Below are 72,089 nucleotides of genomic sequence, written 5' to 3' on the forward strand. Positions count from 1 at the left end.
ACAAGTTTTGACTTTAAATCAAAACATCTCCAAGAATTTAAAAAAATCAAATCTTACTTCTAACATATTCATAATATCATCCTAACATCAACCATGCTTTAAATCATCAAACTAAAGTCACCAAAATCACAAAATAACATTTGGAGCTTTTGGTTTTACACTTAGTCCAAAAACAGAAACTTTTTCCTCAACTAGTTTTGATAAATCTCTTGATCTACGACTTATAAATATATAATCTTCAAACCAAACCATCACATGGTTTAAAAAGATGTCCTAAAACATATATAAGCTTCTAATTCAAGATCACATGGTTAGAAATTAACCAAAACATAAATTTAGCCAAGAATATCCACACTTTGGCTTATCTGAATATCTCTTTGCATAAAATTTCATATCTTTGAAACTAACATCAAATATCTTCAAAATAATAATATAACATGTATATAAGATGCTTAGGATCCTCCAATAAAATTATTAAAGTCATTAGAATATGTTTAGACTACCAAAGAGTTAAATTTTCTCAAAACAGAAACTATTTTTCTTCTTCCAGTTTTTAAGTTTCTAAATCTAAGAAAATATTTCATCAAAACCTTTAATCATGCAAAAATTCTCAACCAATAGTCACATATACATGTTAACAATACTCCATAAAAATTTCGGACCAATATCTATCCATTAGCTTGGTCAAAAACTCCAAACTATAACATATTCTTCAATTTATCTCCCAGAATGACCTTTTTATAGTTTATATAATATTTGACTGACCAAATGATCTTCAAATGGGACAAATATGATATCCATGTAAACTAGATTCAAAAAGGAACAACTTATATGAAGGAGACTTTATGATAAAACACTTACAAAAGCTTCAAAATGGGCGTGCAAAAGAACTCTTAAAAGCTGTCCGAGAGAAAGAATTTGATATTCTTTTAAAGGAACGTGTAAATGAAGATAAGTTTGTAAGTGATGACTGAAGCTACTTATGGACGAGATAAGAAAGATGATAAGGCTGGAGTTGAGAGTTGAGTATAGTTTTCTCCTACCCAAAATATCTATAAAAGATTATCTCATAATATTCTATCCAATAATATCTACAAAAATCAACTTAAGATATTTTTATCTAATAATATCTATAAAAATCAATTCAAAATATTTTTACCCAATAATATTCACGAAAATTACCTCAAGATATTTCTTTTTATTTTTATTTTTATCCAATAATATCTGCAAAATCAGCTTAGGCTATTTTCCAAAAATGGAGAGTATACTTGGAAGAGTAAGGTGGCTAAAATCTTTCCATGTGTCCTATTAAAACTTTATAACTATCTCCAATAATCGAAACCTACTTCTGATACCATAGTGAGTAATAACATCAACTATACAATTAATAGATTAGTGAAAACTTATCGGGTCTTAACGAGATTCCTAAAGCCAATAGAAATTTCACCGTTAAATTTCTAGCGGGCTGTTACAGGGAGGAATAGGCTTGAGCAATATATGGTTGACTTTAGAAATGTCTTAGCCGAGTGTGAGCTAAGAGATTTGGGTTTTAGAGGACTTATATTCACTTGTTGCAATAAAAGAGGGGGCCCTTCAAGTATTAGTGAGAGGTTAGATTGATTTATGGCAAATTCCACGTGGTGTAATTTATACCAAAAAGCCAATGTTACTCATGGAACAACAGCTTATTCTGACCATTTACCTATCAAGTGGGAATCTGATGGTAATAATGTGTTTGAAAGAAGAAAAAAGGTTTTCAAATTTGAAGCCATGTGGGTTGGAGAAGAAGGGTGTGCAAATATTGTTGAAGACTCGTAGAAGTTTAAAAATTCTCATTGTAGTATGTGTTGACTTTAGAAATATATGGTTGACTTTAGAAATGTCTTAGCCGAGTGTGAGCTAAGAGATTTGGGTTTTAGAGGACTTATATTCACTTGTTGCAATAAAAGAGGGGGCCCTTCAAGTATTAGTGGGAGGTTAGATTGATTTATGGCAAATTCCACGTGGTGTAATTTATACCAAAAAGCCACTGTTACTCATGGAACAACAGCTTATTCTGACCATTTACCTATCAAGTGGGAATCTGATGGTAATAATATGTTTGAAAGAAGAAAAAAGGTTTTCAAATTTGAAGCCATGTGGGTTGGAGAAGAAGGTTGTGCAAAGATTGTTGAAGACTCATAGAAGTTTAGAAATTCTCATTGTAGTATGTGTGAAGCAGTAGATATGATAACAGGATGCAGCCAAAAGCTGGACACTTGGAATAAAGTGAAGTTTGGAAAGGTGCATTTTCAATTACAGAAGCCTAAATAGAAATTTTAGGTGGTGCAGGATAGTGATCCGAAAGGAATTGATAGGGATGCAGCCATCTTAGCAAGATAGGATTTTCAATTATAGCTGGAGAGAGATGAGATAATGTGGAGACAAAGATCAATAACCTTGTGGTTAGAGTAGGGGGGCCAAAATACTAAATTCGTTCATGCAAAAGCCTCACAAAGAAGAAAAAAGAACAACATTAAGAAGTTGTAAAATAAGTGTGGAGAATGGAAAAAGGGGGAGAATCAAGATAGGCTTATTATTAACTATTTCAATTCTCTATTCACTGCTTCTAAGTAGAGGGAATCTATTGACATAATGGAGAATTTGGGAAGGGAAGTGACCAATAGCATGAATGAGGAGCTAGTCAAAGTCTACACAGAGGAGGAGGTTTATAAGGCTCTCATGCAAACATAGCCCACAAAAGCTCTTGGTCCAGATTGTATGTCACTAGTTTTTTCCAATGATACTGGCATATCATAGGAAAGTCAGTCTTTGCTGCAGTCTTTAAGGCACTTAACTTAGTTATTGTTGCAACAGTATGAAAGTGCCTTAGGATAATAGATCAACAAAAAGAAAACATCAATGATGTTTAGCAGGAATGCATCAGCAAGGAAACAACAAGAAATTATGTCCTTATGGGGGTTTGGTTAGGTACAACAGTATGAGAAGTACCTTGGTTTGCCTCTTGTGATTGGAAAGTCTAAGTGACAAGCTTTCTCTGAGATTAAGCACAAGGTATGGTTGGAGTTACAAAGCTGGAAGGAACACATGTTCTCTCAAGGTGGAAGAGAGGTGTTGATCAAAGCAGTGACACTATCTATCACAACTTATGCTATGAGTTGTTTCAAGCTACCTGCTAGTCTATGTGCAAAGCTTGAAAACATGATGGCCATATTTTGGTGGGGTCAAAGAAAGGAAGAGAAGAAGATTCACTGGGCCAGTTGGGCAAAAATGTGTGAATCAAAATATAGAGTAGGACTAGGTTTTAAAGATCTAAGAGTTTTTAATATGGCTTTGTTAGCTAAGCAATGATGGAGAATCTTGCAAGATGGAAGTCTGCTACACAAAATCTATAAGGCTAAGTATTTTTCAAAAGTTACGCCCTTTAGGAACTAACCCTTCTAATACTTGGAGAGAAATTTATGAAGCCAAAAATCTACTTCTCAAATAAGGAAGGTGGAGCATAGGGAATGGCAAGTCTATCCAAATTTGGAAAGACTCTTGGGTACCAAGTCATCCAACCTTGGAAAGTGAGTCTGCCTATGTAGAGATTGCATCAGCTAAAACCCATGTGGAGGAACTGATTGATTACAATACAAGGTGGTGGGATGTAAGGAAAATTAGAGCTCTATCAATCCAAATATAGTAGCTGAGATCTTAAAGATTATTCCAAGCCTAAGTGATGTTGAAGATAAATGGATTTGGGACTAAGAAAATAGTGTCAAAAGTATCTATTGATTCTTTAGAGCTAGCAAATGTGAGAGCATAGGGGCAACCTCGAATGCTAGGAGCCAAAACTCATTATGTTTGCTCTATGGAAGTTGAAGATCTCCAACAAAGTTAAAGTATTTGCCTAGAGAGCATGCAGGGATGGACTTTCAACATTTGAAAACGTAAGAAGAAGACAGATTGATATGGATGGTATATGTATTTTTTGCAAGGACAAAATGGAGGATTTACCATATGCTCTTTTGCACTATCCAAGTATTCATGATCATTGGATTAGATATGTTCCTTTTATACAAAATGTGGATTTGAAGGGCACCAAGTTGGACCTAATCTTAAAGATTTGTTACAAGTTCCAGATGGGCCAATTATAAGATCAAGAGCAAAAAATATCAAGGAAACAATGTAAGGATTAGTGCAATCCACTTAGGATGAAACTAGAAAAAGCCCAACATTCAAGATGGGTTTGAGAGAAGGAGATCTAGTTTTGATCCACTTGATACAAGCTATGGAAGATATGACTTAGAGCTATTGTTTGGGCCTATTGTTATTGAAGGCTTTCAATTTGTTTAATTCATTCAAAGAATTTATTTTATTAGTTTAGAATAATTGAGTTTATTATGAAAGGGACTTAAGAGGGCAGCCTATTCACGGGTGTTTTGGGAAAGTTATTTAGGAATTAGGGTTTTACGATATTCACCAAGAGGGGCACCTGCCATAAGGGTTTTCCTTGGGGTGAAATTCAACTAGGGCTATTTTTGGAAGAAGGGACTTTTATTTGGCTTTGGGTTTTGTGAGGGTTTGATTTAAATGCTTTTTGTATCCTCATTTTAAAAAGTTCATGAAATTTGATTAATTATATTTATTGTTAGTTGATTTTATCTCCTCTTATTCTTAAATGAACTTTTGAACTTATCAAAGGTAAATAACAACTTTTGTGGCGTTCTTCTTTTGTAATTTGGGTTCCTAAGACAGGTTCTTCAACAGGTCTAAACTTTCATATAATCTAAGTTTTGAAATGAGTTTTGAGCTAACTAGTTTTGTACTGATTGCATGGGGCTTTTGGTTCAAAAGAAATAAAATGTTGCATGAGAAAGTATGCATGGAACCACATCAGGTGATTGATTTTGCTTTACCAATGAAAAAGGTTCCTAATACCATGAGACAAGTCTCAGTTTCTCAGCAGAAGAGAAGTAATATTTGGCAACCCCCACTAGCAAACTTTCTAAAATTGAATGTAGATGGTGTAATGTTCTATGATCAACCCAAGGCAAGAGGGGGTATCATACTCTGAGGCACAAAAGGGGATGTTGTGATGGCAGGTAGTAAGTTGGAAAAGGAGATTCTAGATCCTGCTACTATTGAAATTTTAGCCATGTTTTGAGGCTTGCAATTATGTGCAAATATGGGACTAGAGAAGCTTATCATTGAAAATGACTACTTGATGATGGTTTCTAAGCTTCAGGAAGTCAGTGTTTCATATGTCCCACAAAGATTTTCATGCAGGAAACAAAAAGACCTATGTTGCTATTCAAAGAGTGCAAAGTTCAACATGTTAATCGACTAGGGAATGAGGCAATTCATAGACTTGTTAGACATGCCAAGAATGTTGAACATATAGAGATATGGTGGGATAGTATTCCTATTCATGTATCACAAGCCATATAATTAGACAAGAATTCTCTGTAATGTTTCTATTTTTATGAATATGAGTTTTTCATATATATATATATATATAAAGTCCATCTTTGGGGCCATGTAAAGGGAGTAATTAACTATTTCTAATTTACGCGTTATGAATTTAGAGACTAGCACTTCAATCGTCCACCCCTTTTTTTAAATTTGTTCAAGGTGCCTTATGGGATTAAATAAAGGGTTAAAAAAGTGTTTGTAGTTTGCTTCAAAGTCAAATTGGTTCTTCTAGTTTTGAATTGAACTTTTTATTGAGTAATTTTTAAAAAGATTGAATTAGTTTTTTTTTTTCATAGTTATGTTAGTAAACCATTAAAATGCCACATCAGTACATATGAAAGTCTTGACACGCTATCTATATGGTATATAAAAAAAATGCAAGCAAGTTGGGTAAGACTCTTGTGACTATGCTGTCGAGAGAATGTTCATATATATTGTTTATGAAATTTACCAAGACAAATATCAAAACACCTTGTCCTAGAGTTATGGCACATGTAGCCATTAGACTAGAAGATTTACAGGGATGCTATAAACAAAAGAATATACATTGGCCATAAATATGGAAAAAGATGATTGAAAAAATATACATTGGCTATAAATATGGAAAAAGATGATTGACAAAATATCACAGATTCCTCAAATCATGGAGATGCAATCAATCCTTGCTGTCAATAGTTTTGGAACTTATTTCCTTAATATGCCCCTGCAAGCTCATCAAGGAAGGATGCACGTTGAGCTTGGTCCGTAGAAGAATAAAACTGGCAAATACTAAAGCTTTAGTGAGACCATCAGCTATCTGATCCTTGTTGGAAATGAAGCCAACCTCCAATGACTTTTGTTGAACTTTTTCACGAACAAAGTGATAGTTGATTTGCACATGTTTTGTACGTGCATGAAAAACAAGATTTGCTATGAGATATGTCGCTCTTATGTTGTCACACCAAAGAACTGGTCGCTATGAGATAAAACTTCCAAGCTCACGCAGTAAAGATTGGAGCCATAGGGAATCGGTTGTGGCATGAGCAACTGCTTGATACTCAGCAGTGCTTGAGTGAGCCACAGTTGGTTGCTTCTTAGAGCTCCATAAGACTAAGGTCTCGTTTGCTTTTGCGACTGAAAACCAAAACTTTGAAAACTTCTCAAAGTTTTCATACGGTCAGAGGTTTTACAAAAACAAAGACACATTTTGATCTATCAGTTTGCATATCAAAAGATTTCAAGTTTCTTCTCAAGTTTTCATCTCCCTGAATTAAACAGTATATTGACATGAATAAACATTGCAAAAAAAAGTAAAAGTTGTACCAAACGTGAAGCAAAATATTTGATTAAAAGAAAAAATATTTACACATTAGGTAAATAAATAAATAAATGAAGCAACAAAAAAAAATGCACCATTGGTAAATAAATAAACAAAGGAAACAACCAAAAAAAAAAAAGACCAAATGGTTAAAAAAAAAATGATATAGCAAAAAATCAAAAAAAAAATTGCGCCATTGGTAAATAAATAAACAAAAGAAGCAGCCAAAAAAAAAAAAAAGAAAAAATTGACCAAATGGTTTAAAAATAAAGGAAGTAGAAAAAAAAAATTACACCATTGGTAAATAAATAAACAAAGGAAGAAGCCAAAAAAAAAAAAAATTGACCAAATGGAAAAAAAAAAAAAAAAAGGAAGCAGCAAAAAAAAAAATTGCACAATTGGTAAATAAATAAATAAATAACATATTATAAAAAGTACTACAAGTACTTGCCGGTCCGATCATATTACTAACTATAACAAAGTCAAACTAATATCATCTCATCTTTATAAACAAACACATATTTCATCTAATCTCATCTCATCTCAACATATCTCAAAAGATTTGATCTTATCTTATCTTATTTCTGAAAATAAATGAGGCCTAAGTTTTCACCAAAAAAATATGGAGAACCCAGAGGATGATTTTCGGTCAACGAGACATCTTGCCCAATCGGCATCGGAGTAGATAGAGAACTATGTCAGCAAGCTAGGCCGAATGTGTGATGACTCGCTTTTGCGTGTATTTTCACTGAAGGGTTGTTTTTATTTTAATTAATATATTAGTTTATTTATTTTAATTTATTGCGTTTTAAAATTGGTTTTTAATTTATTGGATGTTGTGTTTTATTTATTTATTTGTTTTACGGTTTTTTTTAATCTCTTTCTCGGCGGTTTTGTTTTATTGTCCGGAGTGAGGTTTGGACCTCATTTCTTCCTACATCTATTTTTCTTCCTTTTTTCCTTTTTCCTTTTTCTCTTTTCTTTTTTTTTTCTTCTTTCCTTTTCTTTTTTTTTTCTTTCTTTTCTTTTTCTTCTTCCTTCCTCTTCCCCGTGCGTCCGTCAACCCTCTCTCTCTCCTCTCCCACGCCGTAAACAGCTCAACCCCTCGACCCGCCACCGTGCGGCACACCGCCCCCACCGGTCGAAGCCCCTCCCTCCGGCGCACCTCCCTACCGATCCTCAGCCCCATCTGGCCAGCCGTTTGGCCGGAAAACGCCCTTGAAGCCCCCACGGTTTTTGCCCCGATTCGCTGCCGTCGCTCCACCTCCGGCCACCACTTCATCACCGGTCCCTTGCCGTCCTAACCCACCCATTTCCGGCCCCTAATAGCCACCGGAACAGCTCCCACGAGCTAGCTTTCCTTTTTGGAAAATCCGGCCTCCCTCCGCCGTTTTCGCCGCCACCCACGGCCAACCACCACTTCCAATAGCTTCATAATCATCTCTAGACCATTCCCTATCAATCCCAAGCCCTGGTTTGTCCCCGTTCAAAAGTGGGTATTTTACAACCCACGGCCACAGTGAATTTTCATTGTTACTTTGCTTTCCTTCCGCCGTTTGCAACGCCGTAAGCTTTCTAAAAATACCATATAGCGCTGTAAGTATTTTCCAAACCCTATTTTCAGATTTAAATATATATTGCTCATTCAATAATTTTATCTGCTGGTTGGTTGATTTCGGACTGAGTCCGAGGAGTTCGGGGGTCGGATGGATGGAGGACGGAGTTGCTTGTTTTATTGATTTATGTTGGTTGGTTATTTTTGTGAATTGATTTAGCATTTATATGGTGCATGCACGTGTATTTTTGTTTAATTGAGAAAAACCTGTTTATTGGCGTAAGTGGACTTATGAGTGCGTGTGTATCACGACCCCAAGCCGGGATGGGGTATTATCTCGGTAGAGCTCCTCTGGTCACTCGGGAGTGGAATAAACTGATTGATGTCCCCTGGATTGTCGCTAGGCGACGATGGGAGCGGGGGCTAGGGGATGCTTGGCTACGAACACGCCGAGTGCGGAACCGGGCATCGCTCTACGCACTAACTCCGTGGCCCTTCGCTGGTGAGGGCTAGAGGATGCTTGGCTACGAATGCGCGGGGTGCGGAACTGGGCATCGCTCGTTAGGTGTCACATGCGTGGTGGTACTCTGCGGTGTGGCATTGGAGCCAGGGTGTGCGGATGACCCCTAGGGGAGGTCACGGTGCATACGGATAAATTGGATAATGGTTTGAGATGGATATGGGCCAAATGTGACTTTTGGCGTGATATTTGGAAAGGATGTGCTTTTGGGCCAAATGAGATTTTTGGCGTGTGTGAAAAAATATGTTTTATGGGTTTCGTGCTTTGGGCATACTTCATGCATATTGTTTGAGTTCTATATGCTTTTAGCTGGTGGTGTTTGGATTTTACTTACCTGCGGTACCATTTTTGGCTTCGTAGATTTTGGTGCAGGTTTCGAGGAGGAGGAGGAGGCTGAGCCCGAGGATGCGGCTCCGCCAGAGTTTTGATGTCGAAGTTATGCTTTATAATTTGGTTTAAAACTATATTCGTGTTTTGTAATATTTTATTTATGTATGTTTTAAATAGCTTGTTTTATATTAAGAAAAATTCTGGTACTTAGTTATATGACTTTCGTTATCCGCTGCGTGTTTCTTCGTGCACATATGTTGCTTTTGCACACACTTGGTACCCGTCGATAGGGTGGTGACCCGGGTTGTCACCATCCGGACGTCTCGATTTCCCCGTGTCCGTGCGTGGGGATTTGGGGGCGTCACAGAATGAGTAATCCAAAATTAATGGAAAACTTGAAGTACCGTAGGATCTGTTTCATTACTATCCAGTGTTCCTCAGTGGGTTTGTGCATGTACTGGCACACTTTATTCATTGCAAATGATATATAAGGGTGTGTCAAGGATAATTACTGCAAAGCTCCAACTATGCTTCGGTAGTTGGAGGGATCAGAGTATGGAGCACCCAAGAAGAGTGAGATTTTGTGATGAAAACATCAGTGAAGAGACTGGCTTGGCATCAAGCATTGTCGTTTGTCAAAGGAGAATGTATATATACCGACTTTGTGATAAGAGCAACCCTTCCTTAACGTTTGTGCTTCAATGCCCAGAAAATAGCTTAGGACTCCCATGTCTTTGACGGCAAACTTACTGTTAAGATCTGTAATAAGTTGAGAAAAAGCTTTCGAAGTAGAGCTAGTAATGATTATATCATCGACATATACCAGAACAAAGAGGGTAACTAATATCAAGCTAAGTGACTCTTCTAGTCATTTTCACAAACAAATGAAGGGCACTCTGGACAATACAACAATAACGTAGTGGCTGAAAGGTCCTTGCTCTCAATTGTACATCATCATCACAGAGTCTTCTAGAATACAACAGTACTAGAGGAAATCGTTAACCACTTTCTCTCAAGTTATTTGTAATAATTCATTATTTCTTTATCGTTTATTTTTAAGTATAAATAGCACTCAATACAAATCAATGAAATCAGGAAAGTTTTTACATTCTTCCATTCATTCTATTATCATGGTATCATGAGCCGCATACGTCCAACTTCATCCATGGCTTCCCCTGCATCTTTACCCACCCTTTCCTCCTTTTCTCATATCGTAACCACAAAATTAACCAATAATAACTTTCTTCTTTGGAAGGTGCAAATTTCCGCTTACCTTCGTAGTCAGGGTCTCTTTGGTCATGTTGATTGTTCTCTCTCCTCCCCTCCCAAATTTCTCATTGATTCTTCAACTTCTCAGCCCAAATCTAATCCTGACTTTATCACCTGGCAACACACCAATCAACTTGTTCTCAGTCTACTATTTTCTTCTCTCTCAAACTCTATTCTTGGTCATGTTCTTTCTTCGACTACTACGTATTCTCTTTGGTCCTCTGTTGCCTCTATGTTTGATTCTCAATCTCATGCTAAGGAGTTCCAAATCCGATTTCAACTCACCAATCTTTCCAAAGGTGATCAAACGATTTCGGACTACTTTGGGAAGGTACGTTCCCTTGTTGATTCCTGGCTTCGACTGGCAATACTCTTCCTGATAAGGAAATTGTCACTTATCTTTTAAATGGGTTAGGCCCACCTATGAGGCTTTTATCACTTCTGTCACTGCATAGACTGATCCTCTTTCCTCCCATAAATTATTTCAACTCTTACTTATTCATAAAAGTAGAGCTTCTCACCAAAATAAGAGTACTATCTCCTCTGAGCATTCTGTCAACTTCAGTGTCTGGGGACAACGAGATCAACGTGGTCGTGGTTGTGGCTGTCAAGGAAGAGGACATGGTCATTCCTGGAATAACTTTCGTGGTGGTTTTAAATATTACCTTTCCTTTGTTGAACAATTTGCCAGATATACATGGATATTTCCTATCAAATTAAAATCTAATGTTGCTCAAAGTTTCACTACTTTCTCCCTTATCTTGAACGATTGTTTAACACTAAACTTTTAACACTTCAAACTGATAGAGGTGGGGAATTCAAACCCTTCACCCAAATCTATCAAAAGTTTGGTATAACACATCGTCTCTCTTGCCCTTATACGCATCAACAAAATGGAATCATTGAATGTAAGCATCGTCACATAGTTGAAACCGGGCTAGCTCTTTTAGCTTATTCCTCACTTCCTTTCTCTTTTTGGGCCGACGCTTTTGAAATTGCAGTTTACTTAATTAATCTTCATCCCTCTCCTATCACAAAAAATAAATCTCCTTATTCTCTTGTTCACAAAAAAGAACCCAATTATAACTTTCTTAAAGTTTTTGGGTGCGAATGTTGGCCCAATCTTCGGCCTTATCTTTTCAATAAATTAAATTTTCGATCAGTCTCTTGCTTATTTTTGGGCTACAATTCATCTCACAAGGGATACAAATGTTTAGACCTAACCAAAAATCACCTCTACATTTCACATGATGTTATTTTTAATGAGGCATCTTTTCCATACAACAAAACTCGGCCCACTTCAACTCCATCACCTCACTCTGTCATCGTCCCTTTACCCATTCTACAGCCTTCTCTTCTTGGGCCAGGCCCAAGCCCAACCATTCCACTCAACACTTCTACCCCATCATCATCTTCTTCCTCCCACACTCCCTTTATCACAAATACTTCCTCTCCCAATTCCTCACCTGCTTATACTATTTCGTACGATTCAGTAGCATCTTCCCCTCCTTCTGGTTCAATTCCTCTACCAAATCCCACTATTCTAATTCCTCCTCGCTCGCCCATAATTACTCGGGCTCACACCAATTCTTCATGTCCTCGTGTCTTCACCGACGGAACCGTTCCCTATCCTTCTCGGTCTCATTTCACAACAGAACCAGACATGGAGTCTTGTTACTCCACCTCCCTTAGCCAACATTCTTGGTTGTCGATGGGTTTTCCGCACCAAAACCAAAGCTGATGGATCTTTTGAAAGACGAAAAGCCCGTCAGGTAGCTAAGGAGTACCATCAACTTCACGGTTTGGACTACATGGAGACCTTCAGTCCAGTGGTCAAACCTTCAACAATCCGTCTCATTCTCTCTATTACAGTAACTCATGCTTGGCCCCTTAGACAACTAGATATTCAAAATGCTTTCTTGCATGGGTCGTTAACCGAAAGTGTTTTTATGCAACAACCTCAAGGCTTTGTAGATCTTGCTTATCCTAATTACATATGCAAGCTTCACAAAGCTATCTACAGCCTTAAACGGGCCCCTCGAGCATGGTTTGCTCAACTAAGCACATGGCTTCTTGACTTCAGTTTTACAGCATCCAATGCAGACCCTTTCTGTTCACTTTAATACATGGCACAACACAAATCTATTTTCTCGTGTATGTAGATGACATTGTCATCATGGCTTCACACTCCTCTGCCATTGATGACTTAATCTCAGCTATGGAATGTAACTTTCCAATTAAGGATCTCGGTCCTCTCTCTTTTTTTCTGGGCATTGAAGTTGACTACACGACAACTGGTTTGATTCTCTCGTAGCGTAAATATATCAAACAATTCCTCACCAGAAGCAAGATGCTATTAGCCAAGCCCATCACCTCACCCATGGCTGCCAATCTCAAGCCCTCCAAATTTGATTTTCCTGATTTTGAAGATCCTACACTTTATCGAAGCATAGTTGGGGGACTCCAATGTTTGTCACTCACGAGACCTGATCTCTCATTCGCTGTTAATAAAGTGTGCCAATTTATGCACACTCCAAAAACTGCTCATTGGACCGCTGTAAAACGCATCCTGAGATATCTAAAAGCAACAATAAATCATGGTCTCATTTTCAAGCCTCAGAAAACATTCAATCTTCAAGCATATTCCAACGCCGACTGGGGAGGCTGTCCCGATGATCGTCGTTCAATAGATGGCTTCTGTATATACCTGGGTCAGCATCTAATTTCATGGAGCTCAAAGAAATAGAGCACGGTGGCTCGATCCTCTACAGAAGTGGAGTACAAGTCCCTTGCATCAGCTACAACAGAAGTCATCTGGTTACAAACTATACTTCGCGAATTGAGTGTTTTCTTCCTATTGCTCCAACACTATGGTGCGATAACATCGGGGCAACATACCTCTCTGTGAATCCTGTGTATCATTCCAAAACCAAACACATGGACATTGATTTTCATTTTGTGAGAGATCGAGTTGCTGCCCGCACTTTGCAAGTCAAGTTCTGCAGTTCTCAAGATCAATTAGCTGACCTTTTTACAAAACCAATTGTTGCCGATCGTTTTCTTCATTTCAAGACGAGTCTCAACATGGTAGAAACCCCCTTCAACTCGAGGGGGCGTATCAAGCTAAGTGACTCTTCTGGTCATTTTCACAAACAAATGAAGGGCACTCTGGACAATACAGCAATAATGTAATGGCTGAAAGGTCCTTCCTCTCAATTGTACATCATCATCACAAAGTCTTCTAGAATACAACAGTGGAGGAAATAGTTAAACACTTTCTCTTAAGTTATTTGTAATAATTCATTATTTATTTATTGGTTATTTTCGTGTATAAATAGCACTCAATACAAATAATTGAAATTAGGAAAGTTTTTACATTCTCTATTCATTCTGTTATCAACCAAAACTTGTCTGCAGATGAAGAGGGAGGTGTCGGAGCTAGGGTTGACAAAACTAAGTGAAAGAAAGTGCTCATGCAGACGATGATACCAGCTCGTGGGGATTGCTTGAGGCCGTAAAGAGCTTTGTGTAGCTGACATACATGAGTGGGAAAGTTTTGATGCACATATCGGACGGGTTGGTGCATGAATACCTTCTCCAATAGGTTCTCGTGAAGAAAAGCATTCTATATGTCGATTTGGTGTATTGGCCAGTGCTGGGAGACAGCAAAGCTCAGCACAAGTCAAATAGTTGTGGTCTTAACCATTGGACTGAAGGTGATCAAAGTCGATCCTTAGTTGTTGGTGGTAGCCATTGGCAAACTATTACGCCTTTCGGCATTAAGAGTGTCATTGGCCTTGCATTTGGACTTGAAAATCCACATGGAACTAACTATGTTCATGCTCAGTTGGACTAGCACTAAGGACTAGGTACCATTCTTCATAAGTTCTATGAACTCCTCATCCATTGTTGTGCGCCACTCACCATGCTTGCTTGCTTCAGTGTAGCAAGTGGGTGAGTTAGGAACAACACCTACAATAAGAAAAGATTGGGGTAGAGGTTAGCGAATGATGTTGTTAGTGAAATGCTTTGGTTTCATGATTTGGTTCTAAGACTGTCTGGTCATCTGGTGAGAATGAAGTATCTGAGGTGCTGTAGCAACAGCAAGTTCTATTGACAGCTGGTTGATGGATGTGTTTGAGGTGGTAGTAGGTGAGGGTGAAGAAGGACCTACAGTAAGAGATGACGAGTAGTCGTGGCTTGTGGAAGAAGAAGACGTATGAGAAGAGGAAGAAGAGTGAGGTGACGTCATTGTATTTATGTGGTGGGCAGTGATAAAAAAGTCGTTGGGTGGATTGGATGACACAAGAATGGATTGAGAGCTGTCGTTTATAATGAGAGGAAAGGGTAGTGCAACTGTTGGGCTAGGCATGGGTTGTGGCATAGTGGGTTGATGGTTTGGGTTAGCAAATGTAAATGAGTCTTCATCATTTAATACTGTCGAGATATGAAAATTTTTCCGCTTGAAATGTCGAGGCACTTGTGTCCACAATGCATGTTGCTAAAGCCAATGAAGACATAACGCTTTGATCAAAAATCAAGTTTGTGATGATTAAAAGGGTGAAGATATGGAAAGCATGCACAATCGAAAATTTTGAGAAGGGGAAAATCTAGTGCATTCTTATAGAGTTTTTCAGATAGTGAAATTCCAAGTAGAGTTGTGGGTAGCCGATTGATAGTCGCCATTAAAAAAGCATGATCCCAATAGGCGTGAGGAACACTACTATGAGATAAAAGTGAGAGGCCCGTTCCAACTATGTGACAATGTTTTCATTTGATCGATCCATTTTATTGTGATGTATGAGGGCAAGTAACTCAATGTTGAATGCCAATAGTGTCAAAGTACTAGTGGAGAGAGCGATACTCTCCTCCCCAATCTGTTTGGACAGCTTTTATTTTGCACTCAAACTAGCGTTCAATGAGTTTTTGGAAAGAACAAAAAAATTTTATCACATCAGATTTGTTGGGGATAGAAAAAAGCCAAGTAAATTTACTAAAATGATCAATGAATGAAACATAATATTTGTTGCCATTTGTTGACATAATAGGAGAAGAACCCCAAACATTGGAAAAAATTAATTCAAGAGGTGAATGAGTGATAGACTTTGAATCAAAAAAAGGAAGATGATGGCTTTTCCTTGTTGGCAAGTAGAGCATACACCAGCAATTTTATTTGATGAGATAGGTAAAGAAAACTTGGAATGAGATGCCGTACTGTTGGATATGATGGGTGTCCCATCCGATAGTGCCATACATTGAGAGGAGAGCGCTAAGAAAGAAAGGATTGATGAGATCTTGTAGGAGTCACAAATGAAGGGAATGAGTAAAGACCGTCTTTAGGTTTGCTGCGTAGCAGAACTTTCCCCATGGCTTCGTCCTTGACATTCAGGTCTTGGAGTAGAGAAGGAATTCTGATTTGGACCCCCTTGCCTGCGACCACCATGACCTCTGCCTCTAGAGTTTGAGTTGGTGTTGTAACAGTGCCGCAGCTGCGAAGATTGTTGGTGATGTGGAGATTTTCCACCAAGAGAGTGAAGATCATTTCGAGTAGCCACATTCACCAAACCAACTGTGGCTTCAAGAGCAGACTGTTGTTGCTCAATGCATAACTCAAAACTAAGAAGATGATTAAACATCTCCTCATATGTCATTTTGTCAATTTGAGTCGAAATGGATGTCACAATGGCATCGTAGGATGTATTAAGGCCCCCGAGAAGGTAGGTTGTGAATTCATGACTTTGAAGAGGCTATCCTGTGGTAGCCAAGGTGTCCGAGTAGGACTTCATTTTCTAGCAATAATCAGAAATTGGCATATTTCATTTCTTGGTGAAAGCCAAAAATTGTTGAGTTTGTATAGCTTGAGCTGATGAGAGGGATGAGAATATCCTCTCGAGGGCAACCCATACTTTTTTTGATGTGGAGAGCCCCACCATCTGCGCTAAGATGCCTTCGGATAGGGAGGACACCAAGGTACTGAGTACAACTTGGTCTTGATCATACCAGGAGATGAACTTTGGATTAGGAATTTCTATGGGAGCAAATGTAGAAGTGCCTGCTTTGGTGAGCTTTACCGTAATTAGGATATGGATGTTTAAGAGATTGACAGAGTTGGTAATGGGTGAGGTTATTGGAGCGGGGAAAAAAAATGATTGAGGTCACATTTTGGCTCTGAATACCATAAAACAAATGCTAGCAAGTTGAGTAAAACTCTCGTGACTATGCTATCGAGAGAATGTTCATATATATTGTTTATAGAGTTTACCAAGACAAATATCAAAATACAATAGACTAGCAGATTTAAAGGGATGCTATAAACAAAAGAATATACATTGGCTATAAATATGGAAAGAGATGATTGAAAAAATATCATAGATTCCTCAAATCATGGAGATGCAGTCAATCTTTGCTGTCAACAGTTTTGGAACTTATTTCCTTAATAGTATATATGCGTGCTTATGTATATAAAAAATTAAAACTAAAAGCTGGTATAAATGGTTAAGAAAATAATTTAAAAAGTTTTTTTTAAGGAATTAAAAAAACCTTGGCTAATCTATGTGTGGCCGAATGACCACTGCTCCTAGGTGTTGACAAAGAAGAGTTCAAGTGACTAGCCCGAATCTAGGCCTGAAAACCGACACTTTCGGTTCGGTAAAGGGACGAACCGACGCTGACCGACCAGCCTGTCTCACCTAATTTTGCCGACCGAGAACCGACCGTTCAAGGGGCTGGAACCGGCCGGAACCGATTCCGGTCGGTTCAGCGGTTTGGGCTAAATATGCAACATATTTTTACTCGAGGCAACATTTTCCCAAGAGGTCCGGAGGAGAACCGAGAGCCGAGAGGTCCGGAGAAGAGAATCGGGAGAGAGGGAGAGGACCGAGAGGTCAGACGTCCGGAGGAGAGAATCGGGGAAGACGGCCGGCCGCTGGGCTGGAGAACCGAGAGCCGAGAGGTCCGGAGGTCGGGAGAGAGGGAGAGGACCGAGAGGTCAGACGGTGTGCGGGCGTGGGACTTGGGAGACAGGGAGCTGGGAGAGGCCGAGAGGGACTGAAGTGAAGTCTGAAATTCTGAGGGAGCTGGGAGAGGCCGAGAGGGCAAGGCTCAGTTTTGCCCTAATACAAAACGGCACCGTTTGGCATTAGGCAAAACGGCGCCGTTTACTCTATGTATTCGAAACATATATATCAAGGGACGACGCCGTTTCACTCACTTAAGTGAAACGGCGTCGTTTTATTTATATAAAAAGCAAAAAAAATATATCAGGTTCGGTCGGCCGGTTCGTCGGTTTATGAAGAACCAAACCGTACGCCGAACCGACCGAAATCGGTTCATACATTTTTCTACCGACCGCTGACCGGTTCTTCGTCGGTTCTGGCCGGTTCCCGCGTCTTGAGGTCGGTTCCGGTCGGTTTAGGTCGGTTGCTCGGTTTTTTGTACACCCCTACCCGAATCTTCTCCATTGTGCTACATACCTTATAGTTGTAGTGTCTATTCTGTTTGTTAACGTCATGTTTCGTACACCTTGGAGTTGGGCCCTCAGCAACTCGGGTCATCAATTTTGGGCCTATGAACACAAAAAAAAAAAACACTGCAAGACAGTGGCCGGAAAGGCTCCAATGCTAAAGTTAGTATTGTCTTTGAGAAGTGTGTAGGAGAGTAGATAGAGTTCAGAGAATAACCCTTATACCTGTGACACATTTCTATACCTGGTTCCTAGGTCAGATGCCCATACTCTACGGTAGGGGGAGGACACAAAGATGTCATCCACATAGCCCCTTCTGCCATGCTCATTTAATGTAGTGTGACTCTTTGGAAGAGGTGAATTTAATGCAACATGACCTCTTACTTTTTCCTGCCCATGGATGCATGCTATCTGGTTCTTCCTTCTTCTCTTGCTAGAAGATTGAAGGTGTTCCTGTGTCCACTCAAGATTATCTAGGACTCAGTTCCTTTGATATTACGTGCTCTACCATCCTTTGCATTAGGGTGATCTTCCCGCGCTTCCAAGGTGGTAACCACATTCTGCTAAGGGATATGAATCTTTTAACTGGGATGATGGATCACTTGGTTGGCTTAGGCCTCTTCACAATATTTGGCTCAGGCTCTGCCCCTGGGTTCAGGGGAAAAAATCCTCCGACACCATCAATGTTGCTTCCTTCTCAACTAACTCATGGATAGAATATCATATATGTATAACAAAAAATAGTCTGAAGACATTCGGTGATTAACATTGTATCAATGGTAATTTTAATCTTCGAGGTTAATCTTGATTCATATATATAAGTCCAAACTTCAATAAATGTAGTCCATATATAGAAAAGAAATAAGAGAGTTAAAAGTATATCTAATCGTTATGGGTGATATGTACGTCCCTAGCTACGGCATGCAGAAGGATACTAAGCGTTAGTATAAAAAGGAATAAGTTTTTTCTTTTTAATTTATTATCAAAAGATTCTAAGCGAAGAATTAAAACAAATGATATAGATATCCATATTCCTATATATGTCAAAATCTTTGGTCCTGCTTCGAGAAAATTAAATAATATTTTCTTCACGCGTGAATCAGTTCAATATTTTACAACCTTGTAGGATTTTTTAACATCAATCATCTACAAATTTGGCATGACTTCTAATTTTACTATTCATCGTCTCCATATATCATATTTATTTTTATTTTTTCATTTAATTTAATTTATTCTTCTTAAATTAATTGAATTCTTCTAGTGATCATCATTCGTACACTACATATTTGATAAGAGAAAAAAAATTATAAAATTATATGTGGTGTGTGGATAATTAGTATAATTTTCATCCAACAAAGCTAATTGATTAATTACAAGATATATAAAACTCCAAAAATAAATACAGAATAAACACAAACAAGAGGACATTAATGAGCTAACCTAGCTATTATAACTTAAAATTACAATCTCGTATTGATCAGAATATACACTATCTTTTGAAAAAAAAAACATATAAAAACAAAGGGAACAAAACAAACAGCAATACTGCACTAATTGTGAGGTCAGATTATTATTGTACAACTCGTTTTCCCTTGTCTTGGAGCGTGGGATGAGAATTGGGTCTTGTTACTGATGTTGTCTCAAGATCTTTATGGCGGTTTTGCTTATTGCAGTGCCTTATTGTTTCCTTAAACTCAGCCTCATTGTGCTGGGACAGAATACGGAATCCACATTTCTGCACTCTCAAGCTTGGGCAGTCACTAGCAATGGAGGCCTCTATTCGAGTGCATTGGTTCAACCACTCTGGAAGTGATCCTTTTGGTATAAATGATAGCCACATTATCTCACCTTGACGTACCAACTTGATTTCTTCCTCTGTAAATGGGCGATGAGAATGGAGAGGCACCACACTGCCAATGTCCGTATCCAAAAGACACGAGAGATAATGAGGATTTCCTAAATCCAGCATTTTAACATGGGCAACTTTATCATCCTCATGTACCCAAAAAGAAGCACACATGGCAAGCCCCAACCAATTACTGTCATTATAAAAATCAGGAGGTAACTCAAATCCCACCAATGCCTCATTGCTATGATAGCTAAACCACTCTGTTATTCCACATGGAAGGAAACAAGAACTGTATTCAAAATTTCTATGGAAGACCTAACAAATAGAGACACAAAATCCAATCCATTAGTGAGAGACAGGTCGAGTGGGTAGAGAAGCAAATGGCGATTCAGAAAATCTAATATATATATATATATATCTATAGTTTATTACCTCGCGGTTTTGGTACTGAAAAGGCGGGGTAAAGCACTTGAGAAATGTTTGCTCAAACTCTTCCATATCTTGACGGTATAAGAGGCGGAGGCTACAGTTTTGCACTGTCAAATTAGGGCAATTGCTTCCAAATATAGCCTTAATCTGACTACATGGGTTGCACAATCCATTTCTCAGAAGTCCATGCGGTATATAGGCTAGCCAAAGGAATCCACGTAGATAAAACCACATGCATTTTTCTTTAGTAATTGGAATGACAAGCAGAGGTATCAACCCACCTAAATCAGTATCCAATCCACAAAAAAGCTTGTGAGAAACATTGGAATTACGACTTTCACGAGAGAGATCAATCGGATGTTGATCATCGTGGATTGAAAAGGCAGCACATATAGCAAGCCCCATCCAATTTCTATCATTCATGATATTTCGAGGTAGATGGATATTCACAAACGCCCCCCTACTTTGATGGTTGAACCACTTCGGAACTTTTGTCTGAGGCAAATAAGCAGTACTTATACAGGATGTGGAGGATAGATTAAAGGCCTGTAAAACAAAAGACGGTTCTAATGTGAGAAGAGAGAGAGAGAGAGAGAGAGAGTCCCCAGGTGAGGAAATAAAGTACCGTGACGCCTTTTTGAAAGAAGTACTCAAAATCAGTTTTCAATGAGAAAACTGAGTCACTGGTGCAGTCAAGATACCCAGGTGGTAGAACTATTTCAACACCATTTCCTGAAGCAGTGTTATTTGAAACTCTTTCATTTGAGAATGTTTTTGATGTAGAACATTGTTGATGTGCTTCATGTTTACAAATAGATGGAGGCTTCGGCAAGGATTGAAAGCGCCTACAAAATAGCCCAAGTAATTAAATATGTTTCATTTAAGGAATATGAATAATGATGCATTCATATAAAGGGCTGACAATGGATTACCTTTCAATTATGGGAGAGTGACCTGCATAAAAGTTGCGCTTCCTGAATTTAGTTCTATTACCACGGGTTTTCAGAAAGTCCAATTTATCTACGAAAGATAGATAATAGTAGCAAAGCTGTTCTTTTGGAATAGCTACCGCACACTCTGCCGTTGTTTGAACAAACCCTTCCACATCTTGTTTGTACACATGCCGTATCCCACAAATTTGAGTCTTCACACTTGGGATGTTGCATTCAACTATAGCTTTAACATGACTCCATTGGTTTAGCTTACTGGGAAGAATCGTTGGTGGTACGTAATGTATGACAAGTAGTTGGTCTGAGTTCAACAATATGGATCTGGGGATGCTAAGGACTAGATCAGGTTTTAAACAACCTTCATTGCTATCCAAATGAAGAATGCAACCAGCAGGAGTTTTTGGATTTGAATTGTTGCAAGAGTCAGCTGGACAACTCAAAACAGCCCATACAACAAATCCCATCCAGCTCTCGTTATGATACAAATTCGGTGGCAGCTGGATTTCTATTGAATTTGAGGGTCCATCATTTTGATTACTGAACCACAGTGGTATTTCACCTTGAGGAAAGAAGTATCCATGATAATCGTTTTGAAGCCCCTGTAACATAAAGAATGATGAAGACTTGATGTTCAATCTCTGTGTGAATGTGTGTGTGTGTGTGTGTGTGTGTGTGTCTGTGTGTGTGTGTGAGAGAGAGAGAGAGAGAGCGACCTCAAAGAGTGTTGAAAACAGAGTCTCAAGTTTTCTTTTGAGAAAGATGGTTGATGTTTCCAAAATGTAGGCTTGGTTCTCTGCTGATGTGGGGTGAGACTCAACATTACTAGCAAAACCTGAATCCGTTGAAGTGCATCCTTCTGTTTGATGGGGGAATAGTTCTTGTTGTGCACAATCTAGTTCCAATATTTCTCTATAAAAGAGATCCCAATTGTCAAAAAATGAGACTTGGAAGGGGAGCAGTAATTGCATAAAATCTGCCGAATCTTCCGTAGAAAGGAAACGGAGACCACAATTGTTCACAATCCAGCAAGGCCAATCACTCATAATTGAAACCTCTATGTGATTGCAGCACTGTATTCCATTTGGAAGCCACCAAATTGGTATATAGAATAGCCAAATAAATCCATGTAAATGTAACCACTTGAATTCTTCCTTGGCAGTGCGATATACATGGATGGGTCTCATACTATCTATATCCGTGTCTAAAAAGCAAATAAGGTGGTGAGGAATTTCCGATTCTAGACCTCCAAGAAATTCAATTTGATTCTCTTGATATGTAAATGAAGCACAAATAAGAAGCCCCGCCCATTTAGAACCATTATGCATAATTGGAGGTAGCTCGATTGTCATTGAAGGTCCTATGTTGCGATAGGTTAAGAAATCTGGAATCTCACTTGGAGGGAAACAATGATCACAAGCAAAAAAGAAATGAAATTCCTGAAGAATAGAATAAAAATGGTTAATAAATAATAATAATAAATGAAATCACCTTTGTAAGAGAAACAGTACATAAGCATAAAAAGAAAAATTCTATTTTGTTTTTATTTTAAGTGAATGATTGAAGTGGGAAATTTAGATTAGGATCTTAATTCAAACTAACCTTCCTGGGATTATGCAGAAACTTTATACATTTTCTTATCTTTTGGTTCAGTTTGCTGAGATGATTCCCACTCTTTCCCTTTATCCTGGTTCTTCTTGATATCTCGTCATCGGAGCTATCACTTTTGCTAGTTTCCTCTTGATCATCAATACGAGATTGCGTATTACTCGTATCCTCATCTCCATCGAACTGATGATTGATGAGCTTGGAATAGTGAGGACACATGGCTGCATATTGAGCTATTGTTCCAACTAACTCTGCCATGTTGTCCAAATATACAAGTTTGTGCCCACATTTTTGCAGAATCAATTCTTGACTACTACTGTAAAAGAAGGCCCGCATGTGATCGCATTCATTCAAACTTTCTGAAAATGAAGCAGCACGTGGAATATACGATAGCCAAATGAAGCTATTGTTTCCGAACTTGGTATTTACAAAATGGGAAATTATAATCTCCAAGCCCGTGTTGCTTGCCAAATTACACGTGAGGGTATAAGGAATTTTTGAGCCGGCCGGATTGTCATGGATGAGAGGTTGATTATTCTTGTTGACAGTGAAAACAACACATAGAGCTATTCCAATCCAATCAGAATTGTTATTCAAATTTTGAGGTAGATGGAATGGTACTGATGAACCACCATGACAACAAAAGTAGTCCGGAATCTCAGATTGCAAAAAACAAGTGTTATAAGGATGGAATTTATTAATATGGGTGTCCTGCAAGATAGAAATGAATGAAGTCCACGAAATATATGAGAGAGAGAGAGAGAGAGAGAGAGAGAGAGAGAGAGAGAGAGAGAGAGAGAGAGAGAGAGAGAGAGAGAGAGAACCTGAAAGTGATTTAGAACTAAATTCACAATAGAGGCTTTTACAGGATCTCCTTTGCTGAGTTCATTCAAATATGCTGCTCCAGCCTGAATAACATGATTGGAATTCGAATCTTTTGAATCCCTTCCAACAATTATTTGAGTCAGGCATTTCTCGAACAAGTCATAATTGATCTGTTCTTCACTACTTGATGGAAGCACTTTCGAGAATTGATTCCTCCTGCATTTATCCAGATCGATTAATGAGAGATTAAAGTTAATGAGCCTGGCTCTAGATTCATTGGAAAATTAAATTGTTTAAGCAAAATTTAACCTTTCCATTGAGAAGTAACCAAAAGGAGGTGGCCTTTCATGATCTTCTGGTAATATTGGATAGCATTCACTGGACACAGCCAAATCATAAACATAGTTTGGTAGATTATTGACTTGATTTTCAAAACTTCGGAGATAGCTTTGACGGTGGATTTCTGGACTCCTTAGTACGCAGTCTACTATTGTCTGAACCCACCCTTTCAAGTCTTGCTCATACACTAAACGGATTCCACACATTACAACCTCCATATTGTGATTGTTGGTTCCAAATGAAGCTCGGATCTTGCTCCGTTGATTCAACTTATTAGCGAAAAAGACACGAGGTATGTGGAACAGAAAAAGTCTACTTGGCCCAGCAACCATCGTGTCTGGGGTTGGGGGGAAGACAAAAAAGCATTCGAGATCGTGATCATATGCATCCAAATGACCAAAGATGTTGCGAGAAACACTTGTCTGGTCGCGGATAACATAACTAACATATACGGCAAATCCTATCCATCCCTTGTCTGATATATATTCGGAGGCAGCTCGACATCAACTATAGGCCCCATACCATGAAGTGTGAACCATAGTGGAGATGCACTTAATGGAAAAATATACTTGTGCATTTTGTTTTGTGCGTAGTTTACCTGTAAAACATAGAGATATATATCACGATGAGAGAGAGAGAGAGAGAGAGAGAGAGAGAGAGAGAGAGAGAGAGAGAGAGAGAGAGAGACCTCATAGCATCTGAGAAGCAAGGATTGAAGTAGTGTTTTAAGACCGATGGTCGAGTCACTGTCAATGCAGCCTGGGTCCTCAACAGAACAACTGCTTGAATTCTTTGAGTTGCATTCCAATATTTCATTTGAGGTAAAACCTTTATCCAATAGATTGGACCCACTAGATTCCACTTCACCAACATTCTCTGGAGCAACCAGGCATAGAAAGTGAAATCCGGAACCACTTCCCGGAGAGCTCTGGAATTTGAAATGCCCCTTTCGATCACAAATGTTGAGAGTCGTCATTTTCTTAGAGGTTTGGACAGCATCGACAAACTCGTGGGCATTTTGCTCGTATACTAGACGAGCCCCGCACATTTGTACCTTCATAAATCGACTTCCAGTCGTAATTGAAACCTCAATGTAACTCCATGTATCCACCTCATTTGACTTTTTCTCAAACCAGATGTGTGGTACATATATCCAATATCCTGCTGGCGTATGAGTGAGACATTTAGGGAATTCTTTCTCTAGGGGTTCTTTTAGAGGACCTTCATCAGTGCCAAAATGAAACAAAAGCTGGTCGAAATCTTCTCGATCCAGATGAAAATCTAACCTGCTAAAACGTGGTGACTCCCAAGTCTCAAGTTCATGGATTTGAAAGACAAAATAAAGAGCAAAACCCAACCACTTTCTACTATCATCCAAATCCGGATGCAACCGGGTTGTGATCGAGGAACCCATTCTCGGATTCTGGAACCACATTGGAATTCTTGATGCACTTGAAGTACCCGAGATAACTCTGGCAAGATCAATGTTTGCCTATGAAAAATAAATTGAATTAAGAAAATAGGGAAACAGAAAGCGTACTTTTCACGGTTCAACTGAGCAATTGAAGATCAAATATTTCAGCCTAAATTACTGTTCCTAAATTGCAACTTTTCTTACTCGTTTAATTGGCTTTCAAAATTGACCGTACGTATACTTTAAAGCCTATATATGAGATTTGACAAAGGATGGGAGCAATTTGAAATATAGTTAAAAGTTTGTTGGTGCAAGAGAAAAGAAACTAACATACCTTAATGGTTCTTTCATTCATTAGGTCTCCTTCTGCAGTTGATAACGAGAGCGTCCCAAGCTTGCCGCCTTGCGATTCACGTGGCGTACAGGTCCTAAGAAGTGCCAGTCCTGTTTCATCTGAAACTATAGCACTAAGTTCATTAGAATGTTCTTCCAATGAGATACAATCTTCAGCAGCAACACTTACTACACTTGACGGGAGTTCTGGCAGTGATCGAAGTCTCTTACAACTTCTCAAGAAAATAGCTCTAAGCTTGAAAAGTTGAGAGATGCTTTCAGGTGAGCGCTCGAAATCATTTCCGCTTAGATCTAGAGCTAGCAATGATGACAATCCACTTAGGTCACTTGGAATTGCTCCATCTTTTAAATGGCAATAACTCAAGTTTAATTTGTTCAGGCAGCGTAAACCTGCGAACGAATCAGGCAACACAAAGCCAATGTCGGAGCTTGGCAAGAAACAACCGAAGAGTAGGCCGAGTAACGATTGAGGTGGCAGACCGGAACATCCTTGGCAGTTTAGCATTTTAAGGTTCTTCAGACGTAAAAAGGATGATGGTACTCGCCTTATAGCAGTTCCACTTATATCAAGCTCCTCCAGACGTTCCACATTCCCTAGGTCCTTGGGCATGTTATCAAGTTTTGAGCAACCATCCAAATGAAGCTGAGACAAACGTTTTAAATTTCCCACACTTTCTGGAAGCTTCTCGAGTCTCGAACACCCAGAGAGAATCAATTCTTCAAGGGAATCCCAACCAATGTTACATGGAAGGCTTTTAAGTGATGCACAATCTTTCAAATTCAGAACAATGAGGTCTCTGAGATCTCCAACCGATGGGTGGAGCTCAAGCAAATTTGTACAGCCTCGAAGAATCAGCCTCTTTAGATTTGGGGCTCTTGTGAAGTCCGGGGTCTCCTTAAAGTATTGAGAGTCACTAAGGTCAACCAGTTTTAGCTTGTGCAAACTCTGGGATAAAACAATATGATCGAGAGGAAATTTATGCAGAGCAATTAACTTACTAATTTTTCACATAAAAATAAAAGGATAAGAACACTGCTCATATTAGTGAGAATATATGTTACCTTAATTCCCTGCCATGGTTGCACGATGTGGCTACAACGCATATTGAGTTCAACGAGTTTATCAGGCGGGAAACCCATTGGAAAAGTACTTAAAGGATATCCATGCCACTCCATAACCCGCAATTCTGTAGAAAGATTACTAAGGCCTTGAGAAAGGTGCACATTACCTATGATCTTGAGCAATCTTAAGTTCTTCATCTCCGAGAACACACCAGAATTCAAGTGTAGTTCTTCTTGTGGAGGAGAGTTTAGGAATATGCCTTCGATCCTGTCTGTTCCCTAGTGACCAAAGAGAATAAATTAGTGCAGTGCATGATATAATCAAGTATACTGAAAATTTTAATTGCGTTTACATATGGAACACAATAACCTTATTCTAGTATCTACTTACATTGTTGTTCTTTAGCACACGAATGATCTCATTAGTAAGCCACAACCTGGCCTGTCTGCTGGGATCTCTCTGAGATTGGCGGCGAACAATTTCATGACCCATTTCTTGGAGTAGATCATGCATCCAGAGTCTTCCTCCCGAGATTGTTATGAGAGACTTGCTGATAAGAATCTCTATACCGCTGCTTGGGTGATAATCACAACTTTCTAGTATGCTCTTGACACGGTCGACATACTTCTCCCCTTTGAAGTAACATGCAATATCTAGAAAAATGTTTTTCTCGTTTTCCTGGAGTCCATCAAAACTTATTTTGAGTGTATCCACGATTTCTTTCTTGGGGTATTGTCTTAAACTTTCCAAAGTACTTTCCCAAAAGTCTACATTTGGCGAACATAAGTACGAACCCAAAACTTCAAGAGCTAAAGGAAGGCCTTTAGCATAATGTATAATCTGCTCGGAAAGCTCCACAAAACCTTCTGGAGGGCGGTCATTCTTGAAGGCCTTCCAACTAAAGAGTTGGAGAGCATCATCATGGTCCAGTTCTTTAGCCCTATATATTTCATCTTCAGCCAATCCCCGTTCTTTCAACATTTGGTCATGTCTTGTTGTTATAATGATTACACTCCCTCGACCAAACAAATCGCGCTCAATTGCTAATGCTTCTAATTGTTGGGTTTGATCCACATCATCCACAACAACAAGAACCCTTTTACGACGTAATCTGTGTCTAATTTTGTTTTTTCCCCTGTCGACATCCTTTATGTCACTATTATCCTTGAAGAGGTCGGAAAGAAGTTGTTTTTGTAAATCAACAAGACCATGTCCTCCACTCTTTTCTCTAACATCGGCAATAAAGCTACTAAATGAGTGAAATTGACTTGAAATTTTGTCATAAATAGCACGTGCAAGAGTGGTCTTCCCAATGCCACCCATCCCCCAGATACCTAGAAAGTGAACATCATCCGGCCTAATATTTAAATATAAATTTATCAATTCGTCTACACGAAAGTCTATCCCAACAAGCTTCTTGGAAACAGTCGAGAGTGTAGAATTTAATTTAGCATGTATCACTCCTACAATCTCTTCAATAACTGTTGACTCATCCCTGCAAAATTAAGACGATTGAAATTAATGAAATTAAGAAGACCTCTCACTTGGGGAGGAGTAATACCGTGTTACAAAAAATAAAGCCCAATAGGCTACAAAAAGAAAGAGACAACTTAGCCGAATCTTACATAACCCAAAACAAAGAAACCTCCAACCAATTTGTTAGTAGGTATTATGCAGTTAGCACACAAATTAATGTGAACTTTCCAAGGGAAACCCGTTATGCGAGCTTCATCAATACTTCAAGTTCAAACCCACAGGTCTCAAGCTAGAGAGAGATTAATCTTATGCCATTTATCCTGTTTTATCTTGGATCAATATCATTATGATCATAATAAAAAAGATATAAGTTAGCTGTTCCAATGAAATATTTTTTATGTACTTATAATTAATATAAAATACATTACATAAAAACAAAAATTCGAAATTTAAAGATATTTGATCAAATATATAGATGCTGCCGTTGTATTTTTCCAACATTGAGATTAATCAACAATTGTGCTCTTTATAAATATATAACTACATAATCGTGTTATGAAATTCACTCTCTTTTTGTAATATTCCAACCCAAACCCAAATGGCCCAATCCAAACAAAAGGCCCTGCCGCCTCCCTTTATTTTTCTTTCTTTTTCTACCCCCCATCATCTCCTCTCTCTCTCTCTCTCTCAATCCACCATACCTCTCCCTCTAACCTCCACATCTCTCTCTCTACCCCCTTTCAGAACCGCTCTCTTACAACCCTTTTTCTCTTTCCCTTATTCTCTCAAGCCCCCATATTCTCTCTCTCTCTCTCTCTCTCTCTCTCTCTCTCTCACCCTCTTATTTTATTTTATTTTTACTCTCTATTTCTCTCTCTAAACCGTACATATATACATTCTCTCTCTCTCTATATATATATATAACCTTTACCTACAACCACTGCTCCTTATTATTTTATCACCAGCAACGACAATATTAGGTAAATTCTCATCCCTCATAAATAGTATATTTAATAAATTTTGTATATAAAATTTGTTAATATTTGGTGTTGTGAATTACTGAGAATATACCTAGCTGATTATGCTGTTAGGGTGTATTGAAAACGAATTTAATATTCAAGTGTTAGTGGTGGGTCTTAGCTAAAATTGATCCATGTTTATGTCACTATTATATGGTTGAGTGTAAACATTATTTACATTGAAATAACAAGGGGTTAGAAGCTGTGTATGTGCTGTCTGATAGCCTAATTGCAACCTAAAAATTTGGACTTTATCAATTTTGGAGGATAATCTTTTAAAACAAGTCTAAATTCATTTTATTAAAGACTGTGTGGAATTTTAGAGTCAAGTGAGATAATTTTTAGAGAGGTCAACAGTCAAGTGATTTGTCTCGCCTGTTAACTGTCTAAAGAAACGGGTAGGGTAAGGCAGTTCTTGACTTTTTTCTACCCATGAGTTCACCTATATTGACGTTTGCTTGACAGGTTGCATGAGATCATTTTTGTTTTCGATGGCATCGACGAGTTTTTGCCCCTTGATGTGAATTGTTGTTGGTGTTTCCGTTTCGTTATTGATGTTGGATGGTAGTAACTTGCACTAACTGGTTAGAGAGCCTGTTGTCTTAAACAGTTGCCGAACCCATCAACTCATTCTCGAAGGTAACCTACGTGAGGCAGTTGTAGAGCTCGGATGCTCGTTCTCGAATGTAACCCGATGGTGGCGGTTGTGGCACGAGTGTAAACACTTGATGTTTGCAGGAGGAGTGTTGTGCTTGTGTTGCTCTCCAGGAGAGTATGGTCAAGTTACATAAAGCTTACTTGCCCATGACTTCATAGCGAGGGAGGTCAGGAGGTCTCTGACCTTTCCCTCCCGTGACTCCTTTCCAAGGGAGGTCGGGCAGTTCATTGTGAGGGACTTATCCTACTTGTTGACTCTCAACAAAGGACATGTAGGATCGAGGGGTTTTGGACCTTTCTCGCAAGTGCAAGTAGGGTCGATAGGTCCTTAACCTTTCCCGTCATGCCTTCTTCTAGATGAAGGTCAAGCAGTCTTGGGACTTGCCCACCCTTGACTCTTGGTGAGAAGTTGGTAGGCTTAGGAACTACTGAGACTTACCCGCCTATACACTTGAAAAAGATGTCTAATCGTGCTAGAAAAGCCAAATCGATTAGCGTAGATAATCCCAATCCAGGTGTGAGATTTGCAAACCTGAACTGTCTTCCTAGAGTGTGGCAAAGGTTTAAGGGCATCGACGAGGCTAGTGGACGGCCATGCTTTGGCAATGATGAAGGTTTGAGGTGCCCACGATACTGAGAGGGGTGGTGTACGATAGTAGGGTTAGCCAACGCGGTGCTTGCCCACTCGTGAGTTTATCATGAGGGAGGTTAGCCAATCAAGTGACTTGTCCCGCCTATGGTCTCTAGGTGAGAAATGGGTAGGGTCAAGGGTTCTAGATCTATTTCCCTTGTGCCTTCATCACGAGGGAGGTCGAGCAATCTTGAAACTTCCCAAGCTGTTGACTCTCTGCTAGAAATTGGTAGGGTTGGGCAGTGCAGAGACTTACTAGTCCACGAGTTCAAAAGAGATGTCTAACCATGAGTTTGTATATAATCTAAACCACAAGTGTAAGATTTGCAAACCTGAATCATCTTGCTAGAACATGGCAAAGGTATGAGGTGCGCTAGCTAGGCTTATGGGAAGTTGTGTTTCAGCAATGATAAGGGTCCAGGGTGCTCACAATATGGAGCAAGGCAGTGTATCTAGTGTCCCGCACTATGCTGGTGAGCTCCGTCAAAGTATGTTATCGAGGAATGTGATCGAGGAACAGTTGGCTGAGGAGGTGCAAGTTGTGCATGTGATGCGTGCTCACCACTAGATTGCCGAGATACTTGTTGCTGGCTGAGTGGAAGGTACCCGCAACTAGGTGGTTGAGATACACACCAAGTGGCTGAGGAACTTTCTTGCCATTGAGTGGCCGAGGAGGTATTGGCCGAGTGCATAGTAGGGATGGATGGCAGGATAGCCAAGATGGTATTGGCTGAGGAAGACGGTGCCCGCCCTTCTATTAGATGGTAGGCCATTTGTGTGGCGCGGTTGTGATAGAGGTGGCATTGGTCGAGTTGGTTTTGGCCTGGAAACTAGTGGCCGAGGAAAGTAGGGCCGCCACAGTTGGTTGAGAGACATGTCTGGCCGTGGAGGGTGTGCCCGCACTGGGTGGCCAAGCAACACACTGTAGTCATGGCCCGTACGGGGTGGGAAGCATCTAGCCAATGACAAACATTACTGGGGGGCCCAGTCATGGTCGCTGGTGTCATTAACAACCCTTGGGCAGTGAACAAAGTTTTCCTCGACCATGTACATTGGGTGAGTTTGTTTGACAGTGGTAGGGAAGAGGGCAACTCACCATGGCTAGTGGTGGCCTCTGCTCAATAAGTGGCTCCACCGGGCACGGGCACCGTGATCGAAGGTTGCCCATGTCGAGGCAAAAGATGCCAGTGGTCCACTTGATGGCCACCATCAGCCAAAACATAATCTCGGTTGGAGGTGGTGAGTGGCATAGGTGAATGTTATGTGCACCCGAATGCCACAATGCATGCCATGCACGGTAGGGACGTTGACTGGATGACATTGTGCACTTGCCTACCCACCTATGTGTGCATGTGCACAGTATATTTATGTGCATAATTGACAATATTTATACGATGCACTTAAGTGCACAATGTAATTAAAGCGCATAAAGCACTTGTAGCTCAAATGGAAGGGTAGCTCATTTGCTCAGGCAACTACATGGGCTAGGAAGTATTCACTCATCCAATCTTTGTGATAGTGCTATTCATAAATTTATGTCACATCTCATCTTTTTCATCTTGATACTCTCTCTCTCTCTCCTCCACCATTTGTCATCTCATTTATTCTTCTCTCACTTTCCTCTTGATGAGAACTCTACCCTTGGGCTGGGCTTGGAAGACTATATTTCATTATACTAGAATATGGCCCTGGAATATTTGATCTCCTTCGTAATGAATTATTTATGTTAAAGCTACCCGATATGTAAGGACCCATGAAATTTCACTACAGTAGAATGTGTACTTGTTTTTGTCTTACTGTTTTGAGTTTGTGTCTGTGTAACAATTCACATGTAATACCGATCGATTTGATTACTTTTATAATAAAAAGAGAAAAAAAATAAAGACAGCAGGTAATTATAAGCTAGGTTTAAAATCTTTTCCCTCATAAATTAGCTTTACTCAGGCAATCAGGTAAATTATTAATCAAGAGGGGGGGGAATCCTCTGGTTCATCTTGACTGTAAACTTTTATGAATAAATGTTATACATCATGTATTTGATTCATCCTTAATTGGAAAATTAAGCAATTCTATGAATATATATCATCTTATACTAGTGTTCGTAGAAGATAATGATCATATATATATATATATATATATATATCGTACTACTGGAACCGAAACATAATTATTTTTCAAAAGCAAGTTTTTGAAGATCTAGAACGTAAAATCTTTACCTATTGCATAAATCCCATCCAGAGATATTGCCCACTTTGCTCAAAGCAGATTTCCATGTTTGCTTATCATCTCCAACAATCTTGGGATTGTTTTCATGTTTAACAAAAGCTTCAGCAAAAGTACCTTTCTGATGTCGCACGTGAGAGGGATCCACGTGATAGAAAACTGGCAAAAGTATCAACCCCGTCTTTTCCATGCATTCAACGATCTTGGTGAGTTCAGTTAAGCACCACGTCGAAAAAGCGTAGTGTGGTGAGAGAACGACGACCGCATACATGGAGTTTTCAATTGCATTCAAGAGTTCTGGAGATATATATCTTCCTCTCTCCAATTCTTTATCGTCCCTAAAGGTGGAAAGGCTTCTCAGTTCCAAAGCATTATACAGATGAGCAGTAAAACTCTTACGGGTGTCCTCACCATGGAAACTGAGGAAAACATCCCATTCATACGAAGAAGAAGAATAAGAGGATGTTTGCATGGTGAGAGATGCCATTGATTGGAAATTTACAGAGCCATGTTTGTAGATTTGGTTAACTACAATAAGAGATCTTACTCTCCCATGACTTGGTCTTGTGCTATGTATATGATCAGTATATGCACCTGAAGATATATATGAAGTTGGGAGCAGGCTACCCTGCAGTAGCACTGTTTTAATATTTCACAGTTAGGTATATTTTTTTTCATATTTTTTTAATAGATTAAAATATTTTTAAAAAATAAAAAAATACATAAATATATTTAAAATCAATATATCCTTAATTATTATGTAAAAAAATATATTTATATATATATATAAAAATTTATATATATATATATATTTTTTAAACTGAACGATACACTTGGTGATACATTTGAATGAACATAGTAGGTTTTTTTCCATAAAGTTGAGTTCAGATTGCTATTCAAGATAAAGTGATTAAATTTCTATTCACCCGGAACTTTCCTCCTCCCTTTGACGACCTGGCAAAGTGTTTAGAAATTCGAAAGCAAGAAAACAAACTTAGCGCTTATCTTCCACACATTTAAAAGCAAGCAGCACTATCCAAAGGACGGTGCTGGAACCCACCGAGATTCTTCTCAGAATGTTTAAATTTCTTTTTCAAACATTTTTTCTAAAAGTTAGTGCAATTCGGTAAAAAAAAAAAAAAAAAAAAAGTTAGTAGATATCATCTGTAGGAGCAGGCTCCAAAGACCATCTTATTAGGTCATGAAGATTATAAAATATTTTTTTAATAGTAAATTTATCTTCTAAATGAATTATAGATATAGGCACCAACTCAAATTATGTAAATTTATTTGTCATTTTTTATTTTTATTTCTTGTAGTCGTTATTATTTATTTTTATAAATATATGATCTATAAGCATCGTACCAACGTTCTAAATTGACATCAAGAGTTTCAGACTGCTTTGTCAAGACTCGGGACACTTCTACAGGTCGGGAATGATATTTTCTCTCTTTCCAGAATGTGGAAAGAGTTTAATCATTAACATATCATTTACCCTTATTAATTAGTATGGGATATTACATAAATTTTGAATTTTTTATATTTTTTTAATCTCATCCCGCACTTTTCTTCTACCAATTATCTAAAAAGAGAACTTTAATTTAGGACCTTAAAATCAAACAACATAACTTGGCATGTTTAAGCCCATATTATTTAGCCTTATTTGGATAACAAAATGTGATATAAATTTTGTAAATAATAGTGAAATAATTTATAAATAGTAATAAAATAATTTGAATGAATATGTTTTATTGGATTTTGCCAAATGAAAGAGAAAGTTGAATAAAAATTTTATAAAAATAAAATATTGTTTGAATATAATTTTTTTAGTATAATTCTTATTTTAAAATTTAAAAAAGTTAAATTATTTTACCTCGATTTTAACTTCAATCCTATTGATCGACATCCAACGATGCCTGTGTTGCAGTGCCTTGGAAATGTCCAAAACGCGCGCGGTAAGGGGGAAAAACAAAAAAGTGGAGAGAAATCATATATTTTGGATATTCTCTGTCATTTAAGAAAAATCTCACATTGAATGATACATTTTTGAATCAAAATAATAAAATATTATTATTATTGTTTATATATATATATTTTACAATTAGCACACTACATATATATATTTGAAATTAAAATACAAATATAATAATAAGAGAATATAATTTTTTATAAATTATATTAAAAATATAATAAAATGATAAAAATATATATAATATATAATAATAATAAAGTGAAGGTGAATGTTGTGTTATTGATTCTGGGTGCGTGCCGACCTCTTAAGAACAACCAGCATTTGTTTGGGCAAAGCTCAAGCCAAAATTTCGCTAATATATCATTTTTTATTTATTTATTTTAACTATCACATTGAATTACTCATATCACTGATCTCTCTATTAATAAAATATTATTATTAGTATTTTTTATATAGCTACTTCTTAATGCATATTATTTTTATTAATTTTTTAAATAAATTTTATTACTCTCATTCTCATGACATTTTACATCTCACTATCCATTCTTCCTCTATTTTGTTAAAATAATTTTTCTTTATTATTTTTAACTCATTTATTTTGACGTTTTTTTAACTACTCAGTATTTATCTTGTGTTTTCCACAATTCATCTCTAACGAAAATTTCATTATTTATTTTTGCAAATGGTAATATTTTCAAAATAATTTTGTAATAATAGTAATTTTTAAAAATTATTATCCCAAATGATTAAGTTTTAGAAAAAATGGGATCATCTCTTAATTAACATTTTTGCAAATTCTAACTATAACAAAAGCTTATCCAATAGTTTAATTCGAATATGTTTATTGGGTACTTTGAAAAGCTTACGTTTATTTTGAGATTTTGTGGTATCTTTGATTAATCATATTGAGGTAGTTGAATTGATATAATAATTTTTATATATCATTGAGAATTTAAAATTTATATATGTACTGCAAAATATTATTTTAAATTAAAAGAAATAACTCTATAACCCATCTAGATATGGGACATTACAAAGATTATTCCCTATGTTACTCAACCGAATGTGGAATGAAATTTGCCCAAAATTTATCACTTTGCCTTGTATTTTGGCAAACTGATCGGATCTAAGCCAATAAGGATGTAATCGACAAACTTAAAATTAGAATCTATTGATTGAGGGGTTATTGACAAAAACGAGAGGGCGGCAAAGTGGTCAAAAGCGACGGCCGACGGTGCCGTCTGTAAAGGAAAAGGTATGGCAAGATGTGATCTGCCTTTTGAAGAGTCGACTATGAAAAGATCGAGCATTAATCTTCCATGCACCTTTATACTTGCGTTCGATTTAAGACATTTATTTAAGTTGAAAATTTTGTCGAAGTGTGGTTGTGTCACCACTTAAAAGGTTGAAGATAAGTTACAAAATATAAGTTTCTAAATTAAATAAAAATATTATTGCTCATACTTTTCTTCTACCAATTATCTAAAAGAGAACTTTAACTTAGGACCTTAAAATCAAACAACGGTTGCTTCACATGTTCCAACCCATATTATGTTATAGAAAAGTCTAGTTGCAAGTATATTTATGTACTAATATGTGTATTAATTTATTGTGATTGGTCAAAAAATAGATTTTATTAAAAACAATGCTAATTTAAATTTTAAATATGAAAAAATCAGTACTAGTACACAGATTAGTACGCAATTTTATTTGTATATAACAAAACTCGCATGCTATAGCACTAAAGAGAACTTTAGTTTATCCTATAGCACTTTAATTTGTTTTAAAATCATGGCAGAATCTTATTAGTTAATTGAAATAGCATATATATAAAGAGTACCGTGGGGATTTCCCAATAATTTCCCCCAAGCCCCTCTATAGGGGCGTATAAAAAATATTAAAAGTTAGTTGAACCGACCGAATCGAATCAAATTGGTGCATTTGGTTCGTAACCGGTTTGGTTTAGTACCCATTTTCAAGAATCGAAACTTGTTTGAAATCGGTTTGGTATCGTTTTGTAAATCGAACTGGACCTGTATATATATTATATTTTTAAAATATTATACATAATTTTTTTATATTATATATATTATATGCTAAATTGTTAATTAATATAACATGTGGAAGATGATTTTGTGGTTTTCAAGTATAGTCTTGTATAGAAAGACCAACCTCAATTTGTTGCCTGAGTGTTCGGTGTAAAATTACAAGTGCACAGTAATATAATTTTATAGTAAAGTGTTGAGAAGAGTATTATCCTCAAGAATTGGTAACTTATTTTTGACAAATATCGAAATTAAACAAATCTCAACTTTATTTGGAAAAGTCATTAAGATTTTTATAATTGCAATTTAAAATAAGATTAATTCAAAGAAAATATTCAAAGGAAAAGAAAACTGTTGCTTAAAGATCCAATTAATGAGAAAGAAAACTTATAGGAAATCGATTTCACCTAATTCCTCACTATACTTTACTCATCTAACTAATTGAATTTAATTCTCTCTGTTTGTTAGCAAATTCTCCAAACTCATAAAAAAGCTTCTTTCGATAGTCAATTGAAAATATTCTTATTCATCATTTTACATAAGAGTATACAAATTAATAAAGTAAGAAAGCATTAAGACCAACAATTTGAAGACTACATAGGTTCATATAAGTCTTTCGATCTCTATATTTACTTATGCTGAAATATTTAAGTTCTATCCTATAATTTCCTTTTCTAATAGCAAATTACAAGATTAAAATTATCTAATTAATGGTAGTCAATTAGAAGCAACAAGCTCAGAATAAATCAGACAAACATGAAAGAGAATTACTTTAAATTAGTATAGAAAAATAAGTATAGTTTAAAACTAAATCACATCGTTTTTTTAGAATAAAGAAAATTTAAATCATACTAAAAATTAAATTTAATATAAATAAATTTACCATAATTTTTTTGAAAGGTATGTAAGAAAATCAACATTAAAAAATACTCATCAGAGTATGTAGTGTTGTCCTGGGAGTCACAGCGTTTTCAAGTCTTCCTCTCCTATGTGTGTAACGTCCTTCTCATCGAAGAACCCTAGCAAAGAAAAAATAAAAATCTGCTTATTCCTTGTGTCCAAATCCAAGACGCGTGTTGCGTCTCAAACATCCCAAATACACTTGGCCTAGCGTACACCTCACGTACAATAGATTACCATCAGCTTCAAAGCTTTTTACCAAGTCAAAGTCTTCCATAAAATCAAAAGGGCCCCGCGTACAATCCTTTAATTCAAATAAGGGTCGTATCGCAGGTTGATTCCTTCGTCTCTTTTTTAATTTTTTCAATCCTTCATTTAATGTCGTATGAGGATAATTGGTAGAATAAGTCCAGATCTTTATTTCCAAATAATACTAGTGATCAACTCTTACATTCGAATAAGTTTTCATTTAAATCTGAGAATTCTTAGACAATCAACTTCTAAAATTTAGATATTTTTTTTTTTAAATCTGAAATAAATTCATATGAGAACAATGAAGCTTAAAATCAACAAAAATAAATAAAATTATACCAAAATTTAAAGTTAAGATTGATACAATATACAAAATTATGCAAGTCATCAAACACTCCCAAACTTAAAATTTTGTTTTTCCTCAAACAAAAAGGAAAGATAATAAAATAAAAGACCATTATAGACTATCAACTAGACCCCATAGAGAAATATCATCACTTATTAAGCCATGATCTAAATTTAGATTTCATTATTAGTATCTTACTCTTTTAACATCAAAGATAGTAGGAAAATTAATAAAAAATTTAACAATTTGTCAAGCAAGAGTTAAGCGTTTACTTTAATCTAAAATTAAGATCTTGAGTGTGTGTATGATATAGTGAATTTAACTCTAAACTACCTGTAAATTCAAATAAAAGTAAAACAACTAAAACCAAAAGAATTTTTTCAAAATTTAACCTCATAAGTCCAATTTTCAAAACTTCTCTCCACTAATGTAGTTAACATCAATATAAAGACTTGGCAGGTATGAGCCTTCAAGAACCAACCCTATGGGGTTTAGGGAAGTTCCCTCTAACACGTAGTTTGGGCCTGTGCTTTTGGGCTTGAGGCCCTAGGAAAAATTCTCCCTAAAATAAATAATATACTAAATTTTTAATTAATATAATATAAAATTTTAATTTAAAATACGAATACTAATATTAAGCTATTAATAGAAAATTTTATGTCCAAATGCCTTGAGCCTAGGTTGGGGTCATCTTCATGGAGCTTGTGCAAATGGTGGTGGGTACTACCAGTACTATTCGTACTCGATTGTCCAAGGTTGTGATGAGATTGAGCCCATTGACATTTATGTTCTTGGTTGCTCTCATACTGCTGGGGCCTTACTCTATGAATTTTGCCATTTGCAGAAGAAGATCAACAGGCGCAATGATCGATTTCTTCGACTGGTGGACCAAGTGAGTGCGGGCGTTCACATTTGAAGAAAGATCCTTATTACACTAATTTATAACTCCATCTGTGCTTTTTTAATTTGTTAATTAATTATGATTAATTTTATAGGAATGCGCATCTCTCCCCTCTCGAGGGTTCCCCTTGACGTAGAGGTTTCATCTCCTATCCCGTATAGGCTTTAATAAATTGTTCATGCATGTGAAATTCAGAGGTGATTTCGACTGGAGTGGATAACGGATAACAGAGATAGACTTGGAGGGCTTTACCAATGCTTTTCTCTTACATAATAAGAGGAGGAGGTGATTACTGTGGAACCAATCAAGTTAGATGATGCAAATATCATCTGTAGGAGCAGGCTCCAAAGACATCTTATCAGGTCACGTACTCCCATTTGTACAGTAGAGTGGATATAAGAGATCAAGAAGATTATAAAATATTTTTTTAATAGTAAATTTATCTTCCAAATGAATTATAGATATAGGCACCAACTCAAATTATGTAAATTTATGTGTCATTTTTTATTTTTATTTTTTGTAGTTTTTATTATTTATTGTTATAAATATACGATCTACAAGCATCGTACTAATGTTCTAAATTGACATTGAGGGTTTTAGACCGCTTTGTCAAGACCCAAGGACACCTCTACGGGTTGGAAATGATATTTTCTCCCATTCCGAAATGTGGAAAGAGTTAAATCATTAACATATCATTTACCCTTATTAATTAGTATGGGATATTACATAAATTTTGAATTTTTTATATTTTTTTAATCTCATCCCGCACTTTTCTTCTACCAATTATCTAAAAAGAGAACTTTAATTTAGGACCTTAAAATCAAACAGCATAACTTGGCATGTTTCAAACCATATTATTTAAGCCTTATTTGGATAACAAAATGTGATACAAATTTTGTGAATAATATTGAAATGATTTGTAAATAGTAGTAAAATAATTTGAATCAATATGTTTTATTGGATTTTGCCAAATGAAAGAGAAATTTGAATACAATTTTTATAAAAATAAAATATTGTTTGAATATAATTTTTTTAGTATAATTCTTATTTTAGAATTTAAAAAAGTTTAATTGTTTGAAAAAGTTGACTTCGATTTTAGCTTCAATGCTATTGATCGACATCCAACGATGCCTGTGTTGCAGTGCCTGTTGCTTGGAAATGTCCAAAACGCGGTAAGAAAAAAAAAAAAAAAAAAAAGTGGAGAGAAGTCATATATTTTGGATATTCTCTGTCATTTAAGAAAAATCTCACATTGAATGATACATTTTTTAATCAAAATAATAAAATATTATTGTTTATATATATATATATATATATTTTACAATTAGCACACTACATATATTTGAAATTAATAATACAAATATAATAATAAGAGAATTTAATTTTATATAAATTATATTAAAAATATATATAATATATTATAATAATGAAGTGAAGGTGAATGTTGTGTTATTGATTCTGGGTGCATGCCGACCTCTTAAGTACTACTAGCATTTGTTTGGGCAATGTTTAAGCCAAAATTTAGCTAATATATCATTTATTTATTTATTTATTTTGACTATCATATTGAATTACTCATATCTCATTGATCTCTCTATTAATAAAATATTATTATTAGCATTTTTATATAGCTACTTCTTAATGCATATTATTTTTATTAATTTTTTAAATAAATTTTATTACTCTCATTCTCATGACATTTTACATCTCACTATCCATTCTTCCTCTGTTTTGTTAAAATAATTTTTCTTTATTATTTTTAACTCATTTATTTTGACGTTTTTTTAACTACTCAGTTATTTATCTTGTGTTTTCCACAATTCATCTCTAACGAAAATTTCATTATTTATTTTTGCAAATGGTAATATTTTCAAAATAACTTTGTAATAATAATAATTTTTAAAAATTATTTTCCCAAATGATTAAGTTTTAGAAAAAATGGGAACATCTCTTAAATAACATTTTTGCAAATTCTAACTGTAACAAAATCTTATCCAGTAGTTTAATTCGATTCTATTGATTGGGCATTTTGAAAGGCTAACATTTATTTTGAGATTTTGTGATATCTTAAATTAATTATATTGAGGTAGTTGAATTGAAATAATAATTTTTATATATCATTGAGAATTTAAAATTTATATATGTACTGCAAAATATAATTTTAAATTAAAAGAAATAACTCTCTAACCCATCTAGATATGGGACATTACAAAGATTATTCCCTATTTTACTCAACCGAATATGGAATGAAATTTGCCCAAAATTAATCACTTTGCCTCGTATTTTGGCAAACTGATGAATGGGATCTAAAGTGACGGGGTATTGACATAAAGGAGAGAGTGGCAAAGTGGTCAAAAGTGACGGCCGACGGTGCCTTGTGTGAAGAAAAAGGTATGGTAAGATGTGATCTGCCTTTCGAAGAGTCGACTATGAAAAGATCGAGCACTAATCTTACATGCACCTTAGTCTATCCTATATCACTTTAATTTGTTTTCAAATCATGGCAGAAACTTATTAGTTAATTGAAATAGCATATATATATATATAAAGAGTATTGTAGGGATTTTCCAATAATTTTCCCCAAACCCCTCTGTGGGGGCGTAAAAAATAAAATAAAAAATTAGTTGAACCGACCGAATTGAACCAAATTGGTGCATTTGGTTTGTAACTGGTTTGGTCCAGTCAACATTTTCAAGAATCGAAATTAGTTTGAAATTGGTTTGGTATCAATTTGTATATTTTAAAAATTGGTTTAAATCAAACTAGACTTGTATATATATTATATTTTTTAAATATTATATATAATTTTTTTATATTATATTATATTATATTATATGCTAAATTGCTAATTAATATAACATGTGGAAGATGATTTTGTGGCTTTCAAGTATTATCTTGTATAAAAAGACCAACCTCCATTTTGGTATTTGAGTGATCGGTGCAAAATTGTAAGTACAATAGTGTAGTTTTATAGTAAAGTGATGAGAAAAGTATCGTGATCAGAAAATGGTAACTTACTTTTGACAAATATCAAAATTAAACAAATCTCGACTTCATTTAAAAAAGTCACTAAATTTTTTATAATTGCAATTTAAAATAAAATCAATTCAAAGAAAATATTCAAACAAAAAGAAAATTGTTGTTCAAAGATCAAATTAATAAGAAAGAAAATTTCTAGAAAATCAATTTCACATAATTTCTTACCATACTTTACTCATATAACTAATTGAATTTAATTCTCTTTGTTTGTTGGCAAATTCTCAAAACTCATCCAAAAGCCTCTTTCGATAGTCAATTGGAAATATTCTTATTCATCATTTTACACAAAAATATACAAATTAATAAAGCAAGAAAGCATTAAGACCAATAATTTTAAGCCTATATAGGTTCATATACATCTTTCGATCTCTATATTTATATATAATTTCCTCTTTCAATAGCAAATTATAAAATCAAATTCATCTAATTAATGGCCAATCAATTAGAAGTAATAAGTTCAGAATAAATCAGACAAACATAAAAGAGAATTACTTCAAATTAGTATAGAAAAGTAAACATAGTTTGAAACTAGATTTCATCATTTTTCTAGAATAAAAAAAAATAGTTAATATTAAAAATTAAATTCAACATAAATGAATTCACCATAATTTTTCTGAAAAAATGGAAGAAAATCAAAACTAAAAAATACTCATCATAGTTTGCAGTGTTGTCCTCCCAGTCACAGCGTTTTCAAGTCTTCATCTCCTATGTGTGTAACGTCCTTCTCATCAAAGAACCCTGCCAGAGGAAAAAAAAATATGCTCTGTTCTGTGTTTCCAAATCCAAGACGCGTGCTGCGTCCAATGTTTTGAATACCGTACTTAATGTTGTACCGGTTAAGGTATTGAAACGAAATATTTCAATACCGATACCATTTCGTGTACCGTTTCGAGATAATCGATATATAAATAAATTATATATATAAATTATATTTTAAAATAATAGTTTATATATAAATAAATTATATATCTATACATATGTATATATAAATTATAAATAGTTTGATATAAGTTAAGAGTCAAAAAATGAGATTATAATTTAAAAAAAAAAATAAAAACCGAAATATCAATCAGTACAAACCGAAATATAGATCGATAGGATCGGTGTTTTAGTCACAATAAAATAATTACTATACCTGTATCAGCTCAGTGATCAGTACAAAATATATCGATCATATTCATCAGTAAGGTACGATGTCAAAAATAATGGTTGCGACTCAAACGTCCCAAATACACTTGGCCTAGCGTCCATCTCACGTACAGCAGATTGCCATCAGCTTCAAAGCTTTTTACCAAGTCAAAGTCTTCCATAAAATCAAAAGGCCCCGCATACAATCCTTTAATTCAAATGAGGGCCGTATTGCATGTTGATTCCTTCGTTTCTTTTTTAATTTTTTCAATCCTTCATTTCACGTCGTATGAGGGTAGTTGGTAGAATAAGTCCAAGATTTTTATTCCCAAACAACTCTGACGATTAACTCTTACATTCATTTAAATCTTAGAATCTTTAGACGGTAGATTTTTAAAATTTAAAATTTTTTTAAATTTAAAATAAATTCATATGATAACAATAAAGTCTAAAATTAACAAAAATAAATAAAATTAGACCACATTTTAAAATTAAGAGTGATAAAATATACGAAATTATGCAAATCATCAAATACTCCTAAATTAAAACTTTGTTTTTCCTCAAACAAAAAGGAAAGAGAATAAAATAAGAGACCATTATAGACTATCAACTAGACCCCATAGAGAAGTATCATCACCTACCAAGTCATAATCTAAATTTAAATTTTATCACTAGTATCTTACTCTTTTAACATTAAAAATAATAGAAAAATTAATAAAAAATTTAGCAATTTATCAAGCTAGAGTTAAGCGTTTGCTTTAATCTAAAGATAAGACTTTGAGTATTTGTATGATATAGTCAATTTAACTCCAAACTACCTGCAAATTCAGATAAAAGTATAACAACTTAAACCAGAAGAATTCTTTCAAAATTTAACTCTAAAAGTCCAATTTTCATAAATCTTTTCTACTAACGTAGTCAACACCAATATAAAGGCTTGATGGGTATGAGCCTTCGGGAACCAACCATCTGGGGTTTAGGGAAGTTCCCTCTAACACCTAGTTTGGGCTTGTGCTTTTGGGCTTGAGGCCCTAGGAAAAAATCTCTCGGAATTTTTTTTATATTTTTTTAATAGATTTAAATTTTTTAAAAAATAAAAAAACCCACAAATACATTTAAAATCAATACTTTTTTAATTATTAAATAAAAAATAATAATTTTTTTTGTTTTTTTTAACTGAACAATACACTTAATGCCTCGTTTGTTTTCACAGATGAGATAAGATGAGATGAGATAAGATAAAATCTTTTAAGATATGTTGAGATGTGATGAGATAAGATGAGATTAGATGAAATATGTGTTTTCTTTTAGAGATGAGATGAGATAAAAATTTTTGAGATATGTTGAGATAAGATGAAATATGTGTTTATTTTTAGAGATGAGATGAGATTAATTTGACTTTTTTATAGTTAGTAATATGATGGGACTCACAAGTACTTGTAGTACTTTTTATAATATTTTATTTATTTACCAATGCTATAATTTTTATTTTTATTTTTCTACTTCTTTTTTTAATTTTTTTTTGCTGCTTCCTTTATTTATTTATTTACCAATTATGCATTTTTTTTTGCTGCCTCCCCTGTTATTAACCATTTGGTCAATAATTTTTTTTTTGTTTTTTTTTTTGCTTATTTTGTTTATTTATTTACCAATAGTGATTATTTTTTTACTGCTTTTTTTTTTTTAACCATTTGGTCTTTTTTTTTTTGCTGCTTCTTTTGTTTATTTATTTACTAGTGGTGAATTTTTTTTTCTACTTCCTTTTTTTAACCATTTTGTCCTTTTTTTTTTTTGCTATTTCTTTTATTTATTTATTTACCGATGGTATAATTTTTTTTAGATGAAAATTTGAGATCTTTTGAAATGAAAACTTGAGATGAAAACTTGAGAAGAAACTTGAGATCTTTTGATATGAAAATTTGAGAAGAAACTTGAGATCTTTTGAGATAAAAACTAATAGATCAAAATGTGTATTTGTTTTTGTAAAACTTCTGACAGTACGAAAATTTTAAGAAGTTTTCAAAATTTTGATTTTTAATCGCGAAAACAAACGAGACCTTAAAGTTATACATTTGAATGAACATAGTAGCTTTTTTTCCATTAAGTTGAGTTCAGATTGCTGTTCAAGATAAAGTGATTAAATTTCTATTCAGCCGGAACTTTCCTCCCTTTGACGACCTGGTAAAGTATTTAGAAATTCGAAAGCAAGAAAACAAACTTAGCGCTTATCTTCCACGCATTTAAAAGCAAGCACTACTAAAAACAATTCCTAGTACTGAGAAGTCTCCACTCTGAGTTTGCTCTAGCCTGCTAGAGTCAACGGAGGTGGAGGAGTTTTCGTCGTCCTGGGCAATCGGGATGGACGATTTAGAGGATATGTGGAGTCATCTAAAGCTCACGGAGGAGGAGGAAGCAGTAGTCGTTAACCCGAAGGGGAGCGACGAGACAGTCATGAGAAAAGGTGACTTAAGCCTCATTGGGAAAATCTGTTGTGATCGACTGGTTGGAAAAGAAGTGGTCTCAAAGACGATGGAGAAAATATGGAGAATCAGTAGGCGAGCCTCTTTTCAGGCAGTTGACCGAAATGTTTTTATAATCACATTTGCAACCCATGCGGACAGAGACCGAATACTTGATGGAAAACCTTGGCTTTTTGACAATATGCTCTTTGTGATCCAGCCCTTTGAGGGATCAATGCAACCAGGACGTATAATTTTTCAGTCGGAAGTATTTTGGATTCGGTTGCACAACATGCCGTTCGGTATAATGACTAAGGAATGGGGGTACCAGATAGGTTCGACGGTGGGAAGAGTCCTAGATGTAGACGCAGGCGAAGATGGAATAGGGTGGGGAAATTACCTAAGGATTCGAGTGGAAGTTAAACTCCAAAAGGCTCTCGCCCGTGGAAGATTCATTAACGATGGGGGAGCAAAAATCTGGATACCATTTACTTACGAGAAGCTGCCCCGTTTTTGTGTCGTATGTGGATGGCTTTTGCATGGACCTCAAGGATGCAACAAGGAACCGAATAAAGCAAATGAAAAGAGCACAGCAAATGCCCAGTTCGGTACTTGGCTGAGAGCGGAAGATAGATTATTCCGTAAAACTACTCTTCCGATATCAACAAGGAATCCCGGCGGTGGATTTAGACGGGAAGGGAGCTCCGATAGATGGGATATCGGAAAAGCCACAGATCCAGAACCTTTGGTCAGTAACGGAAGCAGCGATGGCTTTGGGCAGAGTGCTAACAGTAGACAGGCGACAGCTAGTGTACAGGAGGTCCCTGATTCGGCCGAAACTGAAAAGAGGTGTCTGGGAACCAGAAATGCCAAAGAGAAAGGGAAGGTAGTTCCCGCCAACTCTGAGAGTGCCTTTCCAGTCAACCTTTCGTTGGAGGGACTTACTTCGGGTTTTATTATGGGTGGGCCCAAAACAGATATGATGACTGGGCTTACAAGTGTACAAGAGGCAGGTCAATCAACTGGTCAGGGTAGCTCTCAGTGGGCTTGTCCGAAAATTCAAAACAACTCGGATCCTTTCCTTAACAGAGATATCCTTCTAGCTGATCTGGTACGAAGTCAGGAGAATGAGGTAGCTGGAAAACGCAGAGGAGCGGGTGAAGGGGCTGAGGGTGCGACGGAACCAATAAGCAGAACGGGGAGGTGGAAACGCCGGGCTCGTACTCCAGGTAACAATCCGACCCTTTCCGATATATGTGCTGGGAAAAAAAGAAACTCAAGGACTCTATCAGATGGGGATCCGAAAGAAGGGGTGGGGAAGGAGTCTAAAAGGGTTCGGTCCTCTAAAGGGGGCCAGTATACAAGATCGGCGGTGGCTGGTGCACAGCCCCGCCGAACACCATGAAAATGCTCAGCTGGAACTGTCGGGGGCTTGGGAACCCCCGTACAGTTCAAATCCTTGGTTCCCTGATCAAGGAGCAAGGGTCCAAAATGGTGTTTTTGATGGAAACAAAGTTAATAGGAGAAAATGCAAAGAAGATTGCTAGGAGATTTAATTTTGAAGGCAGCATTGTTGTTGATGCCGTTGGGAGATCTGGGGGTCTATTATTTATGTGGAAACAGGGGGTTGTTTTTGAGTTATTTAATTATTCAAGCAGGCATGTAAATGGTTTTGTAACCAGTTTGGAAGGTGGATCCAAGTGGTTTCTCACTTGTTTCTACGGTGAACCTATGACGAGTAGAAGATGGGTCTATTGGCAACTTTTAAAATCCTTCAAACCTGTTTCTATGGGCTGGTGTGTAGTTGGGGATTTCAATGAAATCCTTACTCAGGATGAAAAGGAAGGGGGTAGAGATAGAGATGAAAATCAGATGGAGTTGTTTAGAGAAGTGGTTGAACACGGCCAGTTATTCGATCTCGGCTGGAATGGACAGAAATTCACGTGGAGTAATCGTCACGAGGACTCTACCTACACAAAAGAAAGATTAGATAGGGCCTTAGCCGACAGAAAGTGGAAAGCCGAATTTTCAGAGCATAAGGTGGAGGTCCTACCGGCCATTTGTTCTGATCATAGCCCTATCCTCCTACATTGTATTAGTGGCCGAGGTCGGGAGAAACAGTTTCTGTACAATTTTAAATATGAAGTAAATTGGAGCAGGGAAGAGGGATGTAAGGAACTTATAGCGGACGTATGGGCAAACACCTGTGGAGTGGGTAATAACTCGCAAAAAGTTCAAAAAAAATTGGAAGCATGTAGCCAAAGGTTGAAGCAGTGGAGCAAGAATCTGATAAGGGACAGGAACAGAAATATTAGAGAGAAGACAAATGAGATCAAAAGGATGCAGCGCTTTGAAAATGCGGGGAATGTGAGTCAAATAAAAGCCATACAAGCAGAACTGAATTTCCTGTTGGATCAGGAGGACCTCAGATGGAAGCAACGGGCAAAGAAACACTGGCTGGCACAAGGAGATAGGAATTCAAAATTCTATCACGCTTGTGTAAAAGAACGGAAAAAGAAGAATAGTATCCAGGCAGTGGAGGACGGGGGGGGGGGGGGGGGGGGGCAGAATATTAATGGGCCAGGAAGAGGTTTCTAATGGGTTTGGGGCTTTCTTCTCCCAGATTTATACCAGTGCCGAGCCAACGGGAAGAGATATTGGGCGCTGTCTTATTGGGATTCAGCGAAGGATAACCCCTGAAATGCAAGCAAAAATGGACAAACCTTTCTCCAAGGGCGAAGTAGAGAAGGCTTTGAAACATATGTCACCGAACAAATCTCCCGGTCCAGACGGATTCAGTGCGGGCTTCTATAAAGATAACTGGGAAATTGTAGGAGACGAGGTAAGCCATGTGGTCTTGGACTACCTGCGAACAGGGCGTATGGAAAAGGGGCTGAATCACACCTATATAGCTTTGGTGCCAAAGGTACACTCCCCCTCAACTTTGCATCATTTTAGACCTATTAGCTTGTGCAATGTGATTTATAAGCTAATTTCTAAAGTCCTAGCTAATAGATTAAAAGAAGTGCTTTCTAACTTAATATCCTGGAACCAAAGTGCCTTTATCCCCGGGAGACTAATATCGGATAATATTATGGTCGCATATGAACTACTCCACTCTATGAAGTCAAAACAGAAGGGGAGGGTAGGGAGTATGGCTTTGAAACTTGATATGTCGAAAGCATACGATCGGGTGGAGTGGGGTTTTTTGGAAGCCATGCTAAGCAAGTTGGGTTTTTCAGCAACTTGGACAGATCTGTTAATGGGCTGTGTGAAGTCGGTTAGTTTTTCAGTCTTAGTCAATGGTAGGCCAGGGGAGAAGATCTTACCAATGAGGGGGCTGAGACAAGGGGATCCCTTGTCCCCTTACCTCTTTCTCATATGTGCTGAAGGCCTGTCTTCACTTCTACAAGCTTCCGAAGCAAGAGGACATATACATGGAGTAGCTGTTCACAGAGGGGGATTGAGGATAAACCACCTTCTTTTTGCCGACGATTGTGTAATATGGTGTAAGGCAAATGTGGAGGAGTGGGTTAGAGTAATGGAATTGCTGCTCCTGTATGAGAAAGCATCCGGGCAAACTCTTAACAAACAGAAAACCTCGATCTTTTTTAGTTCAAACACAAGGGCTGAGGCAAAAGCTTACATTCTCCAAGTAGCTGCAGGAGTCTCTTCGGACGATTACAACAAATACCTGGGCTTGCCTACTTTTGTGGGCAGGTCAAAAACCAATACTTTCCGTAGCCTTAAAGAGAAGATATGGAAGAAGATCCACAGCTGGAAAAATGGTTTTCTCTCAACGGCTGGAAAAGAAGTACTCATAAAAAGTGTCTTACAAGCAATCCCGACGTATACCATGAGTATCTTCAAACTCCCAAGGAAGCTCCTGAAAGATATAGAAATGATGCTTGCAAAATTCTGGTGGTGTCATAATAAGGAGGGTAGGGGTGTCCATTGGCGAAGTTGGGAGAGGTTAGGACTTTCAAAAGAAAGAGGGGGTTTGGGTTTCCGTGAGATGAGCTGCTTTAATCGAGCCTTGTTAGCAAAGCAAATTTGGAGATTTATTAAGCAACCTTCCTCCTTAGTGGCTCAACTCTTCAAAGCAAAATATTTCAGAAATTCTCAGCTGATGGATGCAAGACTTAGACCAGGATCCTCTTATATTTGGCAAGGTCTATTTTCAGTTATAGATCTAGTAAGGAAAGGACTGGTGTGGCGCGTTGGAAATGGAAGATCGATCAAAATTTGGAAGGATAAATGGATTCCAAAAGCCAATACTTTTCAGATTCAAACTGTCCCAAACAGCATCCCAGCCGAATCTACAGTTGATAGCCTTATCGATGCAACAAGTTGCAGCTGGAAAAAAGAGATAATTAAGGAGGTCTTCATCCCTGAAGAAGCTGATATTATTTGCAGCCTCCCAATTAGCTTATGGGGGATGAGTGACATAGTGATATGGGGCTTCTCAAAAAAAGGGGTATTTTCGGTGAAGAGTGCTTATTTTGTGGATTTGGCGTCAAAACAACAAGCTATGGGGGAGTACTCGGGTGCATATCAGTCAATATCTCCATGGAAATCTGTGTGGAAGTTGGGGGTTGTGGGGAAGGTCAAATTCTTCATATGGAAAGCCATTTCAAACCTTCTACCTACAAAGGGTAATCTGTATAAAAGGAAGAGTACCGAAAACCCAATGTGCCCGGTATGTAATAAGGATGAAGAAACGGTTCTGCACAGCCTGTGGGAATGTGGGGCAGCCAGGGACGTATGGGGAGAAAGGGATACCCGAGTATCAAAGTGGGGCAAGGTCTTTGCTAACTTTTCAGATTTATGGAAGGAGTGGGGTTGTAAACTTAATGAAGGGGGCCTTGAACTGGTTGCTGTAATATGTTATAGACTATGGATTAGAAGAAATGATCTGATTTTTAGAAATGTTTTCTGTGGCCCAAAACACCTCATTAAAGCAGCTTGTTCGGATATTACAGATTTTGCTATGGCAGTTGAGGAGCTTAGAGAAGGTCCAGAGATGAGACTCCTTCCAGCTAGTGAGAGGGGTGACCGGGACTCTATTAGCATGTGGAAACCTCCATCGGGAACAAGGCTGAAGGTGAATTTTGATGCCAGCTTTATCCAATCGGTACAGAAAGTGGGGCTGGGCATTGTGGTACGTGACTCAGAAGGGGATCCAATCACGATGGTAGCTGGTCAAAGGGAGTTAGTACACACAGCCTATCTAGCTGAAGGTTATGCTTTATCAAGAGCTCTATCCTTGTGTGCAGATCTTGGAATAGTTGAAGCAGATTTTGAAGGTGATGCAAAGCTGATCATTGATGCAATTTTAGACCCAGGACTTGATTCATCGTGGTATGGGCAGCTGGTGGAAGACCTGAAGAGGGAGCTGGCATCAAAGCCAAACTGGCGTCTTATGCATGTTAGAAGGGGGGGGAACCGGGTTGCTCATGTACTGGCAAAGTTAGCTTTGCCTTTGGATTCTGAAACCGTATGGATGGAGGATGGACCGAGTGTGGCCATGCCTTACATTGCTGCGGACAAACAATGTTTTATGTGATCTCGATATGATATTTTTCTTTTCAAAAAAAAAAAGCAAGCACTACTATCCAAAGGAAGATGCTGGAACCCACCGAAATTCTTCACCGAATGTTTAAATTTCTTTTTCAAACATTTTTTCTAAAATTCTTTAGACATTTAAAAAAATAGGAATTCCTTAAAAAGTACTTTTTTAATCATTAAATAAAAAAGTAAAAAATAAAACAAAGGGCAATTCGGTTAAAAAAAAAAGAAGTTAGTGGATATCATCTGTAGGAGCAGGCTCTAAAGACCATCGTATCAGGTGGCGTACTCCCATTTGTATAGTAGAGTGGATATAAGAGATCATGAAGATTATAAAATATTTTTTTAATAGTAAATTTATCTTTCAAATGAATTATAGATATAGGCACTAAGTTAAATTATGTAAATTTATGTGTCATTTTTTATTTTTATTTCTTGTAGTCTTTATTATTTATTGTTATAAATATATCTACAAGCATTGTACCAACGTTCTAAATTGACATCGAGAATTTTAGACCGCTTTGTCAATTGTCAAGACCTGAGACACCTCTATGGGTCGGGAATGATATTTTCTCCCTTTCTAAAATGTAAAAAGAGTTAAATCATTAACATATCATTTACCGTTATTAATTAGTATGGGATATTACATAAATTTTGAATTTTTTATATTTTTTTAATCTCATCCCGCACTTTTCTTCTACCAATTATCTAAAAAGAGAACTTTAATTTAGGACCTTAAAATCAAACAACATAACTTGGCATGTTTCAACCCATATTATTTAGGCCTTATTTGGAGAAATAATTTGAATCAACATGTTTTACTGGATTTTGCCAAATAAAAGAAAAAGTTGAATAAAAATTTTATAAAAATAAAAAATTGTTTGAATATAATTTTTTTACTATAATTCTTATTTTAAAATTTAAAAAAGCTAAATTAGTTTTTGTATTTTGTTTGGAATTAATTTGAAAAAATTATAATGATTGGATAAAAAAAAATTAAAAAAAATTTATGTTTGAGTAAAATTTAAAAAAAAAATTACGATAAATTCTTAAATGAAATGTGACGAAATAATTTACGTTCTTAAACAAGACGTTATTCTATGCGAGTACTGTGTAGGAAATTTCCCAACAATTGCCCCCAGTGGAGCCCAGTCAACGGAAGACTATAATATATATATATATATACTAATAGAAATTGCTATGATAATATTCTTTCTCTATTTTGTTAAAATGATTTTTTTATTATTTTTAACTCATTTATTTTCACCTTTTTTAACTACTCAGTTATTTGTAATAATATTTTTTAAAAATTATTTTCCCAAATGATTAAGTTTTAGAAAAAATGGGATCATCACTTAAATAACATTTTTGCAAATTCTAACTGTAACAAAATCTTATTCAGTAGTTTAATTCGATTCTATTAATTGGGTATTTTGAAAGGCTAACATTTATTTTGAGATTTTGTGATATCTTAGATTAATTATATTGAGATAGTTAATTGAAATAATAATTTTTATATATCATTGAGAATTTGAAGTTTATATATGTATTGTAAAATATAATTTTAAATTAAAAGAAATAACTCTCCAACCCATTTAGATATGGGACATTACAAAAATGGTTTTGTTGGGGGTTAATAAAATTTTAAGGTACAATCAAAGCATTATCCTTTTTATCACACTCCGTGGGGCCATGTAGAGCGAGGAGTTAACTATGTTTAATTTACAAGTTATGAATATAGAGAGTAATGGCACTTGACGTCTCTTATATTTCGTTCGATGTTGTTCTATGTACGTAACTTTTTTGCTTCATCTAGTTTTCAATTCATCTTTTTACTCATTAATTGTAACAATGATTGAATTAAGTGGATTTAAATTTGTGACACGAGATATATGAGATGAGATAGTTTTAGATAAAAATTAAAATTAAAATAAATTATTATTAAAATATTATTTTTTTAATATTATTATTATTTAAAAATTTAAAAAAATTAAATTATTTAATATATTTTATATAAATATTTGATAAAATTATAATAATAAGATGAGATAATATAAAATATTACCTAATTTTTTTTTTCCCCAGTTATGTCAGAAATAGGAGAGCTAAGTGTGCAAAAAATTCATTCTCACTGTGGTAAGAGATCAAGGGCAGTGGGAGAAGAGAAAGAAAGAGGGACGTTTTTTGTATGATTTTTGGACAGGACGGAGGCGCAACAATTGGTATCAGAGCTGTGGTTCGAGCTGTCCGAAAATTCAAGTTGGTCAAAATCAATTTTTGAAAACTCATGGGTGTTCCTAGCGTTGAGACGAATCTGTTGCCGTAAACGAAATCGAAAACGGAGGTCGGATGAGCCCACATGCGCCCCTAGAAGATCGGCGCGTGCATCTGCTGCAACTCACGTGCCCCCACGCACGTTGGAGGTTGAAGAAGACTGATCCACACGCTCCCACGTGCCCTAGAGGGCACCGGCGCGTGTGTGATACGCCCCTCAGACGCCCTGCTGCCACGCATGTATCTCACGCTCCAGATGATCTGGACCGTCCGTTTTTCAGATCTTTGTTGGGCTAGATCTAAGCCATTCGGAGTCCGATTTCAACGATCAAATAGTGGTTTCTAACTATTTAGATCATTCTGGACTCATCCGTATGGTTGGAATGTTGAGATTCACCATCGATACTAATGATTTGGACCGTCCGTTTTTCAGATCTTTGTTAGGCTAGATCTACGCCAGTTGGAATTCCATTGTGATGATCAAATAGTGCTGACAAACTATTTGGATCATTCTGGACTCATTTGTACGGTAGGAATGTTGTGATTCACTATCGGTACATTCGATCTAAACCGTCCACGTGTTGCAGATCATTTTGAGCTAGATCCACGCTAGTTGGAGTTCCATTGCGATGATCAAATAGTGCTGACGAACTATTTGGATCATTCCGGACCCATCGGTACGATGGAAATGTTGAGATTCATCATCGGTACATTCGATCTAAACCGTCCACGTGTTGCAGATCATTTTGGGCTAGATCTACGCTAGTTAGAGTTCAATTGCGATGATCAAATAGTGCTGACAAACTATTTGGATCATTCCGGACTCATCCGTACGGTGGGAATATTGAGATTCGCCACCGGTACTTTCGATCTAAACCGTCCACGTGTTGCAGATCATTTTGGGCTAGATCTAAGCTAGTTGGAGTTCCATCGCGATGATCAAATAGTGGTGACAAACTATTTGGATTATTCTGGACTCATTTGTACGGTGGGAATGTTGTGATTCGCCATCGATACATTCGATCTGAACCGTCCACGAGTTGCAGATCATTTTGGGCTAGATGAATGCCAGTTGGAGTTCAATCGCGATGATCAAATAGTGCTGACAAAGTATTTGAATCATTCTGGACTCATCCGTATGATGGGAATGTTGAGATTTGCCATCGGTACTCATGATCTGGATCGTTCATACTTTAGATCAGTTGTGGGCTTAATTGTAGCCAGTTGGAGTCATGATGAACTCATGTATTTAGGGCTTGATCGCAACCAGTTGGAGTCGTGCCAGACTCATTGGTTTTGTACTTGATGTCAGCCAGCTGGAGTCCAATGTTGCCAGACTCAGTTCGTTCGGGCTTGATTTAAGCCAGTTGAGATCGTAAAGTTTGAGGAGCAAACTTCAGATCATTGGACGATGTTGATTAACTTGTTATATCAGCAGGTTTTGGTAGTCATACAACTCATGGAGCATAATGTTATTAAGAGGAGAACCGCAACGAATCTCATTGTGGCTTTCTTTGAAAAGTCAGTTGTAAATAACAAAATGCAGATGAAGAAACAGTTCAATTTCATAAAAGGCAGAAGGTACTATTGTTGCCCAATAGCATTTGGCGTTGTGGTCAAAAGGTTGGAAAATCATGAGAATGACTATGAGTAATTCTGCAAAGAAGTCGAAATTGAAGTTTCTTAATGTAAGAGATCTTATCCTAGATGAGGAGGTGCGTAGAAGAAATTCTGGCAAGATCTCGAGTTGTTGGTCCTGAATGTTGATAGTAAGGACAGAGGCAAGTTAAGATCTGGATAACAGATGACTTGCTAGAAATTGTGGCAAGACATGCCACAAGAGACTGCTAAAATCAGGAGAAAATTGAGAATGATGCTGTAAATATGGTGACTGAAGAAATACATGGCGTTGCATTTCTTGTAGTGCACAATGCTATTAAAGATAGCTTGAAGACAGCAGTCATTCAGTAGTGTTTTCTCAAAAAGACATGGAAGGTCACGAATGATTCATTGGTCTTGGCTCGTGGTAATGGTCGTGTGAATTAGATGAGGAAGTTAAAAGAATTCAGTTTTACTTTTCCTCATCTAAGTTTGAAGAAATCTCCATAGACCACGACATGAAATAAATGTGTGAGAGATGAGAACAAAACGTCAGATGTTTCAGGGATATCTACACTTAAAGTTGATGATTGCATGACTACCAAGACGATTAGACTTCCATGGTGATTATTACCTTAAACTATATCCTGCTGAATGAAGGTAGTGAACTACGGTATGAAGAAAATCTTGCAAGAATGGAGATTATGCAAGTCGAAGTTAGCAGCGACTGCATACAAGATGGGCACATCGACTAAAGACAGCAGCAGGATGATGAGTCAGTCAAATCAGAGATGGAGACCTCAGCAACAGGGTCTCTGATATGTGTCAAGGTCCATGCGAGACCATTGATTCCTAGTGCAGTAGGAGATGTGTTGCCCTGTATGTATGTGTTGATTAAGGGCACTGTACGTGATGAACTAAAGTTATGCATCACTTTAGTTAGTCTTCTAAGATGAAGACATGAGCTGTAAAATTGTATAGATGATAAGGGATCATGCTGGAGATAGAGGCTAGCATGTTGAGAACCAGTCTCCAAGTTGAATATTGGTGTGATTGGAGGATTATGGAGCCTGGTTTGAAAGCTGTAAAGGCACCAGGTAGATTGTTCGCTCGATTGTGGCTCGAGCGAAACTCAGTGTGCTCAAGGTGCACATGAGTGCGGACTCATGGATTCGAGCAAAAGAATATTCCTAGAGAGTTGAGATTGTGCAATAAAGTACTTGTAAATCTCCTCTGAAGAAAATCCCTTGTAAGCTCAGTTGATGTAGACGATGTTAATGCATTTGAAGATGCATTTGGAGAGGCATCTGGACATCCATTTGAAGATGTATCTGCAGATGTATTTGGTAGCAGAAATCTCTCATGTCAGAGAAAGAGGTGCATTCATTTGAAGAATGAATTAGTTTGCAAGCAGCCTGGTGTGGCATATTTGGGTGGAGGGGGTGATTATTGAGTCAACCCAAGTGTGAGTGCAGGTGGTGTATAGCTGCTGCACATGCACCGTTCTCAAATTTGGCATGTTAGGCACCGTTTGGTGCTTTTGTTTTGTTAGGCACCTTCCCAAACATCATGCAGCAGATTGCTGCAACGTAGTGGTCTGCTCTCCTATAAATAGGAGAGCTTAAGTGTGTAGAAAATTCATCCTCACTGCAGTGAGAGATCAAGGGCAGTGAGAGAAGAGAAAGAAAGAGGGACGTGAGGGAGAGATGAGAATTTGTAGATTTTTATAAATCTTGTACAAATTCTATAAAAGAGGCTCCAGTGGACGTAGGTAATTTACTGAACCACTTTAAAATTATTTTGTGTGATTTTCGGACAGGACGGAGGCACAACATCAAATGTTGACCATCGTGGATTGAAAAGGTAGCATATAGAGCAAGCCCCATCCAAGTTCTATCATTCATGATATTTGGAGGTAGCTGGATATTCACAAACGCCCCTCTACTTTGATGGTTGAACCACTCCGGAACTTTTGTCTGAGGCAAAAAAGCGGTACTTATGCAGGATGTGGCAGATAGATTAAAGGCCTGTAAAACAAAACGTGGTTCTATTGTGTGTGTGTGTGTGAGAGAGAGAGAGAGAGAGAGAGAGAGAGAGAGAGAGAGGAAATAAAGTACCGTGACGCATTTTTGAAAGAAGTATTCAAAATCAGTTTTCAATGAGAAAACTGAGTCACTCATGCAGTCTAGATACCCAGGTGGTAGAACTATTTCAACACCATTTCCTGAAGCAGTTTTATTTGAAACTCTTTCATTCGAGAATGTTTTTGATGAAGAACATTGTTTATGTGCTTCATGTTTACAAATAGATGGGGGCTTCGGCAAGGATTGAAAGCACCTACAAAATAGCCCAAGTAATTAAATATGTTTCATGTAGGGAATACGAATAATGATGCATTCATATAAAAAGCTGACAATGGATTACCTTTCAATTACGGGAGAGTGACCTGCATAAAAGTTGCGCTCCCTGAATTTAGTTCTATTATCCTGGGTTTTCAGAAAGTTAAACTTTTCTACGTAGGATAGATGATAGCAGGGTTGTTGGTAGATTGGAATAGCTACTGCACACTCTGCCATTGTTTGAATGAACTCTTCCACATCTTGTTTGTACATTAGCCGTATCCCACACATTTGAGTCTCCACACTTGGGATGTTGCATTCAACTGTAGCTTTAACATGACTCCATTGGTTTAGTTTATTGGGAAGAATTGTTGGTGATACGTAATGTACGGCAAGTAATTGGTCTGAGTTCAGCAATATGTCTTCGTAGATGCTAAGGACTAGATCAGGTTTCAATCAACCTTCATTGCTATCCAAATGAAGAATGCAATCGGCAGGAGTTTTTGGATTTGAATTGTAGCGAGAGTCAGCTGGACAACTCAAAACAGCGCATAAAACAAGTCTAATCCAGGTCTCGTTATTATACAAATTCGGTGGCAGCTGGATTTCTATTAAGCGTCCATCATTTCGATTATAGAACCACGGTGGTATTTCACCTTGAGGAAAGAAATATCCATGATAATCGTTTTGGAGCCCCTGTAACATAAAGAATGATGGAGACTAGTTGTTCAATCTCTGTGTGTGCGCGCGCGCGCGTGTGTGTGTGTGAGAGAGAGAGAGAGAGAGAGAGAGAGAGAGAGAGAGAGAGAGAGCGACCTCAAAGAGTGTTGAAACCAGAGTCTCAAGTTTTCTTTTGAGAAAGATGGTTGATGTTTCCAAAACGTAGACTTGGTTCTCTCCCGATGTGGGGTGAGACTCAACACCACTAGCAAAACCTGAGTCTATTGAAGTGCATCCTTGAACTGTTTGATTCGAGAATGGTTCTAGTTGTGTAGAATCTTGTTCCAATATTTTTGTTTGAAAGAGACTCCAATTGTCAAAAAATGAGACCTGAAAGGGGAGCAATATTGCATAAAATCTGCCGAATCTTGCATAGAAAGGAAACGGAGACCACAATTGTTCACAATCCAGCCAGGCTAGTCGCTCATAGTCAAAACCTTTATGTGATTGCAGTACTGTATTGTTAGGAATTTGGAACTCCCAAACTCACCTCCCTAGGATATACCCTTTGCAGGAATAATAAGAAAAATAGAGAAATAATAACAACACAAGAAATTTACATGGAAACTTCAAAATAGGAGAAAAACCACCAGACCCAGAGAAGAAAATCCACTACGTGAAAAATTGTTACAATCGCACAATTTCTCTTCTCACTCCAAACACACCCACAAAGCTTTCTCCATTAGTAAAACTTTAACTCAAAGCTCTTCCAATTTTACAAAAATGGACAACAGAGGAATTTAAGTAGAGTCAAAAGTTACTAGCTAAGCATTTAACTGGTGCACTTAAACTAAGAGGCTAAGCCTCTTATTTATAAGCCTTGAGAGCTTGCTCATTCCCATTTTCCACCCATGTGGGACTAACCAAAGGACCAAAAAGTCCAACAATTTTCACCTTGTGACTTTGACTAGTCCCTCAACCAAGCTCCACCTCAATGAAGATCTTCATAACTTCCGCTATCATGCTTAACCATAAAAGCATACCTACTCAGAATAAACCAATTCCAAGCATTTTACTTCGGCCCATGTCGAAAACAACCTTACTGAAAATTATGGTGTTACTTCCACGTTTGACTTTCCTGGAAGTTCATCAGCCATCGACATGAATTTCCACCACACACCCTGCATCAATGCCAAACCAATGTCTATGTGCAAACTTGTGGACCCGCTAATATTAACACATCTTCTATCATGACAACTTTGAAAATTAGCGGCATGCAATGAGGATGTACATGTCTCTTTTTAAAGATCAAAATCTTCCATGGAGAGAGACACAATATTAGCATCAATACCAGTATCTACATTTACTGACTTGGAGCCTCTTGCCGAATCCGCTCCTTGTACTAGCCGTTTCACCAGTCGCTAGAATCACTGCTGACTTTAGGGGTTGATCTGCCCTTCCACACCTTGTGTAAACCAATTTCTCCACCTCATTCCTAACATCGTCTTGATGAATTTTTACCGTATAAATGAATAGTACCTCACTAAGTACGTTCCCAGGAAAGATTGGAGGGTCACAATGGACACACTTAAAATTTCCAATCTCCTAGACAGAACCTCCTTATATTATACATATCCGCACTACCACACAAAAACTCCACCCCACAAAAAGAACCTAGTGGTTCTGATACCAATTGTTAAAAATTTGGACCTCCAAATTCACCCCTCTAGGATCTACCCTTTGCAGGCATAACAAGAAAAATAGAGAAATAATAACAACACAAGAAATTTACATGGAAACTCCAAAACAGGAGAAAAACCACCAGACCTAGAGAAGAAAATTTACTATGTGAAAAATTGTTACAATCACACAATTTTTCTCCTCGCCACACCCACAAAGCTACCCCACTAGTAAAACTTTAACTTTACACCTCTTCTCCTTTTACAAAAAGTTAATAGAGGAATTTAAGTAAAGTTAAAAGTTATTAGATAAGCTTTTAACTGGTGCACTTAAACTAAGAGGTTAAGCCTTTTATTTATAAACCTTGAGAGCTTGCTCCTTCCCATTTCCCACCCATGTGGGACTAACCAAAGGAGCAAAAAGTCCAACATGTATTCCATTTGAAAGCCACCAAATTGGTATATAGGATAGCCAAATAAACCCATTTAAACGTAACCACTTGAATTCTTGCTTGGCAGTGCGATATACATGGATAGGTCTCAAACTATGTATATCCGTGTCAAAAAAACATATAAGGTGGTGAGGAATTTCAGATTCCAGACTTTTCAAGAAATTCAATTTGATTCTCCTGGAATGTAAATGAAGCACAAATAAGAAGTCCCGCCCATGCAGAATCATTATGCATATTTGTAGGTAGCTCCATTGTCACTGAAGGTCCTATGCCGTGATAGGTTAAGAACTTTGGAATCTCACTTGGAGGGAAACAATGATCAGATGCAAAGAAGCAATGAAATTCCTGCAGAATAAAAAAAAAAAAGGCCAGTAAATAATAATAATAAATGAAATAACCATTGTAAGAGTGACAGTACATAAGCATAAAAAAAATTCTATTTTGCTTTTACTAAAGGTGAAGGATTTAAGTGGGAAATAGAGAGGATATTAATTCAAACTAACCTTCCTGGGATTATGCAGAAAATTTATACATTTTATTATCTTTTGGTTCAGTTTGCTGAGATGACTACCACTCTTTCCCTTTATCCTGGTTCCTCTTGATATCTCGTCGTCGGAGCTATCACTTTTGCTGGTTTCCTCTTGATCATCAATACGACATTGCCTATTACTCCTATCTTGATCATCTCCTTCGAACTGATGATTGATGAGCCCAGAATTGTGAGGAGACGTGGCTGTACATTGAGCTATTGTTCCAACTAACTTGCCATGTTGTCCAAATATACAAAGTTGTGCCCACACTTCTGCCCAATCAAGTCTCGACTACTGATGTAAAATAAGGCGTGGATGTGTTCGCATTCGTTCAAAATTTCTGAAAATGAAGCATCACGTGGAATATACGATAGCCAAATGAAACTATTGTTTCCGGACCTGGTAACTGGAAACCGAGTCTCTCTCTCTCTCTCTCTCTCTCTCTCTCTCTCTCTCTCTCTCTCTCTCTCTCTCTCTTCGACTGCACCTCCAAGCAACCGAGTACTCCAAACAAACGCTTCAGCTCCTCTCTCCCCGTGTCCACTAGTGCTCTTGTCTAGATCGAAAAGAAGCCAGCTCCATCCACCATCCACAGTAAGCTACAGAGGATAATGGTTTTCAAAAGAGCTACAGAGGGAAAAGAAAAAGAAAGTGCAGAGGAGTGCTTACCTTTTTTTTTTTACTTACTATAATGCCTTATTTCTTTCACTTCAGTTCATTGGGTCTGGGTTTATGAAATACTATTCCTCTGGTCGTAGACTCTCTGGGTGTTCGTGTGTGAGAGATAAGGAGTCTGTTTAAGACTCTTGATACTGATTCAATTTCCACTCAAACTCATGTACGAAAAATTCCTTGACCCAAACTCACCCGTATATTAAACCCATTCCCAAACCCACCCTTTAAACATTCCCCACTCTCTCTTTGATGGAAAAACACAACACAATAAATTTGTCCCCGACATCAACTACGGCAACAACCTTTGTGCAACCCACACCATGAGAAAGTTCAAAATCAAGCTGGGCCTCCCCACCCTCCCCAACAACTCACATGGCCACATCTCGCCCCTCCAAAATCACCTATCTGAGTCACCATGGGAGATTTGCACCCATTGCCGCTGAATATGCCGAGAGGCATCGAACTGCCAGAGCTCTTGACTTTGTGGCTTATTCCCACTGAGTTTGCCGAGTCAACAAATATGAGAGGCGTAAAGATATTAGAGCAGTGCTACTGTGCCGCCTGTAGCACCACCATTTGACTGGCAGCACAATTTGAAATTTTTATTTTTTAGTTTTATTTCTTTTCATATGTTTTAATATATTTAAAATACATTAATGTATCACAATTTACTTCTTTAATCATTAAATTATTGTAAAATAATATTATTGTAAAATAAATTGTATGACCACCTTGAGCTAGCCGACATATGCATAGTGCATAGTGCTAGTATAGTACTAGTACAGTGAGTTGGCTGACATATGCATAATGCATAGTGCTAGCATATTGCTAGCATAGTGAGCAAGTATAGTCCCCTTTATACGCCTATATATATCGTTAAATTTTTTAAGAAATTCATAAGTTTCATAACTTCTCTGAACTCTATCTCTCTTTCTCATTTTAGAAAGTTTTATAACACGTTATCAGCACGAAAGTTCTGACGATCTTGAAGCTAATAGTCCTCTACTTCAAGTAAGTTTTTCAATATATTTTTGTAGTTTTCAAAATAAATATGAAATATTAAACATACTTATGTTCCTGATTTATATATAAAGAAAATGTCAAATTTTACAAAATTGGAATTCGTTGCTCTTGACATTTCTGGAAAAAGTTATTTATTTTGGATCCTTGATGCTGAGATCCATCTGGATGCAATGAACCTGGGAGATACAATTAAAGAAGGAAATCAAAGGTCCCTGCAGGACCGTGCTAAGGCAATGATTTTCCTTCGACACCATCTTCATGAAGAATTAAAAACTGAGTATATAACGGTGAAATATCCACTTATTTTGTGGAATGATTTAAGGGAGAGATATGAACACCAGAAAACTGCAATCCTCCCAAAAGCTCGTCATGATTGGATGCACCTGAGGTTGCAAGACTTCAAGAGTGTTAGTGAGTATAACTCTGCACTCTTTAAAATTAGCTCGCTATTGAAATTATGTGGTGAAAAAGTCACTGATGATGACTTGTTAGAGAAGATATATACTACTTTTCATGCTTCAAATGTGCTCCTGCAGCAACAGTATCGAGAGCGAAAGTTCAAGAAATATTCTGAACTTATATTTTGTTTTCTATTAGCTGAGCAAAATAATGAGCTTTTATTAAGAAATCACCAGTCACGTCCTACTAGTTCTATATCATTCCCTGAAGTGAATGGTACTAGATTTACATCATTCCCAGAAGCGAATGGTGCATCTTTTCAAAGAAAAAAAGGGCGTGGACGTGGTAAGAAAAACTATAGAAGTGGAGGTTCTAGAAGTGACCACACTAAAAGGGATAATAATAGATATATACCGTACCACCAGAAGTGGTTCAACTTAGAGAAGGGCAAAGGTCCTTAAAATAAATTTTTAAAGAAAAATGAAGATGGATGCCATAAATGTGGTATGACTGGACATTGGTCTCGTACCTGTCGTACAGCTAAGCACTTGGTTGACTTATACCAATATTCTATAAAAGAAAAAATAAAGAAATTTGAAACAAATTTTGCTGAACCATCATATGCTTTAAATTCTATAGATGGAGAAGATATTACAAGCCTTGATGTTTCTGATTTCTTTGAAGATTCTAGTGGTAGAGTTGAGCATGGAAGTGTTCCTTTTTAATTAATGTATTTCCTTTATATTATTGTAAAATATTTTTATTCTGCAATGTTTTGTAGTAATGAAAGTTTTATATATTTTGTAAAATCATGAGTCTTATTGATGAACTTTCTATCTCTGAGATGAATAATAGAGATATATGTCTGGCTGACAGTGCTACAACTCACACAATTCTTAAGGATAAAAAATATTTTCAAAATCTAACATTGAGTAAAGCCCATGTTCATACCATTTCCGGTTCATCGAATCTAATTGAAGGCTCCGGAAGAGCTTATATTGTGTTGCCTAATGGCATCAAATTTTGTATTGATGATGCTCTATTTTCTTCACAATTCAGAAGAAATTTATTAAGTTTCAAAGATATACGTCGTAATGGTTGTCATATTGAAACCATTAACGAAGACAAGAAAGAGCATCTTCTCATTACTAAAATAATTTCGAACCAGAAGCTCGTATTAAAAAAACTGCCTGCCCTCTCATCTGGATTGTATTATACAGAAATGAGAACAATTGAATCACATGTTGTAATGCACCAAAAGTGCATTGATTCCAAAATATTTATGACTTGGCATGATCGCCTTAGATATCTGGGATCAATAATGATGAGACGAATAATTGATAATTCGTATGGGCATCCCCTAAAGAATCAGAAGATTATCTTACCCAATGAATATCCATGCTCTGCATGTTCTCAAGGTAAATTGATTATCAAACCATCTATCTCAAAGGTTGTTTTTGAATCTCCATCTTTTTTACAAAGGATTCATGGGGATATATGTGGGTCTATTCAACCATCAAGTGGACTGTTCAGATATTTTATGGTTTTAATTGATGCATCAAGTCGATGGTCACATGTTTGTCTACTTTCCACTAGAAATGTTGCATTTGCTAAACTTCTTGCACAAATAATTAAGCTACGAGCACAACTTCCAGACTATCCAATTAAAACTATTCAATTAGATAATGCAGGAAAATTTACATCTCAAGTTTTTGATAATTATTGCATGTCAATAGGAATAGATGTTGAACATCCAGTTGCCCACACACACACTCAAAATGGTTTAGTTGAATCATTGATTAAAAGGCTTCAACTAATCGCTAGACCTTTACTCATGAAATCAAATCTTCCTATTTCTGCTTGGGGACATGCTATAATTCATGCAGCATCATTAATTCAATTTAGACCATCAGCATATCACAAATATTCACCATTACAGCTTGCATTTGGTCAGCAACCAAATATTTCTCATCTTCGTATTTTTGGATGTACTGTATATGTTCCAATTGCACCTCCACAACGTACAAAGATGGACCCTCAACGTAGACTTGGGATATATGTTGGGTTTGATTCTCCATCTATTATCAGATACCTTGAGCATCTTACAGGGGATATGTTTAAGGCACGTTTTGAGAATTGTCATTTTGACGAATCCATTTTTTCAACATTGGGTAATGAGAAGTCGGTGCCTGAAGCACGACAGGAAATTACTTAGAAAAATAAAGCTCTTTCCCAATTTGATCCTCGTACAAAAGAATGTAATCTAGAGGTTCAAAAGATTATTCATTTGCAAAGTGTTACAAACCAATTACCGGATATATTTACTGACACTAAAGGTGTGGTAAAATCATATATTCCTGCTGTTAATGTTCCAGCAAGGATTGCAGTCCCTGAAGGACAAGTTGCCAAAATAGCAATAGGCGAGTCTAAGATACGCCTGAAGCGTGGACGGCCTATTAGTGCTAAGGACAAAATTCCTCGGAAGAGGAAAATACAAAATGAATTTGGTACTCCTGAAGAGTCCATACCAACACAGGCCATAAGAGTCATTGATGCTCCTGAAGAGAGTAAATCTCCTGAGAAAGAACCTCCTGAAGAGGTATTTCATAAAATGTCTTCCCTTGAAGAGGGACAGGTACCTGAAAATAACGAGATCTCGATACATTTCATGAGTACAGGAGAAATTTTGAATAGAAATAAAACTGTTGTCGACAACATATTTTCATATAAAATGGCTCTTGACATTACAAGAAGTAATGAAGAAATTGAGCCAAAAACTGTCGAAGAATGTCGACGTAGAAATGACTGGCCAAAATGGAAATCAGCTATTGAAGCTGAATTAAACTTGCTAGCAAAGCGAGAGGTCTTTGGACCAATTATACAAACACCAAAGGGTGTAATGCCCGTTGGATATAAATGAGTATTTATACGTAAATGTAATGAAAGCAATGAAATTGTGCGATATAAAACACGACTTGTTGCACAAGGTTTCCTGCAGAAACCGGTGATTGATTATGAGGAAACATACTCTCCTGTTATGGATGCAATCACATTCAGATATTTGATCAGTTTGGCAGTTATAAAAAGATTAAATATGCAATTGATGGATGTGGTCACTGCATATTTATATGAATTATTAGATCATTACATATATATGAAAATTCCTGAAGGATATAAAATGCTTGAAACTTCTAATCTGAGTACATCCAGAAGTATATATTCTATTAAATTTCAAAGATCTTTATATGGGTTAAACCAATCCGGAAGCATGTGGTATAAACACCTTAGCGAATATCTATTGAAAGAAGGATTTGAAAATAATCCAATATGCCCATGTGTTTTTATTAAGAAATCAGACTCCGGATTTGTTATTATTGCGGTTTATGTTGATGATCTAAATCTTATTGGAACTCCTGAAGAGATCAGAAGAACCGCTACATATTTAAAGAATGAATTTGAAATGAAGGATCTTGGCAAAACGAAATTTTGTCTTGGCCTGCAGTTCGAGCATTTGCCAAATAAAATTCTCATTCATCAGTCAAATTATACAGAGAAAGTCTTGAAACACTTTTACATGGACAAAGCTCATCTCTTGAGTACTCCAATGGTTGTTCGATCACTTAATGTGCAGAAGGATCCATTTCGTCCTTGTGAAGACAATGAAGAAATTCTTGGTCCTGAAATACCTTGTCTCAGTGCAATTGGAGCCCTGATGTATCTTGCAAATTGCACTCGGCCTGATATTACATTTTCAGTTAATTTACTTGCAAGATATAGTTCCGCACCAACTCGAAGACATTGGAATGACATTAAACATATCCTTCGATATCTTCGAGGTACGGTTGATATGGAATTATTTTATCAACATGGTTCAAGTCCACAATTAGTTGGATATGCAGATGCAGGTTATCTTTCAGATCCACACAGAGGTAGATCTCAAACTGGATATGTATTTACTTATGGAAATTCTGCTATATCATGGAGATTTGTCAAACAAATACTATCTGCTACCTCTTCAAATCACTCAGAGATCATTACAATTCATGAAGCAAGTCGAGAATGTATTTAGTTAAGATCAATGATCCAACATATTCAAGAAAAGTGTGGTCTTCCAGTGATTAATGATAGCCCAACAACTTTATACGAAGATAATGCTGCTTGTATTACTCAAATTAGAGGAGGATATATCAAAGATGATAGAACCAAACATATTTCACCTAAATTCTTTTATACTCATGAACTTCAAGAGAAAGGTGAAATTAAAATCAAGCAGATACGATCAAATGATAATCTGGCAGATTTATTCACAAAAGCATTACCAACTGCAACATTTAAGAAGATTGTGCAAAACATTGGAATGCGGAGACTTGAAGACCTTTTATCATGCACTTTTCAGGGGGAGTAATGTCTTGAAGACTTATACTAATTGTACTCTTTTTCCTTCGCTAAGGTTTTATCCCACTGGGTTTTCCTTTGCAAGGTTTTAATGAGGCAATCTTAAAACATTTTACAGTACATATGAATATTGTACTCTTTTTCCTTCGCCATTGGCTTTTTTCCCACAGGGTTTTTCCTTGGCAAGGTTTTAACGAGGCATATTCATTATATGTGGTCATTCAAAGGGGGAGTGTTGTAAAATAACATTGTTGTAAAATAAATTGTATGACCACCTTGAGCTAGCTGACATATGCATAGTGCATAGTGCTAGCATAGTACTAGCATAGTGAGTTGGCCGACATATGCATAGTGTATAGTACTAGCATAGTGAGCAAGCATAGTCCCCTTTGTACGCCTATATATATCGTTGAATTTTTTAAGAAATTCATAAGTTTCATAACTTTTCTGAGCTCTATCTCTCTCTCCTTTTAAAAATTTTTATAACATAAATTAATTAATTAATTTTTTTTTTTTTATAAACAGTCAAATAAACCAGTCACTTTGGAGGGACACAGTAGTGTTTTCCAAGATATTATTGGGCTTATGAGTTCGGCGGAAATACTTTTATTTTACCCTATCCGAATGGGTCGGATCGGGCCCAAGAGTGACTTGGGCGAGTAATGTTGCAGGCCTACCTCTGACCCTCGTGCCTCCATCAAATATTTGTATGCATTCGTCAGAGCATCCATTTTCAAATGCAATCTTCTCCATTGCATGGCACTTCAAAACATTTATTTGGAAAATATATATAAATATATCTTCAAGAAATTATTTGTATAAGCTCCTAAGACAAAAGCTTGTCCTGATAAAATAAGTGGATCCCATTTTAAAAAAATATGAAAATAAAAACTATTCTTTATTAATAGGATTTATTTTTTAAAAAAGAACTTATACGAGATTTCTCTACTTAGAAATTCTATCTAATATTACTATATATATATATATATTTGCGCTTTTGTATGTAACGTATATATGATGCTTCTCAATCCAATATTATTTAGAAGTATTGTTCAAAGAATGTAAAGTTGTAAACTCCATGTTCTTCATAATATTCCTAGGCATAATAAGAACAACAGCAGGTACACAGGAAATAAAAATGGTGCTCGACGGGTTTGAGGGGAGACCTGTCGACGGGGCTTGAGAGAGAGAGAGAGAGAGAGAAATAGACTAAGCGGAGAGAGAAAAGTTTGAGTGAGCCTATTATCAGTCCTACCTTAATTATTATGGAAAGCATATATATATATGTATCTACTTATCATTTTGTCATTCTAAAAAACTGAAGTAGTTGCGAGATGAGATGTTTATAAAGTAGTTGCGAAATGGATTACCTATCACGTAAATCCCATCCGGCGATACTACCCAATTTCTGCAAAGCAGTTTTCCACGTTTGCATATCTTCTCTGGAAGTTCTGGAATCTTTTTCATGTTCAGTGAAAGCGTCGGCAAAACTACCAGCCTGGTTTCGAACGTGAGAGGGATCCCCACATGGTAGAAAGCTGGAAAGACTGTCAGCCCCGTCTTTCCATGCATTCGACGATCTTGGCGAGTTCAATCAAGCACCATCTCGAAGAAGCGTAGTTTCGTGAGAGAACTACAATCGCAAACTTAGATTCTTCAATTGCTTTCAAAAGCTTTTCAGAAATATATTCTCCTCGCTCTAGTTCTTCATCATCCCTGAAAGCAAAAATTCCTCCCTGTTTCAAAGATGTATACAGATGGGCCGTAAAATTCTTACGTGTGTCCTTGCCGTGGAAACTGAGGAAAGCATCGTATGAGATGCATCGAGGCGAAGAACAAGAAGAAGATGAAGGGGCTGTTTGAAAAATATTGGTCATTGATCGACACCAATGGAAACTTGAAGGACCATGTTTTCAGAAATGGAGAATGAGAATAGCGAGACCTTTCTTTACTCTCTCGAATCTAGGCCTAGTAATACTGCTTTGTTCAAGCGATCGGGCAGTACTACTATGCATCTTGCAACACTTCGAATAGAATTACGCACTTGAAATATCACTTCCCGCCTGGAAGTTTACGAACTTTATAATATGTATAATCTCTTTACCATTAAAGAATGAATAATTCTATTTACAACCTTACACGGAATATTTACAACCTTACATCCTAAAACAAACAAAATGCAATACGAGTGAAAATAAAAAGGGACATCTGGAGCCAAAATTGGCTCCTACCCATTTCTCACTAAGGAGAAAGCCGATTGAAGCGGTTTTAAATAGTCTTATAAACAGACTATTAAACTGCGACTTTTAGTCGTAATAAGAAGGTGTGTGCTGCAGCTTGCTTATCTGGACTAATTGTAGGAAACTTCCATGCCCACTTCATCTTGATCATTGGTTAGGGAAAATGGGAACATAGCAATATAGCAACCAGAAAGCGCTGGAAAAGAACCATCACTGTCTGTGGTGGTGCCACACTAGGAAGGGAGCAGTTGGTCAGGCCTAGGGACCGAGGTCGCTGATCTCAGTGAAACCACGTGTGACGCTAGCAGAGGCTTGCTGGTGCGGAGGCGTGTGAACTGGTAAAAGCCGCGAGTAAGACTCACGCGCCACTCTTTTGGGAATATTTCTTCCACCGTCCGACAGATCGACATTTGTAGATATTGTTGGCATGGCGCATGGTGGTCGGAGGAGTCCGGTAGGCAGGAGATCAGCACTTCTTTGTTCTATGAAAGGAAAAACACGAATAAAAGGGAAAAAAACTATATACTACTCCAGCCGACGCTTGACAGGAGGAGGGAACCCCCTCTGGGCGAAGACAAGGTAGTGCTCTTGATGCCTACGATATCTAGGTGGAAAGGAAGCAGAGAAAAAAGCTGAGGGTGAGTTATTAAAGCTAGCTGATCTTCAGTCTTAATTTGTTTTCAAGTATTACAAAAAATCTCTACAAAATAATGAGAAGTTTTTTCTAGCTTATTCATCTTTATTGGCGCTCATAGATGAAGAAAAAATAATATTAAGTTAAGTGATGTATAAGCTATAAAGAGATATCATGAAATTAAATTTACAAATTTTATTTATTAAATTAAATCTACAAATTAATTGACATGAATTCATGTAATACGTTAAATCTACTTTACAATAAAAATAATTTTGTAATCTAATATATTACATCAAATCACGTCAGTTTGTGATATCTCTTTATAGATAAAACATTTCTCGCAAGACAATAAACAAATCTTAAAAATTAAAGTTTGCAATGAAGTTCATACGTACACGTTGGATCTAAAAGGTGTTTTACAAACTAATATATATATATATATATAATAACAAATCACACCAATTTATAATATTATATCTTTATGTTTAAAATTAAAATATGTATCCAAATGAAATATGCATAACTGGAATATGTATATATATTTTTTGAGATTTGGGATATGTATAGTTTTTTTTTATTTTTTGATAACCAAAAAACACTTCATTCAAAATAGAAAACCAAACATTACAAGGATAAATCTGCCCATATAGCTTGGGATATACAATCTGGGATTGACTCCCACCAAATAACAATATCATTGAGATTCCATGCATAACGTGCCAAAGAATGAGCCACACCATTAGCTTCCCTTCCTTTATGTTGCACTTTCCATGATGGACGCCTATTAAGCAGAGACTTGATTTCTTAAATTAAACTTCCCCATAAAGTAAATGAGAAATCCTCTTTTTGCAATTCCTGAACAACAAGTAAGGCATCTGTTTCAATTTGTAAATCCGAAATGCCTAAAAGAATGCACAGCTGCAACCCTCTTAGCATAGCAATTAATTCAATTTCCATAGGATTTGCAAGAGCTTCTTCTGGTTTACTAGCAGCAAACAGAACTTGTCCTTGATCATCTCTTAGAACCATACCAATTCCAGACCTGTGTTGATCACTGAAAAGAGCACCATCCACATTGAGTTTTAGCACACCCGAAGGAGGTGGTTTCCATCTACATCTATATCTCAGTCCAATTTTCAGTGCCTCTGCAGCTGCCTTATGTTCCTGATATAAAGACATTGAATGCTCTATGACTTGGTCTATTGACAAAATAATAGCTTCATACATCCATTGATTTCGCCTATACCAAAATCCCCATGCCAAAAGAAACAACTTCTCCAATTCACCCTCAACTTTTCTTGTAATAACAGAAAGAATAAGTTGTAGAAAATCAACCTTCTGAGCAGATGTTTTAAGAGATGGAAAAAATTGCAACCAGCAATCAATAATAAGTGGGCAATAAACCAGAGCATGATTAACATCTTCTTCCTCTTGTTGACACCAAGTACAACGAACATCATCAATCAACTTTCTACCCTTCAAATTTCTGAGAGTAGGAAGTATGTTCTTACAAACCCTCCAAGCAAAAACTTTAACTCTGTGAGGTACATGAAGATTCCAAATGTTTTTCCATATCAGTTTCTGTTCTACTGCTGTTGAACTCTCTGCAATCTATCTATTTTGCACAAGATTAGTAAAGAAAGTATATGCACTCTTAACACTGTATATACCACTCTTCTCATGTTCCCAAACAAGGGTATCTGTCACATTTCCATCAGGGATTCTGATACTAAGCACTTTAGCAGCCTCTTGAGTTGATAGCAGGCTCCTTATCTTATCAACATCCCAGCTTCTTTGATCACTTTGCATCAGGTAGGCCACTGGATATTCTCTTAAAGGCCCTAAATCAGAAA

The 72,089-nt window shown here is 36.8% G+C and overlaps 3 protein-coding genes across 4 annotated transcripts; all 3 read right to left on the reverse strand.

The window, feature by feature from the left end:
- Window positions 1-19,297: 19,297 nt before the first annotated feature.
- Window positions 19,298-24,368, reverse strand: LOC122295978. The gene is made up of 8 exons (XM_043105277.1): window positions 23,858-24,368; window positions 23,548-23,764; window positions 22,718-23,434; window positions 21,832-22,554; window positions 21,101-21,717; window positions 20,794-21,013; window positions 20,172-20,714; window positions 19,298-20,054 (listed from the first exon to the last, which is right to left on the reverse strand). Exons 1-8 carry the CDS (start codon window positions 24,217-24,219, stop codon window positions 19,461-19,463), a joined length of 3,993 nt encoding a protein of 1,330 aa, XP_042961211.1. The 5' UTR covers window positions 24,220-24,368; the 3' UTR covers window positions 19,298-19,460.
- Window positions 24,348-33,311, reverse strand: LOC122295979 (disease resistance protein RUN1-like). Of its 2 annotated transcripts, none has more exons than XM_043105280.1 (6): window positions 32,718-33,311; window positions 27,109-28,213; window positions 26,718-26,996; window positions 25,636-26,547; window positions 24,576-25,379; window positions 24,348-24,485 (listed from the first exon to the last, which is right to left on the reverse strand). In XM_043105280.1, the coding sequence occupies exons 1-6, from the start codon at window positions 33,209-33,211 to the stop codon at window positions 24,348-24,350; spliced, it is 3,732 nt and encodes a 1,243-aa protein (XP_042961214.1). In that variant the 5' UTR covers window positions 33,212-33,311. The 2 variants fall into 2 exon arrangements, with proteins under 2 accessions (XP_042961214.1, XP_042961213.1); XM_043105279.1 differs by having other exon boundaries at window positions 25,636-26,601.
- A 35,598-nt stretch (window positions 33,312-68,909) lies between these two features.
- LOC122296604 (TMV resistance protein N-like) lies at window positions 68,910-69,236 on the reverse strand. Its single transcript, XM_043106405.1, has one exon. It carries the CDS (start codon window positions 69,234-69,236, stop codon window positions 68,910-68,912), a length of 327 nt encoding a protein of 108 aa, XP_042962339.1.
- Between the last annotated feature and the right edge of the window lie 2,853 nt (window positions 69,237-72,089).

Source organism: Carya illinoinensis, chromosome 15 (assembly GCF_018687715.1).
Source record: "Carya illinoinensis cultivar Pawnee chromosome 15, C.illinoinensisPawnee_v1, whole genome shotgun sequence".
NCBI classification, from domain to species: domain Eukaryota; kingdom Viridiplantae; phylum Streptophyta; class Magnoliopsida; order Fagales; family Juglandaceae; genus Carya; species Carya illinoinensis.

Bases quoted from the DNA above. Each gene is read 5' to 3' on its own strand.
- LOC122295978 (XM_043105277.1), bottom strand. From the start codon at position 24,219: ATGGTTGCTGGGCCAAGTAGACTTTTTCTGTTCCACATACCTCGTGTC. The intron at 22,555-22,717 runs GTTAGTTTGAAT...TCTATTCTTCAG, and splicing joins TTCTGCATAATCCCAGGAAG to GAATTTCATTTCTTTTTTGC. The intron at 21,014-21,100 runs GTAATCCATTGT...GCTATTTTGTAG, and splicing joins CACTCTCCCATAATTGAAAG to GCGCTTTCAATCCTTGCCGA.
- LOC122296604 (XM_043106405.1), bottom strand. From the start codon at position 69,236: ATGACCAATATTTTTCAAACAGCCCCTTCATCTTCTTCTTGTTCTTCG.
- LOC122295979 (XM_043105279.1), bottom strand. From the start codon at position 33,211: ATGGCATCTCTCACCATGCAAACATCCTCTTATTCTTCTTCTTCGTAT. The intron at 26,602-26,717 runs GTAACATATATT...GTTTTATCCCAG, and splicing joins AACCATGGCAGGGAATTAAG to AGTTTGCACAAGCTAAAACT. The intron at 24,486-24,575 runs GTCTCTCTCTCT...TATGTTTTACAG, and splicing joins TGCTTCTCAGATGCTATGAG to GTAAACTACGCACAAAACAA.